The sequence below is a fragment of the Schistocerca americana genome, chromosome 2 (assembly GCF_021461395.2).
Source record: "Schistocerca americana isolate TAMUIC-IGC-003095 chromosome 2, iqSchAmer2.1, whole genome shotgun sequence".
Lineage (NCBI taxonomy): Eukaryota > Metazoa > Arthropoda > Insecta > Orthoptera > Acrididae > Schistocerca > Schistocerca americana.
In genome coordinates, this window is record NC_060120.1 from 491,810,973 (window position 1) to 491,871,920 (window position 60,948).

Here is a 60,948-nt window from a genome sequence, read left to right on the forward strand (position 1 = left end):
ACAAGTGACATCATTTCAGTGGAAGCAGTTCCATTAGTGGCACTCAGCAATGTTGAACAGGTGCAGACACCAACAAGTGACATTATTTCACCCCCCTGCGGGTCCGGGGTAAGAATAGGCCCGAGGTATTCCTGCCTGTCGTAAGAGGCGACTAAAAGGAGTTTCAACCGTTTCGGCCTTCTATGTGATGGTCCCCCTTGGGGTTTGACCTCCATTTTTCAAAATTCTACAGAAGTACGAGCCTTTTGGGGAAGGACACCTTTCATGGTGTACCACTGGTCCTAAGTGCACTAAGACCTTGGCACTCAGCATTGCACTGGCGTTGTAACCATACCCACTATTCCTCAAATTGGGCCTAAACGCCTGAGGGGTTGTCCAAGTTACGCCCATAGTGCATCTCCATCTGCACCAGCGATCATGATGGACTTTCCATGGCACCAGAAATCCAGCACGGTAGCCAGCCCGTTGTGGTGGGGTCGTCATGTACCCTCTAGGTTGTAGCCCCCTGACAACACAGGGATCGTACTGCCGATACCTGAGCTGCACCCTCCCCACATTGGCCAAGGAGTAGATGCCGGCCTCCTTGGGGCATCAGGACTCCCGGCAATGGTCATCCTGCCAGGTGGCCCTTGCTGCGGCTGGGTGGCGCCCGTGGGGAGAGACCCTGGTCGGAGTGGGTGGTATCGGGGCGGACGTTTCGCAGATGAAACGTCAACATGTATCAGGTCGCCCTGCGGCCGAGTCTTTCAAAAGAAAAGGTACCGTTTCTAGTTCTGGTTCTCCTGCCCTTTCCCCCTTGGCCACTCCATGGGAGGAGGGACAGGCCCGCCGGCTTGGGGCGAAGTACTTCCCCCGCTATTTGGTCTGTTCTCGAACTGATGGGGGGACGTTCGCCACCTCCAAGCCCATGTTCTTTGTTCAGCACATTGAGGACGTCTTCGGGGAAGTCGAGGCTCTCAGCAAGATGCGTTCGGGGTCTGTTCTTATCAAGACTACCTCCGCCACACAGTCGGCGGCCCCTCCAGGCGTGCGACCGCCTAGGGGACATCCCAGTAACCATTGTCCCACATCTGGCACTAAATAGGACGCAGGGGGTTATATTTCATCGTGACCTCCTGCTACAATCTGAGGAGGAGCTCAGGGCCAACCTGGAGCGCCGAGGCGTGCATTTCGTCCGGCGAGTCCAGCGCGGCCCCAAAGACCGTCGCATCGACACCGGGGCCTTTATCCTCGCCTTCGAGGGGGACGTTCTCCCAGAGAAGGTAAAGGTGATGTGCTACCGGTGTGACGTGCGACCTTACGTCCCGCCTCCTATGCGCTGTTTTAGGTGTTTGCGCTTTGGGCACATGTCGTCCCGGTGTGAGGCTGAGCCCCTTTGTGGCGATTGTGGACGACCTCTTCGTGAGGAACATACATGCACCCCACCACCTCGATGCGTTAATTGTCCTGGCATCCACTCGCCTAGATCCTCAGACTGCCCCGCATATCAGAAGGAGAAGAAGATACAAGAAATCAAAACCTTGGATCGGCTCTCTTATTCTGAGGCCCGGAAGAAGTACGACCGCCTCCATCCCGTGCCATTGACCACTTCGTTTGCCTCAGTTGTGTCCACTCCTTCCGCGGTATCCTCACCCCTATCCTGTCCCCCCTCCGCCTCCTCCGCCCATCAGGGGGCTCTGCCTCCGCCTCCCAAATCCCTCCCTTCCAAATCCTCCTCCCCCGTGGCCCCAACCCCCTCTGCCCCAGGGGCCACCCTTCCTCCTCCTCCTCCTCCTCCCCCCACGCCACCTGAGAAGCGATCCTCTTCTCAGGCGTCCATCGGGGAAACGTTCCGGACCCCAGCTTCCGAGGTCCGGCGTTCCAAAACGGACCCCGCGCGTGAGGACCTTCTTCGGGTTCAGCCCACCATCCCTGTGCCTCCTCGGCCTTCCAAGAAGGCCTCCAAGAAGAAGGCTCTATCCCCCTCTCCACCCCGTCGCGTTTCGTCTGACGCTCCATCCGTGAGTCGCTGCTCCCGGCCGTCCTCAGTTTCGCCAGGACGCTCTGCTGCCAGGTGCTCCGCCGGCCTTTCGTCGGCAAATGATGCGGCCCCTCCTACACAACCAGGGACAGCGGCCGCGGCTGGCGACGAGTCGATGGAACCGGATCCGCCTCCCGTCGGTTGTAGCGTTGTTCCCTCGCAACCTGGCCCTCCGCGGCCGTCGAGGTGACCAGCTCTTCCCCCGTCTCGTTCCCCCAACCTTTTGACTAGCGATGGCGTTGTTTCACTGGAACATAAGAGGTATTCGATCTAATCGGGAGGACTTACAACTGCTCCTCCGCCTGCACTGTCCGCTCGTCCTTGGTCTCCAGGAAACCAAGTTGCGCCCGACTGACCATATTGCCTTTACCCACTATACCTCGGAGCGGTATGACCTCACCCCTGTGGACGGTATCTCAGCTCGTGGTGGGGTCATGTTGCTCGTTCAGGACGATGTTTATTACCATCCCATCCCATTGACCACCCCACTCCAAGCAATAGCTATCCGCATTACTCTTTCTGCTTTTACTTTTTCAGTTTGTACCATCTACACTCCACCGTCATCTGCTGTTAGTCGGGCTGACATGATGCACCTGATCGTTCAGCTTCCCCCGCCGTTCTTATTGTTTGGCGACTTCAATCCCCTTTGGGGCTCTCCTGCATCCTGTCCAAGAGGCTCACTCTTGGCGGATGTCTTCAACCATCTCAATCTTGTCTGCCTCAATACCGGCGCCCCGACTTTCCTCTCAGACTCTACTCATACCTACTCCCACTTGGACCTCTCGATCTGTTCTACCCTTCTTGCCCGTCGGTTCGAGTGGTATGTCCTTTCTGACACCTATTCGAGCGACCACTTCCCCTGTGTCGTTCGTCTCCTGCACCACACCCCATCCCCACGTCCTTCGAGCTGGAACATACTGAAAGCTGACTGGGGACTTTACTCCTCCCTGGCGACCTTTCTGGACCACGATTTTCCCAGTTGTGACAGTCAGGTCGAATACCTCACGGCTGTTATCATCAATGCTGCCGAACGTTCCATTCCCCGTACTACTTCTTCTTCACGTCGCGTTTCCGTCCCCTGGTGGAACGAGGCTTGTAGGGACGCTATCCGTGCTCGACGACGTGCTTTACGCACCTTTCGCCGCCATCCTACGTTGGCGAATTGTATTGAATACAAACGACTCCGAGCGCAATGCCGTAGAGTCATCAAAAACAGCAAAAGAGCTTGTTGGGCCTCTTTCACCAGCTCCTTTAACAGTTTTACTCCCTCTTCCGTCGTTTGGGGTAGCCTGCGCCGGCTGTCGGGCATTAAGGCCCACTCCTCAGTACCTGGCCTGACCTCAGGTAATGAGGTCCTTGTTGATCCTGTGGCTGTCTCCAACGCCTTTGGCCGCTTTTTCGCGGAGGTTTCAAGCTCCGCCCATTACCATCCTGCCTTCCTTCCCAGGAAAGAGGCAGAAGAGGCTCGGCGACCTTCCTTCCACTCGCTGAATCTGGAAACTTATAATGCCCCCTTTACTATGCGGGAACTCGAACGTGCGCTTGCACTGTCCCGGTCCTCTGCTCCGGGGCCAGATGCCATTCACGTTCAGATGCTGGCACACCTTTCTCCGGCGGGCAAAAGCTTCCTTCTTCGCACCTACAATCACGTGTGGACTGAAGGTAAAGTCCCCATGCGTTGGCGTGACGCCGTTGTTGTTCCTATACCCAAACCCGGGAAGGATAGACACCTTCCTTCTAGTTACCGCCCCATTTCTCTTACAAGCTGTGTCTGTAAGGTGATGGAGCGCATGGTTAATGCTCGGTTAGTCTGGATTCTTGAATCTCGACGACTACTTACTAATGTCCAATGCGGCTTTCGTCGCCGCCGCTCCGCTGTTGACCACCTTGTGACCTTGTCGACATTAATCATGAACAACTTTTTGCCAAGGCGCCAAACGGTAGCCGTGTTCTTCGACTTGGAGAAGGCTTATGATACCTGTTGGAGAGGAGGTATCCTCCGCACTATGCACAGGTGGAGCCTACGCGGTCGCCTGCCCCTTTTTATTTATTCCTTTTTAACGGATCGAAAGTTTAGGGTACGTGTGGGTTCCGTATTGTCCGACGTCTTCCTCCAGGAGAACAGAGTGCCTCAGGGCTCCGTCTTGAGTGTCGCCCTTTTTGCCATCGCGATCAATCCAATTATGGATTGCATTCCACCTGATGTCTCAGGCTCTCTCTTTGTCGATGACTTCGCGATCTACTGCAGTGCCCAGAGAACATGCCTCCTGGAGCGCTGCCTTCAGCGTTGTCTAGACAGCCTCTACTCATGGAGCGTGGCAAATGGCTTCCGGTTCTCTGAAGAGAAGACGGTTTGTATCAACTTTTGGCGATATAAAGCGTTCCTTCCGCCATCCTTACATCTCGGTCCCGTTGTTCTCCCATTCGTGGACACAACTAAGTTTCTAGGGCTCACGTTGGACAGGAAACTGTGTTGGTCTCCACATGTCTCTTATTTGGGGGCCCGTTGTACACGTTCCCTTAATGTCCTTAGAGTTCTTAGCGGTTCATCTTGGGGAGCGGATCGCACTGTCCTGCTTCGCTTGTATCGGTCCATAGTCCGATCGAAGCTGGATTATGGGAGCTTCGTCTACTCGTCCGCTCGGCCATCCCTCTTACACCGGCTTAACTCCATCCACCATCAGGGGATACGTCTTGCGACCGGAGCCTTCTACACTAGTCCTGTTGAGAGTCTTTATGCTGAAGCTGCCGAGTTACCATTGACCTACCGGCGCGACGTACTGCTGTGTCGGTATGCCTGCCGGCTGTTGTCTATGCCCAACCACCCCTCTTACGAGTCCTTCTTCGCCGATTCTCTCGACCGTCAGTACGGGTTGTATGTGTCTGCCCTTCTGCCCCCCGGAGTCCGCTTCCGTCGCCTGCTTCGACAATTGGATTTTGCCCTCCCTACCACCTTCAGAGAGGGTGAGAGCCCGACACCACCTTGGCTCCAGGCTCCGGTTCCTATTTATCTCGACCTCAGCTCACTCCCGAAGGAGGGTACTCCGGCTGCAGTGTATTGCTCATGGTTTATCGAACTTCGTGCTCGACTTGCCGGTCACACCTTTATTTACACCGATGGCTCCAAAACTGACGACGGTGTCGGCTGTGCCTTTGTCGTCGGGGCCGCCACCTTTAAATACCGGCTCCTCGACCAATGTTCCAGCTTTACGGCCGAGCTTTTTGCTCTCCATCAGGCCGTTCAGTATGCCCGCCGCCACCGCCATTCATCGCATGTACTCTGCTCTGACTCACTCAGTGCTCTTCAGAGCCTTGGAGCTCCCTATCCGGTCCATCCCTTGATTCAACGGATACAGCAGTCCCTCCATTCTTTCGCTGATAATGGTGGTTCTGTCAGCTTTCTGTGGGTTCCCGGACATGTAGGAGTGCCCGGGAATGAGGCTGCGGATGCTGCAGCCAAGGCTGCAGTCCTCCTGCCTCGGCCAGCCTCCCATTGTGTCCCGTCATCTGACGTTCGTGGGGATGTATGTAAGAGGCTCGTGTCGTTGTGGTGGGATGCTTGGTCATCCCTCCAAGGAAACAAGCTCCGGGCAGTAAAACCGCTTCCAACTGCTTGGACAACATCCTCCCGACCATCTCGGCGCGAGGAGGTCCTTCTGACCAGGTTGCGGATTGGGCATTGCCGGTTTAGCCACCGCTACCTGCTCTCCGGTGACCCAGCCCCGCAGTGCCCTTGTGGTCAGACATTAACAGTGCGCCATCTTTTATTGTCGTGTCCCCGTTTTAGTCAATTTCGTGTTATCCTGTCCTTGCCATCTACTTTACCGGATGTTTTAGCTGATGACGCTCGAGCAGCTGCTCCTATTCTGCGTTTTATAACTTTAACTGGCTTGTCCAAAGACATTTAACCTTTTTCCTAATTTTATCTGCATCTTTGTCAGGTCCTTCTGATGTCCCCCCATCCCCTTGAGTTTTAGCAGATTCCATGTGCTCTAACACCAGTGACTGGGCGCTAATGACCTCAGCAGTTGAGCGCCCTTAAACCCTACAAAAAAAAATTACATTATTTTAGTAGAAGCAGTTCCATCTGTGGCACCCAGCAATGTCGAAGAGGTACACACAGCAACAAGTCACATTTCTCAGCAGAAGCAGTTCCATTAGTGGCACCCAGCAATGTTGAACAGGTGCAGACACCAACAAGTGACATTATTTCAGTAGAAGCAGTTCATCAGTGGCACCCAGTAATGTTGAACAGGTGCAGACACCAACAAGTGACATTATTTCAGTAGAAGCAGTCCATCAGTGGCACCCAGAAATGTTGAGCAGGTCCAAAGAGCAGTCCATAATATTCACTATCACTGATCACACTGTTCATCAGAGTTTATAAGCAGAAATTAAACATGTCCTAGTGGCACCAATCATGTAGAAAAAGTACAAGTAACAGTCCATAATATTCACTATCCTAATCACACAGTTCATCAGCAGAAATTAATCATTTCTAAGTGGCACCCATTATGTTGAAAAAGTGCAGGTAACAGTCCATAATATTCACCATCACTAATCACACAGTTCATCAGCAGTAATTAAACATTTCTAAGTGTCACACATCAATGTTGAACAAGTGCAGGTAACAGTTCATAATATTCACCATCACTAATCAGACAGTTCAAGCATGAATAATAGTTTGAATCTACATACGAATGCTTTTACACTAAACATACAAATCAGAACAAACACACAAATGATGTCAGATAATTGTCATATTAACTATTACAAATGCTCAAATATCAGTAAACCTATAATATTTATGGGTGTCAGTGAAAGCCACTACAAACAAATAAAATAATATTTAGGAGATAGGTGGGTAGGATTAGGAAAGGAAAACACACAAAACACACTCACTCATCTTTCATCCACATTAAGTACTACTGTGTAATTGAATAGTGTTAACTGTGTAAAGGCAATTCTGTCAAAATTTGATGTTCATCTTGTGCATCAAGTAGTAGTGGCAGCAATGTATAACAGTCAATAATAGTTAGTCAACGTCATAGTCATCATGTCAAGACCAATGTTTGCCAAGCCAAATCAAATGTACTGTTGCTGAACAACTGTCAGTGTGCCAAGATATGCAAATACTTCCTCTCTTCAAAAAAAAAGTATATACTGCTTAGTGATTTAACAAAGTGTGTGTATAGACTATCTTCCTTCTACTTGAGTGTTCTAGTCTGCTATCTTCATCCTCCTTGTTCCATATAGACCAACAAAAAAAAAAAAAATATGCACCTCACTTACTTTACCTCTTATCCACCAAAACTCCAATAATCATCAGCATCACATAATCTCAATACTTCAATAATACCTCTTACGTCGATACATATAAATCTTATCATCAATATCATTTACCTTACCTCTTGTCCACAAAAACTCCAATAATCATTAACTTCACATAATCTCAATAATACCTCAATAATACCTCTTCAATACGTCGATACATATAAACCTTATTACCAATATCATTTCACTTCCATAACAACTCTTTCCTCTAGTCAGTCTCCTCGAACAAGTACAGATAAAATCCTAATGCAAACCTCATCATCCTATACAATCCGAAGACACGCTGTCAACACACAAACTCTGTGTAATCCATCTCAGCCAAATCTTCTACTCATTATGAATTATAAACAAAGAAATGCATACATGACCTCTAACAGACTTAGTTCGAATAACTCTCAGTAATTAAGTACGATTGCGGAGTGTGAATGATCATAATATTTCACAGTGTGTACACCACTTCAAGAATTATGGCAAACAGAAGCACACATGTGGAGTATTTCTTGTGTCAAGTGTCACTTCCTATTTCAATTGCTCACGAAAAATGCAGTGTAATAACTGTCAATGGTCTAAACCTAGTTTTGGTATGTCATGCCGTTAGCTTCCTTCCTATTAGCATAAATTTCTACAGCTTGCATAAAACCTCAGCTCATGTGACTTCTATGAAGTTTCTTGTACTAATGTCGTCGTCGAATTATAGCAGTTCATTTTCTTATCTTAAAAATATAAGGCACTGAGCGTAAGCAAAACATGCAATAGCGAGTAAATATACCAGTAGAGAACGGAATGTCAACAAGTGGATGCAGCACAATTCTTACCACGAGGCTCTGCCAAGCGAACAATCTATAATTAACACCATACCGTGGCCGAAACTCTATGTTCATTCACAGTATATCAGCATTTATATATACCAAATTAAAGAGTAGTTATGACAACAAAACAGAAATGTGTAAATATGCAATCCATAAGCAAGGCAGCAAATATGTTATCTAACATAATAAACAGGTCATTAGCATCATATCAGCATAAGTAAATAAATGTTCATATGTAATCTTAATAAGTAAACATGAAGGCGCAAGCAGATAAATGACAAAGTGTAACCTACATACATAACCACATAATATATACAAATAACAACCCTATTCAATCATCAATCATTGTCAAAATCAGTTAATGTACGCAAGCACGTCGCTTCACAAGTAAATTCATAGAACATGAAATTAGCACAAAGTATGAATCACGTAATTGCGAGCAGCAAATTACGTCTAAAGTACGTACCTAAGTGGAAATTTGTTACCTGAAAAATGAACTCAATTAATAGTTACCTTTTTAGTTTATTAGTTTCTTCTTGGAAATTACATTCTTTCTGAAAATTTCTCGATAGCAAGTCGTCTTAACGTCGGACACGCACAGAATTTACTGAAGTTCTTAAATATTTTATAGAACCGTATCCTGAAAAATACTGAATGTTAATAACATAATTCATCAAGTCACTATAGATTTATACTGAATTTAGTCGGAGAAATTAGACTGTGTATTTGTTTACGGCTGTCAGTGCATTCGCACTGAGCGCTCGATCAGCTGTAGGCGCGTGACGTAGGAAGTAATTGTTTGCGGTCGACGACTGCCTTGTGCGGCGCGCAGACTTGACTGTTGCTTTGAGTATATGCCGCCGCCAAAACACAGCGCGGTATCCTTGTATTCTCTGCATGTTTACATGTAGCTGTTAGTTTCTCTAAAGTATGTCATTCCACAAAAATTTTAACGTTAGATATATGATGTATTCCCTTAGAGCGTCGTGATTTAAGAGTTTCTACTTCAACAGTGTTATCATGTATAATTTTGCGAATTCTATATGGACCGTTATAAAGCAGAAAAAATTTGCGACACAAGCCTTTTCCTTTGTGAGACAAACGATGAGACTTAATTAACACTTTTTGACCAACTGACAAAATTTTTAAACGACCAGGATGTTTAGCTGATTTCTCTCTTCTAGCAGCCGCAGATGCAATATTTTGTAGAGCCAGGTTGACAACTTCAGAATGTCGCAGTTTCCGTGAAGGCGGAAAAGGAACGATTTCAGATATGCGATTTGTCGGTGCTTTATTTTTTAATATCGATATAGGCGGTAAAGAAGTTGAATCATTAGGGAGTTCATTCAGAATGTTTTGAAAAATATGAAGATACTGATCCCACGTTCTGTGATTCTGATGACAATAAAGACGACACAATTTATTGATTTCCTTCATCCATCTCTCTGAAGCGTTAGATTGAGGGTGAAAAAGTGAAATGAAGATTGGTTTAATCTTACGACGCCGTAGAGTATGAAGCCAAATTTTAGAGCGAAACTGTGACCCATTATCTGATATAACCTTACCAACATGACCAACTTCTTTAAGAAAATGTTTGATGAAAGCGTTAGATACTGAACGAGCTGTTGCTTTGCGTAACGGTGTAAAACACACATATTTTGATGTCAACTCCACTGCTACGAAAATGTACGCAAAACCATTAGTAGAACGAACCACTGGACCGAACAAATCGACTGCAGCCATGTCCTTTAATTTCGCTGGAATGATAGGAAACAACGGTGCTATGTGAGAAATTGTTGGCGGCTTAGCCTTTTGACATAATTTGCATTTGGCCAGAACAGATCGAATACGTTTTTCCATATTACTGAAGTAGCAATTTTCCTGTAATTTATGAAAGCATTTTCTGGGACCAAAGTGTGCATAACTGAAATGCGTATACCAAATCAGCTTATTAACCCACTCATCAGGAATACAAACTAACCAAACAGAGTTGTCGACCGATTTTCGTTTAAAAAGAATGTCATTGCGAACTAAATAATGCTGTCTAATCGCTACGCTTTCCTTTCTCCTCCACTTCTCCTTAATGTCCTTCCAGATTGGATCCTTATTTTGCTCCTTAGCGATGTCCTGGAGCGAAGACGAAATAAAGTTCTCAAACGCAACACCTTGAATATACATCAAACAATAATTGTTTTCTATGCAGTCCTCTTCAGCACTGTTTCAAACCAATAGGTGCACGTGATAAAGCATCAGCAACAATATTTGAAGAACCCTGTATGTAAACAATACTAAAATCAAATTCCTGTAGGTACAACGCCCATCGTGACAATCTGCCATGAGTTAATTTTGTCGACATAAGAAATTCCAGAGCTCGATGATCGGTGTAAACCTTAGTATGTCTGCCAAACAAAAATGTCCGAAATTTTGTAAAAGCCCAAACAACAGCCAAAGCTTCAAGTTCCGTTATCGAATAATTCTTTTCTGATTTAGAGAGAACACGACTTCCAAATGCAATAGTTTTCTGGACTACAACGCCGTCTTCTTCTATCTCTTGAAATAAGTGTGCCCCTAGGCCCTTGTATGATGAGTCCGTCGCCAAACAAAAATCTTTAGATAAATCCGGATGTGAAAGAAGAGGAGCAGCAACTAAAGCATCACGAAGTTGTTCAAATTCTGACTGAGCTTCCTCATCCCAACACCAATTAGATTTCTTTCCAGATAGTTCACATAAACGAGGTGTGGCCAAATCGTCCAATCTAACAAAGCGTCGAAGAAAATTACAGACACCAAGGAAACTACGAACATCACGTTTTGTGGTAGGAACAGCATAGTTACGAATAGCGTCTAATTTCTCTGGATCAGGAAGAATACCTTCTGTAGAAATAATGTGACCGAGAAATTTCACCTGAGAACGACCAAATTCAGATTTCTCCAAGTTCACAGTAATGCCAACTCTTGCAAAGATACGTAATAATGAATCCAAAATTTTGTTGTGCTCACTCCAAGAACGTTTAGCAATAAGAATGTCGTCAACATATGAAGTAATATTGTCACGAAGATAAACAGGTAAAATTTCGTTTAAACTACGAATGAATGCTGCTGAAGGTACAGTAAGTCCAAACAGTAATTTTCGAAATCACTTTTAGGTAAAATAGTCATATCCGGTTATTGTTTATCTACTGTCTAGATAGATTGATAGTCGAAGAGTTGGTTTGACAGATGCAAAGAATAGTAAAAGAGTAGGCAGCGGTGCAGAAAACTAAAAGAGAAATAGCACCACTACAGCTCGGGGCCCTATGCACACTACGGCACATATTCACTTAGAGTAGTGAATCCCCTGAGGACTTTAATAGCTGCACATAATTTCTAGTTTGTGACTTAATGGCCAATTTAGTGGAAGTGCGTACGTAAATTGATCTAACCATGCACATGGATGTATGTCGTTCTTAGAATTGCGAAAGATCTTAAATTTCCGAACAGTCAAAAAGTGTTTATATTCAAAGTTTTCGCCTCGTGGCGACAAAGACCTACCGCGCCTGTCCCTATGTCGATTATTGTCAAGTTCGCGCGCCTGGCGCTCTCCTGTAGCATCCCGTAAATGAAACAAATTATTTTCTTCAAAGCTCTCTGCTAAACTAACACTTGTCAATTTATCTGAGATCTCCTCAACTCTTTCCGATGAGTCACTTAATTGTTCTTTCTGTTTATTTACGTCTTCCGTAGGTGTCGCGACTCGGGTTTCAGTATTGACACATTTGGTAGTTAACTGTTCATATTGTTGTGTTAGATTATTTATTCTGTCATTTGGTACGGATTCCTCGATTCTCTCAAACATTGCTTCCTTATCGTGAGCACGTTGTAAATTTAACTCTGAAAATTTTTGTACTATCACGCGATCTCTTTCCTCCTGTTCTCTATCCTGTTCCTTTTGTCTGATTTCTACTGCAATTAATCTATTATTGTGAGAATTCAAAATCGGTTGTACTTCTTCTCTAATTTCTTTCTTTAATTCATCTTTCATATTTTTGAAACACGCCCCTATTCGTGAATCTAACCATGTTTCCATTGTTTTCATCTCAGTTCTAATTGTTCCTATTTGTGATCCCACTGAGTCTAACCGTGTTTCTATTGTTCCCATACCAATTTTAATTGATCCTATCTCTGTTTTAAATTCAAATCGAAACTGCTCCATTGTTTCCATTTGCGAGTCTAACCGAGATCCCAAATTTAATATTGCACTCATCAGCTGCTCCATATTAACTTGTTCGAAATTCTTTTCGCCCCTAACATTTCCCGCAAAACCAGTTTCCTTCGTCATAGCTGTAAAGCTATCTGTGTTCGATACTATTCCAGAATCTTCTATCGTTAATCTCGTATTCTGTGAATTTTCTGATTGAGAAAAATTTTGAAATGGTTCCGGACTATTTTCCCGACTTATTAAATTGTTTTCCACTTCATTATTCATGATACTGTTTTCCTCTGTTGGCGAGTTCGCCATGTTAACAATTTCGTCATTCTCACTATCCATCATTTTTGCCTTTTTCATCGATCGCGTAATCATTTACAAAACATACAAAACTCGTCACTGTACGAAAATTACACACAATGACTCTTTATCTCCAACAATACCATTCACACGAAATGTTTCCTTCAAACACGATTAACGAACAATTGAAATAATTGCACTAAATTGTCAAACCCGTGGACAAGACAACAAATTTAAATTTTGAAAAATACCATTAGAAGAATGCCAATTACTAAATCTACACATGCAATATAGACTACAATTACTAAACTACAAATTACTACAACAATACTACTGTCTACTATTTTTACAATCAGAAGAATTCCAAGGGACGATCCGAAGCAGCGGTCGCCACGTGCATGGGGGCTTAATTATTAAATTTGAAAATCATTTTTAAGTGCTGTATGTCCGATTACGCTGTGTCGTAAACGGTTGGACCTGACTAGTATTATTACGCAATCTGACTGCATAGAACAACAACAAAGAATGAAAGAAAATTTTCGTTAACACAATTAATTAATTAAGTCCCCAGCAACTATAAAACCTACGAAACCAAAACACAAGTGTAATTGTTCTGTGTGTGGGAGTGTGATTCAACGTACACATCTGGCACGGTTCTTCTTCAACAAGACAAGAAATTTTAAATACCATTTATACTGACGTGATAAAAATAATTAGAAATTCTATAGTTGCGCAAGAAAACCAGAATTACACTCTAATACAAGAACACAAGCCAGATGCTTTGTTGACTGAACCTGTAATGACACATTATTTAAGACATTGGGATAGTAAAAAGAAAAGGAAATATTTTTTTTTTTGCCTTCATATATTGACGAAAAGCACTCTAATCATTACAATATTTCCACACCGACTCATTACTATCACATCTCAACAAGAACTGACAACTGCCACATCTCGACAAGCACTCTACTACGAGTTCTCAACCAGCACTTTTCACTAGCACATCTCAACAAGCACTGACTACTACGAGTTATCCCCAAGCACTGCCTCCCACGAGTTCTCAACAAGCACTGACTACTACGAGTTCTCCCCAAGCACTGCCAGTGGAGGCGGCTGAATATTACTCTTTGGCGCAATCTCTGGCGCTGTGGCTCAGTGTAGCCACCTTTCAACCTACGCACGCATTCAAAAATCAACTTATGATTCGTTTAGAAATCAACTTAGAATGTGTTCAAAAACGTTCAAAAACCAACTGGAATGCGTTTTAAAATCATATGAATAATCGAGACAGACGTGCGATGGACGCTAGGCGCTTTGTGAAACAAGGTTTTTTTCCTTAAATAATATGAATTCGGTGTCCCCTGAAATAGCCGCCGGGGGCAGATATCCCGGTCTGCCCCTCACCCCCCGCCCCCCTCTCACACCTAGATCCGGGCCTGGACGTGATCCTAAATGTATAGAAATGTATAGAAAAGTTCTTGAGCACTGAAACTACTCGTTTTAGAACGTCTCTTTAATATTTTAGTTCTGTCTCAAGTTGAGATGTTAGTTTCTTTTCTATTCTCCCCGTGATTGGACTCTAGTTTTTAAAGTTAACACACACTTTCTTTGTTCAGGTGAAATTTCATGGACAGTTCATAGAGACCGACCGTTTTTACACTACTTAAATCGGTCATTAGGGTTTTCAAACTGTGATTTTCCATTAAACAATAAACGTGGGACATACAATACCCTTGCTATGAGAGCTTGTTGTTTCTCGCCAGTCCTCATGGTTCTGAAAAAAAAAGTTGTTTAAGTTCCTCGGCAAGTCAGTATATTGCATGCATGAATTACTGAATCACAATCCATATTCTGTGCCACATGATCTCGTTTAGCTATATGTTCACGAAGGAATTAATTTATTACACAGTTCGTAGGATCGTCAGAAACTAAATCACCAGCATTATTCGCTTTTTATGCGGCATTTGGGCCCACTGAAATATCTAGTCTGCTCCTTGATTATTCATTGTAATCCCGGAGTCTGCTCCTTGATTATTCATTGTAATCCCGGAAATGCTTGTCTCAGATAAACCACACGCTGCACTGCTTTTGGTTCAGTTCACCACATTATTTCCATCTGATGTTTTTAGACTATAAACTAGCTGATTGTAATAGATCTTGAAATAGCACATAGATTTTTGCACCCTTTCTCGCAATTTCCTCTTTCCTTGTTGATTTCTCTTCCGGGAGTTTCCCTTATTTAGAACCACTTTAACATTCTTCTAGTGTCACTCACTTTAATTAATATTGAAATACAAATCAAACTGAACAGCCAGCCAGTCGGGCGTCTACTAGAACAAATGGCAATTTTTGTACGTAGTGGGGAGCGGGCGTGGTAATTACGACGATAAGTAATTACTCGCGCTCCCTTCACTTACTAAGAATACTTTTATTCTCGCAGCGTATGCACAATGCGTGTAGCTTAGAGCGCATACTACAGAGAACTGATGTGGCAAAGACACAGTTGTTCTTGCTGCGGTAGGGCAGCGATATTTTTGGGGGAGGAGCGGGGGGGGGGGGGGGTGTAGAGCCAGTGGTTCTACGTCCCCACATTTTCTTTAATTTGAAGGGGCATTGTTGAGTGTCGACACTGGCTACTCCTATGACAGTGTTAGCGGCGTCTCCCGTCAAAAACCCAATAGCGAGCAGCAAGATTTACCTTCATAACGCATACCACATGAAGAGCCACGACACTGAATAAAGTAACCAATGATCACACTGTCTCGATGTAGTGTCATTTCTAAAACAAAACCTGTCCTTTTCTCGGTGACTGACCGCATCGTTCACGAAATTTAAGCTGTTTGTTACTACTGTTATTCATATCCTTTTCATTGTGAATTAAGTTATCACTCTCTTTTCAGGGGTTGTGAAAAAAATGTTTTAGGAATACAGTGGCAGCTCAGGCCGCGTCCACAATGGACGCCACTTCGCGCGGTGTGTTCTTGAGCGATTCACTTCTACTTTTTACACCAGGCTCTAATAGACATTTGGACACACGTAGGATTTTTTTAAACAACAACTTACAAGTTTTTCTGTTAAAACCGACTGCGAAGAAGAAAATTCTGCTCTGTGCTGTGAAAATGCTAGGTTTAGTTTTCTTTCTCACAGTCAGTCTTAACTACGATAGCAGGGTATTTAACCCAGTAGACAAATTGTTTCTGCCATATATACCAGGTGTACCGGTATGAAATGAGCGTTAAGATATAAATGTGACGATAGGGAGCATTTGTTTTGAACGAGCCTTAATTTTGTTTTGTTTGGTTGGTATGACATCTGTCAAAGATGTTTAGTATACATCAAGTCATGGAACAAACAACATCATATGTTTTCATCGTGTTAACAATGTCAAATTTTGTACCAGAAAGTGATGATTTGCGGAAAGCGTTAATTTTTTGTTTTTATTTGAAAAAAAAAGCGCTGTAGAGTCGCATCGAATGCTTGTCGAGGCATATGGTGATCATGCTCTATCAGAAGCAACATGCAAAAGATGGTTTCAACGGTTCAGAAATAATAATTTTGATGTAAGAAATGAAGAACGTGGAAGACCACCAAAAAAGTTCGAAGACGCCGAATTGCAAGCAATGTTGGATGAAGATGATACTTTGAGTCAGAAGCAAATGGCAGCAATGCTAAATGTTGCACAACAAACAATTTATGACCGTCTGAAAGCTATGGGAAAGATCCAAAAGTCTGGAAAATTGGTGCCACATGCAAAAAAAAAAACATTTGTCAAAATTTGCTTCAAAGACATGAAAGAAAATCAATTTTGCATTGAATTGTTACTGGCGATGAAAAATGGATTTATTTTAAGAATCCTAAACGGGAAAAATCATGGGTCAATCCGGGACAACCGTCAACATCGACTGCAAAACCAGATCGATTCGGCAAGAAGACAATGCTCTATGTTTGGTGGGATCAGAAAGGTGTGGTGTATCATGAGCTTCTGAAACCCGGTGAAACTGTGAATACTAATCGCTACAGACAACAAATGATCAATTTGAACTATCCATTGATCAAAAAAGACCAGAATGGGCCAGAAAACATGGCAAAGTATTTTTTTTACACGACAATGCACCTGCACACAAAGCTAAACTGGTTCAGGATAAAATCAAAACACTTGGCTGGGAGCTGCTACCCCACCCGCCGTATTCACCAGACTTGGCCCCTTCCGATTACCATTTGTTTTCATCAATGGGGACACGCATTGGCTGAGGAACACTTCGATTCAATGGTTCAAATGGCTCTGAGCACTATGGGACTTAACATCTCTGGTCATCAGTCCCCCAGAACTTAGAACTACTTAAACCTAACTAACCTAAGGACATCACATACATCCATGCCCGAGGCAGGATTCGAACCTGCGACCGTAGCAGTCCTGCGGTTCCGGACTGAGCGCCTGAACCGCTAGACCACCGCGGCCGGCCAACACTTCGATTCCTACGAAGAAATCGAAAATTGGGTGTCTGAATGGTTTGCTTCAAAAGACGAACATTTCCATTGGCATGGTGTCCACAAATTGCCAGAAAGGTGGTCAAAATGTATAGAAAGCAATGGTCAGTACTTTGAATAAAGTGCTTTTACTTTTCAATTCAAAATTAGTGTTTCATTTTCACAAAATACGCAAATTTCATACCGGTACACGTACAAAAATTTCGTACAGAACAAAGTAGGAAAGTTGCATCAAGCGCTTATCGGCGTATGCTCAGGTACTACTGTGGAATATGAATCATCCGAAATTTTTTAATCCAACCCATTTGCAGATTACGATCAGATAAATTACTGTTAATATTCTTACATATCCAGCAGCTGAGAGATCTCCCTCAAACTCTTACACCGATGATCCCAATCTATTTACCCACTCATTTTAAGCTACTTCAATTTCCTGTCAAGTTTTGTTTGCAATTACAATAATCAAGGCTTCAGATCAGAGAGAGGGGAAGAGGCAGAAGGTGGACAGAGAGAGACGGAAGGAGGGACAAAGAGAGGACAAGGAGAAGGTGGACAAAGAAAAGGGGGTGGGACATAGATAAAGAGAGAGGGAGAAGGAGAACACATATATCCAATACATATTTAACAATAATTTTGAAGCATTGGGGAGTTCGCTAGTATTTCTAGTAATATTTCACTAATGAGGAGAACATGGTCACCTTGAAGATACTGGTGTATCAGTCTGGAGACGATCATAACGACTGAAACTGGTCACTGATAAAATAAAATTTTTGAGATCGTAGAATGTTTTCGTTTTTACATGTTATTGACGGAATTTAAAAATTTAAAATTCTGTCATGATCTACTCAGTGAGAGATATAATCTTATGTTCAAGGTTGAACACAGGAAGACAAGAATTAGAAACTGTTTATCTGTCCTGGAGCAGCACAGCTCACTACGCGAATTACCCCGACTATATTCATCCAGTATTTGAGAATGATAGCATTCAGCGATTTCCAACAGACTTTAAAGGTAATTTAAAGCCTTTATGACACTTATTTTCGTTGACATCCTACACAAAATTACGAAAGGAAGGAAACTTTATCACTTAATACATTTTCGCTGTTCTTGGAGTAAGATTTCAGCATTGACAATGACGTTTTAATTTGCAACTTCTTTACTACTGACTGTATTCACAACACATTTTGTATATGGAATCCACATATACCACTGAATGTACAAGCAAAAGCATATCATTGCACTAGACACAGTTCAGGAAATACGACGTTGTAAACATTGAGCTGCGGGAAAAACTAGTTTTTGCTTTATAAGGACTTAAGCATCAGCCACGACCTTGTAATTTATTACACATATACTAATAATTCTATGGGAAACACACTTTCCATATAGTATATACTGTATATATTACTGTAAAAGTAAGATAATTGGTAAATCCTAGAATTAACTTGTGAAACCTAAGATTTACAATCACGGTGTGGTGAAAGTCCAAGATTTCTCGTTATATGCATAGATTTCGAACTTTTACCAAGAGACATTGGTTAATCTTAGGATTTACCAATGTACTGGGTGATCAAAAAGTCAGTATAGATTTGAATACCTAATAAACCACGGAATAATGTAGATAGAGAGGTAAAAATTGACACACATGCTTGGAATGACATGGGGTTTTATTAGAACAAAAAAAAAACAGAGTTCACAAAATGTCCGACAGATGGCGCTGGACAACAAAACGTCAGTGATGCGCATGACAATCGTGTATAAAAGGAGCTGTAATGAGAGAGAGAATCAGATGCGCCAGCGGTCGCAGCATGTTGACGTTACCTGAAAAGGCGCTTTTAGTGAAGCTGTGTTATCAGAATGGGGAATGTGCTAGTTCAGCGTTACGATCCTATCGCCATAGGAAGGGGATTCGAATGGGTAAAGGTCCGTTGACAAATGCAGCTGTGGCGAGAATGATTTCAAAGTTCGAAGCCACTGGTTGTTCAGACGATAGACCACGTAGTGGCCGACCGAGCACAAGGCATAATGCTGCTGAGACAGTTCAGGGAGAAATGGAGACTGAAGCGGGTTCGTCCATGCACGGGAAAGTCAACGCTCGTGCAGTCGCACGTCGCACCGGCATTCCATACACTACTGTTTGGTTGGCACTTACGCGTACCCTCCGATGCTATCCGTACAAAATCCATCGGCATCATGAACTGCTACCTGGCGATTTAGTGCAGCGGAGGGCATTTGCGGTGTGGGCGTTTGAAAAGATGGCGGAAGATGACCATTGGTTGAGTAACGTGTTGTGGACCGACGAAGCTCATTTCACGCTCCAAGGGTCTGTCAACGCCCACAACTGCAGAATTTGGCTACCCAAAACCCTAGAACTGTCGTGGAAACTCCATTGCACGACGAGAAAGTCACGGTATGGGTTGGATTTACCACATCTACCGTTTTCGGGCCTTTTTTCTTCGAGGAAATGCGTGATTCTGGTTTTGTAACTGCTACCGTGACGGGTAAGAGGTACGCCGATATTTTACAGAATCGCATCTTCCCCAGCCTGGCTGATAAATACCTGCTGGAACGTACGATGTTTATGCAGGATGGCGCTCCACCCCATATTGCTAGACGCGTGAAAGATCTCCTGCGCGCGTCGTCTGGTGATGATCGTGTGCTCAGCCACCACTTTCGTCATACTTGGCCCCCCAGGTCCCCAGACCTCAGTCCGTGCGATTATTGAGTTTGGGGTCACCTGAGGTCGCAAGTGTATCGTGATCGACCGACATCTCTAGGGATGCTGAAAGACAACATCCGACGCCAATGCCTCACCATAACTCCGGACATGCTTTACAGTGCTGTTCACAACATTATTTCTCGACTACAGCTATTGTTGAGGAATGATGGTGGACATATTGAGCATTTCCTCTAAAGAACATCATCTTTGCTTTGTCTTACTTTGTTATGCTAATTATTGCTATTCTGATCAGATGAAGCTCCATCTGTCGAACATTTTTTTGAACTTTTGTATTTTTTTGGTTCTAGTGAAACCCCATGTCATTCGAAGCATGTGTGTCAATTTGTACCCCTGTATCTACATTACTCCGTGATTTATTCAGTTTTCAAATTTATACTGGCTTTTTGGTCACCCGGTATACTGGTAAACGCTGGATCGAAGGCTCCCGCCTCCGTCGTGCAGGTTCAGACAAGTTTCATTGTTGCCAGTTTTGTGTTCAGATAAGTTTCTTTGTTGGCAATTGTGAGTTCTCAGTCCACTCACTGTGTAGTTTCGGTCAGTGTCGAGCATCGTGCGTATGGTCTCTTTGCGACTCGTTTTAGTTGTGTTTCTTCTGCAGCTTTGAGTCAGAATGAGTGATGTTATGCGCAACAGATCGTACGAACTTTTAAATGAATCAGTGAATAAGAAGAAGGACAACAACTTTTATTTAACTGCTGAGCAATATAATATTCTGTTAAGTGAGGTGAAAAATACAAAAATCGTTTCCAAAAAAAAAAATCCGTTCTCTACAGACTTCTGAAGCGATATGATGTTCTCAACATCGGAGGCGAAGAGAAACTCATAGCACCAGTGTCTGCTGGAAAAGAAGAAATTCATTATTACTTTCGTTTGGATGAACTGTTTAACATACTATATGAGACCCACATTGCTATAGGCCATGGCGACCGAAGGCGGATGATTTGAACTGAATCGTAAGTACAAGAATATGACTGTTGAATCAATCATTACTTATTTGAAGTTATGTGAAACATGTCAGAAAAAGCAAAAAAAAAAAAAAAAAGTTGGAAAGTGGTCTTGCAGTGAAACCTATCATACACTATGAAGTGAATACACGGTGACAAATTGACTTTATCGACATGCAGGCAAACCCAGATAACAGGTCAAAGTTCATACTTGTATACCAAGATCATTTGACAAAATTTGTTATCCTCCACGCACTAACTTCGAAAAGGGCTGATGAAGTAGTATATCATCTTTTGGACATTTTTACCACCTTCGGTGCCCTAAGTATCCTTCATTCTGATAATGGTAGAGAGTTTCGTAACCAAGTCATTCAAAGTTTATGCGGGTTGTGGAGTAATATAAAGATAGTCCACGGCAAGTCGAGGCACAGTCAGTCTCGGGGATCAGTCGAGAAAACAAATCAAGATGTCGAAAATTGTTTTCAATATGGATGGAAACAAATGAAACTTCAGAATGGTGTGAAGGGCTGAGGTTTGTGCAAGCAATGAAAAAATAGGGCTTATCATGAAGGGATCAGATGTTCACCTTACGAAGCCATGTTTGGGGTTCCAATGAAAATGGGCATTGTGACCGCAGTTTTTCCATGCAATTTAATAAAAAATATAAGCACTGAAGAAGACTTTGAAACAATGTTAAACACCACTTCCACTGACGCACAGAAAATTGAAAATAACGGCCAAGGAATTGATGCCAGTGAATCAGATACTGGAACAGAAGGAACAGAGGTAGAAAGTGAGGCTGCAGCAGGCGAGGAAGCACCAGAGACACAGGATTTGACGACAGCTAACAATGAAACACTGGCACCAGCTGATGGTTGTGACGAGACGCTGACAACTTCCAGCAGTGTTAATGAAGTGAAACGAGTCCGAGAAGCTGCCAAAGAAGGTCTTCAATTGCAGGCAAAGAAAATGAAAGCAGCCTCATGTAATAAAATTCCAAAACCTTCAGTTGGACAGAATGTGAGTAATAAAGTACCAGATGTAGACAGGGCAAAAATTGACGCAAGATCTATAGAAGCAGTAGTGATAAATATTCAGATGACGAATTTTATCAACTTGGTATCAGAGCTGGTAAACTGAAGTCATTGCACACTAGGAACCAGTTTACATTGTGCAAGGAAAATTTTATCAACATTGAAGAAGTAGCAAGAGAAGAAATTCCAAACAATCTTTTGTTGGGGAAAAAGGGTTCAAAAATTACAATTGCTTAAAAAAGTGTTCAACTAAAAACTGCTTGTGTAAATCGTCCTCTATATTATGTAATTCGAAATGCCCCAATAGTGAGCCTTCTTCTAACAAAAATTAACGTTCACAAGGTAACATTTTTTGCAACACTTTTCACTAATATGGAATATTGCTCATTATAATCACATTGGAATGCAAGAATGATTAAAATGCATAAATTTACAATAAATACAAACTATTTCAGTAAACTGCTAAGCTGATTTTTTGTAATGAATATGGTTTACCATTCCAATGGTATGGGTACATCCTAAGATTTACCAACGTCTCTTGTTAAAAGTTCGAAATCTCTGCATATAATAAGAAATTTCGGACTTTAACCACACTCTGATAGTAAGTCTTAGGTTTCACCAGTCAATTCTAGTATTTACCAATCATCTTATTTTTACAGTAACATATACATACACAGCTGAATGTACCTCCAAAATGGTAGTACTGTACGACACATAGTTCTAGAGATGTGAAGTAATAAACTCTAACAAGGGAACCTCCCCATCGCACCCCCCTCAGACTTAGTTATAAGTTGGCACAGTGGATAGGCCTTGAAAAACTGAACACAGATCAGTCGAGAAAACAGGAAGAAGTTGTGTGGAAGTATGAAAAAATAAGCAAAATATACACACTGAGTAGTCCATGTGAAACATATCAAGGATAGTGTAAGATCGGCAGCGCGGTGGTCCCGTGGTTAGCGTGAGCAGCTGTGAAACAAGAGGTCTTTGGTTCAAGTCCTCCCTGGTGTCAAAATTTTAATTTCTTTATTTTCGCAAAGTTATGATCTGCCCGTTCTTTGATTGACGCCTCTGTTCATTGCAATAAGGTTAGTGTCTGTGTTTTGCGACCGCACCGCAAAACCATGCGATTAGTAGACGAAAGGACGTGCCTCTCCAATGGGAACCGGAAACATTTGATCGCTAGGTCATAAGTCAACCGATTCCTCCACAGGAAAACACGTCTGATATATTGTATACGACACTGGTGACAGCATGTGCGTCACATGACAGGAATATGTTGTCGACCCACCTAACTTGTACACTTAGCCAATGGGTAAAAAGATTCTTCTACCTTGCCAGATTTAGGTTTTCTTGTGGATGTGGTAATCACTCCCAAAAAGCGATGAAAACGTAAGAGTTTGTCACAGACTGAAAATAAAAAAATTACAGTTTTCACAAGTCTCGAACCAAGGACCTCTCATTCCGTAGTTTTCCACGCTAACCACCGGGCCAAGGCGCTCCTGACCCCTCCACTCCCTTGATGTTGCGTATCTTGCACATGGACTACTCAGTTTGTATATTTTGTTTATTTTTTCATAGTTCCATACAACTTCTTCCTGTTTTCTCGATTGATGTGTGTTCAGTTTTTCAAGGCCTATCCACTGTGCCAACTTATAACTAAATCTGGGGGGGGGGGGGCGATGGGGAGGTTCCCTTGTAAGATGCGTGAAAAACTAGCTTTTACTTAAAAAGGAACGCAAATTAGATGGTCTTTATTCATCCATTGTCTCATAACGAGAGCAGCGACTTGCAATAGATTTTAAACATAATTTCAAACCTTTATGAAACTTTTTCTCGACCCCCCCCCCCCCCCCCCCCCACAAAATGATGAAAAGAAAACATTATCGCTAATAACATTCGGCACATTTGCGGACGGTATCCACAAATACCACGGATGATGTCATTGTACGACGCGTACTTCGGGATATATTTACGTTGCAAACGGGGAGATGCACGAACAACTAGCTTTTTCTTAATATGGAGCACATATTATCAAGACAATATTAATCCAGTGTGTCATAATGAGAGCGCTAGCTGCTTCCAACAAACTGTATACGTGATTTCAGATCTTTTCTAAATCTTTTGTACTTGCATGCTAGCCGTCAAATACTTAGCGCATTAACTCATTTGTAAAACAACCAGCCGTTTGAAGCTATTTCATACATGGGAGTTTCATTCTTTCAAGAATCAGGGTTTTATTGCTAACAATCTGTTATTCAACACAGAGGGACGCTGGTGAAAAGAAAGCAGACAACCCGCCACTATTGCTTTCATAGAAGTTCCTTTTCTGCGCTACAGATGGCAGCACTCCGACAGTAGCGCCTCTTGCAGCGCTGTGAGGAATCACGACGATCTGAATCTCTGTGTGCGGTTGAGAAGCGTCACTTGCCGACGGCAGCTGGGCCGAGAAGCATCCATCCAAACACCTATTCCGAAGCTCGAGAACAATTCTGAGCAGAGAGGAGCGCGTCTGCATCCCTACTGTGAGGTAGGTTGCGGCACGCCCACTAAGCTGTTTTAAGGGAGTTGAGCGAAAACACCACGTATTTTACCGCGTTTTTTGCAAGAAGCATACAGAGACAGTATTTTCATAACAAAGAACTTCTTGAAACATATGTTGCATTATACGTTTTCGCTATAAGTGTTTTTAAAAAACTTGACAAAAATCTTTCAGATATGTTGATAGTACAGCTTAAAATTAGTTGTCACTACTATAGCAAAAATGTTAGTTAAAAATAACTTAAAACCTAAGTGACAAAAATAATGTTGTCAAAGGCAGCGACGCGGTGAAAAATTGGATTCATTGTGATGGAAGTACGTTTCTGAGAGGCACTTTCATTGGATCCATTGATCTCTGCGTTCTAATACTGGCATTTAACACACTATGATAGTAATGGATTTTACCAGGTAACTTCCATGGCTGGCAATTTAGATGTTATCAACAACATGGTGATTACTGAAAAATAAATTGTAGCAAAGTAAAGAATAATTTCTGTCTTGTAAATGTATATATGTTTTCAGATACTGCAATAAAGTGTTTATTTGTGGACAGGTGAATACTAATCCATCCTGTTTATTTGATCTTACAACTGCGCAGCTGTGTCACGACTATATTATTGAAAATTTCTTGCACATTATTGTAATGTTCGCTATAAGTACTTCCCAGTACCAGTCCTCTACCTGGAGAAAGATGCATCCCAGTATTTTCGGGCAAAATGCACTTCAGACATACACTTAGTGGTGATGGGAATGGTGAACCTCACTTTGCACGTAATCTGTTGAGAACCGAAATTTAAACGAAACGATGATAGAAAAATAAACATTTTTAGCACTGAGTTATGAAACCTTAACATATTTTATTCATATTTGGTGTAAAATGCAAGAGACCTAGTAATTGTGAAATTATTACTTGCACGCCATTTTAAGGCGAAGATGACTACTGCTTCGAAATATTTTGAAAAACTATGATTTGGTTCAATAGCTGTGTGTCATTTTATTAAAATTACGTTTCGACCAAACGACAGACAATCTTCAGGTACGAAAAAAATTAAAAACGATGTGTACCATAATTAATGGATGCAATTTCTTGTAATTAGTGTCAGTTTTTAATACCTGACAGTGGTCTATTTGACAATAACTGGTTGCTCAAAAATTATTATCTATGAAAATTGTTTGTCTAAGAACTTGTTTGGTCTGTTGAACTGATTATAGCAACAAGTTGAATACTGCTTAAGGAGAGAAACTGTGACTCAGTGCAGTGCTTAAAATACCTTTTACAGTTGTAAGGAGAAAAGAAAAATCTCTTCTTACACTTCATATTTAAAATGCAAGTTTTTTTTTTTTTTGTAAATGTAGCATTAAAAAGCATATTTTACATTATAACTAAATTTTTGTTTAGAAATTTCAAAAAAAAATAAATACATTTTATATCTGTTTTCGCCATTTTATAAATGATTTACTTTTTCTTTGTAATCAGCTGTAATTTAAAATTTTTCATTGCCAGCTAGAAGAATGGAACCTCAACTGACTCGCCAAGAGTCTTTTGGGAATGCATGATTATCAAAACTGCCCTAGGTACTGCAATAAAGTGGGAGGTCGTATTCAGTAAGCCAGCCGTCGCATCTTGAGCATATTTTACAGTAAACGAAAAGCATAGAGCTAAGTATATCAAGCACGCTGCAAAATGTTTGTTTCCTCCCTTATGAGTTTCTGAAGTCGTTAGCGTCAGGGAAACTTCTTGGTAGTGTTAGCAAATTGGTGCAATGTAAAAATTTTTTTGAGAGGTCTGTTCAACTACACTCTGGACAATTTTCGTTTTGGTAAATTAAAACTCGCTTCGTTTTCTATGGCTTCAGATTCACCATTAAGTTAGTCCTTACAGCTAATTTTCCCCCCAAAAAACTCGGATGCAACTTCTTCCCGAAAGATGTCTGTATATTAGACCTGTCATTATAGGTATGTTACAAGCTGAACACAGTACGCAAAAAAATAGGATTATTGAAAGATATGTCAATTCGATTTACATCAGTGACTCGAGATGAGCTAGCTCAGTCGACGCGAATTCGAGTACTACGGATAGGTCCGTAAGTCCTTTACGAGGGGGGAAGGGGGGGGTCTGGCTATATCTTAACTGTTTTGATCGCCTCACTGTTTCTAATTACATTTTCATTAGTGGTTAGAGAAACATTTCTATGGCACTTTCCATCAAGCAGTAACTTGTCGTCTGTGACACGTTTCCATACCTTACATGTAACATAGCGAGCTGTCCTCTGCAAAGTCTACTGCTTTATCCGTCGTCTCTAAACATACGATGAGCCACTAGATTGCAAATAAAACGTATTGTCTTCAAAATAAGTTGATACTGATTTATTATCTTTGTAGTTGTTGTGGTTTAGTCCGAATACTAATTTGGTGGAGCTCAACAAGTTACTCTATGCCTGAGTGTTGGAAGGATGGAAAAAGTAAACTGTTTATTACTTCAAACGTGAACACCATAATTGTTAATACATATGTCCCACTATGGGACAAGACGGTCAATGCCTTCATGGAAAAATGTTTACGGTTGCGTACGGAACCGAGATTGTTCCCGGACGTGCCCCTCTTCGTCCGAAGCAAATCAACGGTCACGAATGTCTTTCTTGAGGACTCAATAACATAGAAATCGCTAGTGGAATGATCGGGACTGTATGGAGGACGTGTAATGGCCCACATGTTGCCAAGGTTGATTCGACTATGCTGTAAAAGTTTCACTGGGAAGTCCTTACATATCCTGCATATAGTCCCGATCTCCCCCATACAATTTCCATATTTTTGAGCCCTCAAGAAAGTAATTCGTGACCGTCGATTTGCTTCGGACAAAGAGGTGCATGCTTGGGTATTATCATGGCCTAGGCAACCGCAAACATTTTCCCATGACGGTTTTGACCGTCTTTTCTCACAGTGGGATAATGTATTAACATTTATGATGATTACGTTTGGAAAAATAAACAGGTTACTTACTTTTTCGATCTGTCTCGTTTTCATTTGACTGCCCCTAATGGATAGCAACAGCTATACGTAGATGAAGTGGCTTACATTGGACAGAGTAATTCGTTGAGCTCCACCAAACTGGTATTCGGACTAGACCACAGATGGCCTTTGCAGTCTGGTCCCTTCAACCCCCACAAACCAACCAAACAACCAACCAACTATATCACAGCAGCAAAAAACAGATATAAATAAGTTTCGGAACTTCCTGTTCGAAACACTGGGGCAGATAGACTGGATGTATTTCCAGGTTAAGTATTTAAAATGCGGCATTGGGTGTATTATGAAGACGACTTTTTTCTAAGGCAATTCGTTTTATGTGTAGTCTAGTGGCTCTTCATATATCTAGAAAAGATACGACGGATGAAAGAAAAGACTTTGTAGAGGACAGCTAGCTATGTTACGTGTAACCTATGAAAACGTGTCACAAACGACGAGTTATTGCTTGGTGCAAAGTGTCATAGAAATATTTCTGTAACCATTAATGAAAATGGAAATTTATTATTCCTTTTGACGGCATGGTCCTTAGTGACAGTGAGACAAGACAAGCCGTTACGTCGTAGGCGTAGCTCCAAAGAACTTACAAACTTTGGGAACGTAAATGAGGATGTCAGCACCAGAATTTAACCCCGATACACGCGAATTCTTGTCGAATGAACTAGACCTATATCGTGCCACTGATGTAAATTAAATTCACTTATCTTCCAATTATCATATTTCGATAAAGTCCCGACCTCTCCCCAACCGATTTCCATATTTTTCAGCCATGAAGAAAGACACTCGTGATCGTTGATTGCTTTGGACGAAAGGCAAATCTGGGTACAGAGATGGTCCCGCTCACAACCACAAACATTTTCCGTGAAGGCATTGGCCGTCATGTCTCAGGGTGGCACAAAGTGCAGTTATGGCGGCTACTTTTGAAATAATGAACAGTTTACTTCCTTTTATCCATTTGTCTCGTTTTTATTTGATTGCCCCTTATACATTCATATGAATCTGCGTACCGCAGTCAACGTCTTGGTTTCCCACAACAGCTTTTGTCCCCTGTATTTGCCTCCGTTACAAAGCTGACAGATTCTCGGCGCCTCAGAATGTGCCCTCTCAACCGATCCCTTCTTTTAATCCTTTCATAAATTTCTTTTCTCCCAAATTTCATCCAGCATTTCTTCATTAGCTGCCGGCCGAAGTGGCCGAGCGGTTCTACAGTCTGGAACCGCGCTACCGCTACGGTCGCAGGTTCGAATCCTGCCTCGAGCTTGGATGTGTGTGATGTCCTTTGGTTTGTTAGGTGTAAGTAGTTCTAAGTTCTAGGGGACTGATGACCTCAGCAGTCAAGTTCCATATTGCTCAAAGCCGTTTGAACCATTTCATTAGTTCTCCGCTCTACCTATCGATCTAATATTTTTAAATTTATTGGCTTTCGAAACGCGCCCATACAGCTATACCAACACTGTTATACAACGGTTTATTTTGACAATTCAGAGTATACGTTAGTTTAAGCAGTAACATGTACGAAGTTACAGAGGCTTAACAAAGGGCAGATTCCGACATAAAACAAGTTTCACATTCACAGTATACTGAAAGAAGTAAGTACACCTAATCTTGAACCTTCTTTTGTAACACCACATTTACAGAACTTATGTTTACTTCTTGTCTTAGCTCCTTATCGCTTACGTTTCACTTCCACACAAGGCTAGACTCCACATAAACACCTTAGTTTTAACAAAACAAACTGGATAATGCCTGTGGTAGCAAATGTCCGGTACTTTGGTGTTAAATCTGAAAGAAGACACGTTTTATGGGCATTTTAATAGTTCACCGTATGTGTAGAAAAGATACGATGATAAAACGAGGCATTTTGTGCAGGACAGCTAACTGCGTACTCGTAAGCTGTGAAACGTGCCACAGACGACAAGTTATTGCCTGATAGAGACTGCCATAGAATTATATCAAAAGTGGTAACAACAGTTAATAAAATGTGTTATTCACTGCTCCGTTAATTGACGATTTCATCACGATGCCGTATTATAGTTCGAGTGTAACACGCCATGTATGTACCACAGTTATTACAGTTTCTTCCCCAGCGCAAAGTCCCAAGCGACTGGAAAAAAGCGCACATGACTCCCGTGTACAAGAAGGGTAAAATAAGGGACCCACATAATTACAGACCAGTATCCTGCACATCGGTCTGCTGCAGATTTCTTAAACATATTCTGAATTCGAATACAGTATATTTCCCCTGAAACAGAAGAGCAACTTTGCATAAATCAGCAAGAGTTTCGAAATTATCGCTCTGCAAATCTCAACTTGCCCTTTCTTCGCATGGCATACGGCGAAGCATCGATGCATTGCAACAGGCAGATTCCATATTCCTAGATTCCTGGAAAGCGTCGTCTGACGCGATGGCCCACTCCAGATTGTTAACAAAGATCGGAACGTACATATTAGTTTCCGCGATATGTGAGTGGCTTGAAGACATGTTAAGTTCGTTGCCTCAACATTGGAGAGAGAGAATAGTCAGGAGTGCCCCAGGTAAGTGTGATAGGAGCAGCCTTGTTCTATGTACATATAAATCATCATACGGACAAGGTGGGCAGCAATCTATGGCTCACTGCTGATGATGCTCTGGTGTACGGGACGTGTCGTCGACGAGTGACTGTAGGAGGATACAAGGTGACTTAGACAAAATTTGTAGTTGTTGTATTGAGTGACAGCTTGCTCTTAATGTGGCAAAATGTAAGTTAATGCAGATGAGGAGGAAAAGCAATCCTGTAATGTTCGAATGCAGCATTAGTACTATGATCCTTGACACAGTCACATCGACTAAAAACATAGGCATAACAGAACGTTGCAAAGCGATATGAAATGGAACAAATATGTAAGGATTGTAGGCAAATTTGCCAACTACGGTTTACTGCGAGAATTTTAGGAACGTACAACTCATCTATAAAGGAATAGCGTGTAGAACATTAGTGTGATACATTCTTGACTACTGCTTGGGTCTCTGGGATCCCCACCAGGTCGGATTTAAGGAAGACATCGAAGCAGTTCAAAGGCGTGCTGCTAGATTTGTTACCGGTAGGTCCGATCAGCATGTATGGTCTAAAAGGAGAATTCCTGGAGGGAAGAGCATGTCCTTTCAGTTAATGGTAGAAATTTATTGAGAACCGGTATTTGAGGCTGACTGCAGAACGAGTCTCCTGCCGCCAACGTACGTTTCACTTACGGACCACGAAGATAAGACAACAGAAAGTAGGGCTCGTATGGAGGCGTATAGACGGGCTTTTTTTCCTCGCTCCATTTGCAACTGGAACAGGAAAGGAAATAGCTGGTCTTGATACAAAGTACCCTGCACCATGTATCATACGGTGGCTTGCGGATTATGTATGTATATGTAGATGTAGATTATTATTATTGTTATTGTTGACTATTACTTTCCATAGGAACATTACGTATTCGTAATAGCCAGTGTTTGGTGGGAAATTGATGAAAAAAGAAGCAGACGAGCCTCGAGTGAAACACGAGCACGCTTCTACTCTGCCCTAACGCCGCTGCTAGATGGCTAGTGCTCACGCATGGTTTACAACACACACGTGAAACACGGAAACTCGGTTTCTCGAAAACGCTTGAGAAGCGCGTGGCACTTGATCAGCATTTGCTGCACTTAAGAATGTACTACAGTCGTTCAAAAGATGAGTGAAATCACTAACCGCACGCATGTTGGTTGGTTGGTTTGGGGAAAGAGACCAGACAGCGTGGTCATCGGTCTCATCAGATTAGGGAAGGAAGTCGGCCGTGCCCTTTCAAAGGAACCATCCCGGCATTTGCCTGGAGTGATTTAGGGAAATCACGGAAAACCTAAATCAGGATGGCCGGACGCGGGATTGAACCGTCGTCCTCCCGAATGCGAGTCCAGTGTCTAACCACTGCGCCACCTCGCTCGGTGGCCCGCACCTCTGTAAACTTACATTAAAGGAAAGGAATTTCCGGTATGAGTCCGCGATAATCATGAATATTTTAGGAACAAAACCGCCTAGATCGCAAAATTAATTGAATTTCTTTATTACGACGTTTCGGCATCTGCCATCATTAGATACCAAGAAGTTTGGACTTGCAAAGCAAGGCAAGGTATAGATTTTAATATTTACACTGACCGTTGTTTCGCAAGTTCAAACTATTCGATTTCTGATGATGGCAGCTCGACCGCTGCGCCCCAGTCTTTTCCATTTCCTACGCACAGTCATTGTGCTAGCTGGACTGCTCTTAGCGCTTTGGAACTCAGAAGCGATTCCTTCCGCTTGGTTCATGCGGTCTGCAGTGCTTGACAGTCCCTGCTCCCCATTAAATGAAGTCTGCTTCGTCTTAGTTTGGCAATGAATGGTCCTTCGCCTTTCTACTTCACAATCTTATCACCAACAGCGCACTTGGCCAGCTTTATGAATGGTTCAAGGTGTTACAAAAAGGTACGGCCAAACTTTAAGGAAACATTCCTCACACACAAAGAAAGAAAATATGTTATGTGGACATGTGTCCGCAAAACGCTTACTTTCCATGTTAGATCTCATTTTATTACTTCTCTTCAAATCACATTAATCATGGAATGGAAACACGCAGCAACAGAACGTACCAGCGTGACTTCAAACAATTTGTTACAGGAAATGTTCAAAATGTCCTCCGTTAGCGAGGATACATGCATCCACCCTCCGTCGCATAGAATCCCCGATGCGCTGATGCAGCCCTGGAGAATGGCATATTGTGTCACAGCCGTCCACAATACGAGCACGAAGAGTTTCTACATTTGGTACCGGGGTTGCGTAGACAAGAGCTTTCAAATGCCCCCATAAATGAAAGTCAACAGGGTTGAGGTCAGGAGAGCGTGGAAGCCATGGAATTGGTCCGCCTCTACCAATCCATCGGTCACCGAATCTGTTGTTGAGAAGCGTACGAACACTTCGACTGAAATGTGCAGGAGCTCCATCGTGCATGAACCACATGTTGTTTCGCACTTGTTAAGGCACATGTTCTAGCAGCACAGGTAGAGTATCCCGTATGAAATCATGGCGGTGAATCGGGGAAGTACAGTACATACTGACGAAACTAAAATCAGCTCTAACATGGAAATTAAGCGTTTCCGGACACATGTCCAAATAACATCTTTTCTTTATTTGTGTGTGAGGAATGTTTCCTGAAAGTTTGGCCGTACCTGTTTGTAACACCCTGTAGACTTGTTACTCTTGTGACTAGTCCACGTTCGAAGCCACTGAACACTTCAAAGCGGCCCACTCTGTTGTTATTGCTTCTCTACTGACAACACAAAACCTCCCGCCTCCTCTTCTACAGGCAGGTCCCGCCTTTCGTGACATGTGGTAGTAAGTTTCGCATTACGATGGGATGTTCGGATACTTTTGATCAGATAATGTAAGTGCACTTTCTACCTAGACAAAAACTCGTGTAGGCAGAGAATTTCACTTTGTTCTGGCATGTTAATTCTTATCACAAATATAACGAAACAATAGTGACAAGTGACAGGAACAGAGGAGAAAACTAAAGGTTGGGTGAGAAATGTTGCTGTTGTTGTTGTGGTCATCAGTTCAGAGACTGGTTTGATGCAGCTCTCCATGCTACTCTATGCTGTGCAAGCTTCTTCATCTCTGAGTAACTACTGCAATCTACATATTTCTGAATCTGCTTAGTGAATTCATCTCTACGATTTTTACCCTACACGCTTCCCTCCAATACCAAATTAGTGAACCCTTGATGCCTCAGAACGTGTCCTACTAACCGATCCCTGCTTCTAGACAAGTTGTGCCACAAATTCCTCTTCTCCCCAATTCTGTTCAGTACCTCCTCAGTAGTTACATGATCAACCCATCGAATCTTCAGCATTCTTCTGTAGCACCACATTCCGAAAGCTTCTATTCTCTTCGTGTCTAAACTATTTATCGTCCACTTTTCACTTCCATAGATGGCTACACTCCATACAAATACTTTCAGAAAGAAAAGACTTCCAGACACTTAAATCTATACTCCCTGTTAACAAATTTCTCTTCTTCAGAATCACTTTCCTTGCCTTTGCTAGTCTACGTTTTATATCCTCTCTGCTTCGACCATCATAAGTTATTTTCCTCTCTAAACAGCAAAACTCATCTACTACTTTAATTGTCTCATTTCCTAATCTAATTCCCTCAGCATAACCTGATTTAATTCGACTACATTCAATTATCCTCGTTTTGCTTTTGTTGATGTTCATCTTATATGCTCCTCTCGAGACACAGTCCATTCCGTTCAACTGCTCTCCCAGGTCTTTTGCTGTCTCTGACAGAATTATAACGTCATCGGCAAACCTCAAAGTTTTTATTTCTTCTCCATGGATTTTAATTCCTACTCTAAATTTTTCTTTTGTTTCCTTTAGTGCATCCTCAACATACAGATTGAACAACATCGAGGATACGCCAAAACCCTCTCTCACTCCCTTCCCAACGACTGCTACCCTTTCATGCCCCCTGACTCGTATAACAGCCATCTGGTTTCTGTACAAATTCTAAATAGCCTTTCTCCCTGTATTTCACCCCTGCCACCTTCAGAATTCTAAAGAGAGCATTTCAGTCAGCATTGTCAAAACATTTCTCAAAGTCTATAGGTGCTAAGAACGTAGGTTTGCCTTTTATTTACTTATCTTCTAGGATAAGTCGCAGGATCAGTATTGCCTCGCTTGTTCCAATATTTCTGCGGATCCAAACTGATCTTCCCCGAGGTCGGCTTCTACCAGTTTTTCCATTCACATGTAAAGAATTCGCGTTAGTATTTTGCAGCCGTTACTTATTAAACTGATAATTAGGTAATTTTCACACCTGTCAACACCTGCTTTCTTTGGGATTGGGATTATTATAATCTTCTTGAAGTCTGAGGGTATTTCGCCTGTCTCTTACATCGTACTCACCGGGTGGTAGAGTTTTATCATGACCTGCTCTCCCAAGACTATCAGTAGTTCCAATGGAATGTTGTCTACTACCGGGGCCTTGTTTCGAGTTAGAATTTTCAGTACTGTGTCATACTCTTCACGCAGTATCATATCTCCCATTTCATCTTCATTTACATCCTCTTACATTTCCATAATATTGTCCTCAAGTACATCTATATACTCATTCCGCCTTTTTGCTTTCCCTTCTTTGCTTAGAACTGGTTTTCCAACTGAGCTTTTGATATTCATACAGGTGGTCCTCTTTTCTCCAAAGGTCTCTCTACTTTTCCTGTAGGCAGTCTTATCTTACCCCTAGTGCTATATGCCTCTACATCCTTATATTTGTCCTCTAGCCATCCCTGCTTCGCAGTTTTGCACTTCCTGTCGATCTCATTTTTGAGAGGTTTGTATTCCTTTTCAGCTGTTTCATTTACTGAATTTTTATATTTTCTCCTTTCAGCAATAAAATTCAGTATCGCTTTCGTTACTCTGTTCTACTAGCTCTCGTCTTTTTACCTGATTGATTCTCTGCTGCCTTCACTATTTCATCTAAGAACTACCCATTCTTCTTCTACTGTATTCCTTTCCCCTGTTCATGGCAATCGTTCCCTAATGCTCTCTGTGAAAGTCTCTAGATACACTGCAGAATTATCGAGAATATTTTGTAATGCGCCGCCAGGAAAAAAGAGATTGAGGAATTGTAGAAATAATCAGGTAACAGTGTTATAGGAGTGAAAATACTGATCATTGTATGTGAAATCACTTCTTTACCGAAATTCCCAGAGGCAGCTACACAGCGTTTCCACAAAAGGTTGACGAAAAATTACTGTGTTCCTATAACTTTAGAAGAGATCGAAGTTGATTGATTTAGCCGAAGAACGATTTAGGGATGACCTTAAAAACGAGTCCAAGGAAATTATGACACTATTTAGCATTTCTGATTGTGGTGTCAGTAGCAGACCCGTACAAAGGTGATACTCCTCTTCACGTGGCAGAACATCCAAGGCTGCAGCCTCCACCCCCCCCCCCCCCCCCATCCCTCCAACGACCTATGTAACTATCGTTATTTAATTTTTTTTCGTTTTTTAACATTATAGTAAGTAAGCAGGTTTTAAAAAATGAAGCATTGGATACATAATTGCATGAAAGCTTACTAGAACGTGGCAGTTACGTTCTCCACTTACAATGAAACTCTCTTTTCTTGTCTAAAGAAGTGTCTTATTTTATTTCTTCCTTCACCACTGCCAAAGGATCTGGACTTAAAAGCAGAAGCACACAATGAGAAACATACCTACATCAGAAACTGAATACGAATAGTACAGGCAATACAATTTTCACCAGCCAGAACGCTGTAGACACAAAGTATCGCACCAACCTACTATTACTTAGCGTAAGAGTAAACTGGCTCGAACGGGGCCATAGAATGACAAAGAAAACAGCACCGCAGGTGGCGCTAACGTATATCTTATGCCACTGTCGTGAAAAAAATACATGTGTTCACGCATTTACAAGAAATACATTTGTATATTTTACAACTGTATATAAGAACACTAGAGTATATGCCATACGTTTAATGTTTATTTCACGCCATCTGGTGTATGTTAGCTTCATTAGGCGAAGCTGTTTCACTAATCGTTCTCTGGCCGTATATCAGCTAGTTGACACTTATGCTTGACAAGAGTAAGCTGGACGCGATACGTTATATCAACGGCTTTCTGGTTGGTGCAAATTCTGCTGCCTGTATAATTTATTTTCAGTTTGTGATGTATAAGGGGCAGTCAAAGGGCTGTGCAGGCCCAACGCTTATGTTTTGGTTTCATATTCCACATATCTCGACAACACAGATAACAAACAAAACAAATTTTCAGTATTATTTAATTATCTTTGACGCATTTTTATCTGGTACAAACTCTTCGTATAGAGACAGGCGCAAACAGTTCACAGATTTTCGCCCTCAGGTTGCCAAATAATCGTGATTTATTTAGTTTCATAATCGAACAAGGTCCGCCAATCAAAATATTGTAGCACTTTTGCAACCTCGTTATGGAGACGTCGAAATTCTACCTGAAGAAAGACGTCCTGGACAGCTTTAACGCAAAAGGATTTGTCATCGAAATGGAAATTACCTTACAGGTTAATCAGTTTCTTCGGCACATGTACGGGGGCACTTTCAACTAAAATGGCGGACGATCCTGAAAACAACACGAAAACAGTTATAAGACTGCCAGTGTCCTGAAAACATTTAGGGAACTATCCTTATAATTATTTCAAGGCCACTAGGAGTAACTCATCAAATCTCTCGTTTTCTTTAACGGCAGTAAGATTAGGGAACTGGACCGTGTTTGTCAGAATGTGTCCCATCTGTAACTCGAGTTTCTTCTTAAATGCATCCCCATCAAGTCAGAAAGAAGTTGTTTCTCACGTTGCAGTGTCATGTTGTGGGCTGTGTACAGCCAAGTCCACTTAAAATACAAGATCTACGGTCCATTCTGGATGTTCTAGGTTTCGTTCCTGCATTCTTTTTTTCTTTCATAAATTCAACACTAGCGAGTTTTAAATCGAAAATCGTTCCTGGCATACCCCTTGACTTAACCAACGTACTCCGAAATAATATATAAAGTCTCCATACTCTTCGCTCACTTTCGTCGAAAACCGTTGCAACTGACATTGGAATAACGTATGCGACTTCAGAAATTTTGCTGTTGACACCACCAATTTCTTCACACGCTGCATACTAGCAAATTTAACGCTTAGTGCTTCTTGATGTACAGGAAAATGAGTGCTGTATGTCGATCGTTGAAATTTTTCAGCCGGCCGCGGTGGCCGTGCGGTTCTGGCGCTGCAGTCCGGAACCGCGGGACTGCTACGGTCGCAGGTTCGAATCCTGCCTCGGGCATGGTTGTGTGTGATGTCATTAGGTTAGTTAGGTTTAAGTAGTTCTAAGTTCTAGGGGACTTATGACCTAAGATGTTGAGTCCCATAGTGCTCAGAGGCATTTTTTGAAATTTTCCACTCTTTCATTGTCAACCAAATCTTTAAATTTTTTCTGCACGTTATTGTAGTATCGTTTCACAGAAAATTTGCCGTACCTGTCGCCTATGTGACTGCATAATTATCGAGAATTCTCATCTCTCTCTTCTGTTCTTCCCAATCATTTTTCACTGGCACTCCAATGTTTAAACTGAGATTTATGGGACAAAGCTTTTGAAATTATTCATTTAAGTTATGTAACATTTATTTTGTAATAATTTCAGTGTTGTTTAAATACTCCATGTTCATTTTATTACATCAAATAAAGCCTGCAGTATTTTACTTTTTATCACACAAAATCAAATATTTTTGTAGGTGTTTTAAACGGTACATATAAAGAGACTGACAAATTGTTAGAGAACCGAAGTTTACATTGTGAAAATTTATTTTATCTCTGTGGGAGATAAATTTTCACTTAAAACTAAATTACAGTATTTGAACTTGAAAATAGAAACTGTCCCAGGTAGAACAAAAAGAAAGTCTGCAAAACTGACGTTCACTGCTGGGATCTACATTTTCCTTTACTACCACTCAGAATAAATTTGATGTTAACTAACATTTTAAGTGTTTTAATGGAGATATAAGAAGGTGCCCAACACCATTGTCCTGAATTTCTTCTTCTGAATTATACTCTCGTTCGTCAGCAGGCTTGTGATCAGTAGCTATTAAATTGTCGTCTTTCACGTCTACTTCTTGATGTATACCACTGACTTGTTTCTCTGTTCGCTGATTACTAACTTCATCAAACTTAGGATCGTAAAAATTGACACATTCCTGCGAACACGTTTTGTCCAATACGAAGAAAACAGATACCGTGCGCGCGCAAAATGCCGTGGCCGTTAGATGCGCAGTCGGCTGGAGAAGCGTGGGCAGGGCGGCAGCAGTGGAGCGTCGGTCAGAGCGCTGCAGGGAAAACTCCGAGCGCTGCAGCGTAAGTGCCGTCTCAACTGAAACCTACCGTTCCATTTTTTTGAAAAATGTTCTCGAGAAGGAATAGAAAAAAAGTACTTAAATCAGTGAAACTTTTTATTATTTTTCAGTGTAGGCTCCTTGTAGATAAATGCATTTGGTCCAACGATGTTCCAGTGCCTTGATCCAAAAAAATGGTTCAAATGGCTCTGAGTACTATGGGACTTAACATCTGAGGTCATCAGTCCCCTAGAACTTAGAACTACTTAAACCTAACTAACCTAAGGACGAAACTTCGTGGCAGATTGAAACTGTGTGCCGACCGAGACTCGAACTCGGGACCTTTGCCTTTCGCGGGCAAGTGCTCTACCATCTGAGCTACCGAAGCACGACTCACGCCCGGTACTCACAGCTTTACTTCTGCCAGTATCTCGTCTCCTACCTTCCAAACTTTACAGAAGCTCTCCTGCGAACCTTGCAGAACTAGCACTCCTGAAAGAAAGGATATAGCGGAGACATGGCTTAGCCACAGCCTGGGGGATGTTTCCAGAATGAGGTCCCGAGTTCGAGTCTCGGTCGGGCACACAGTTTTAATCTGCCAGGAAGTTTCATATCAGCGCACACTCCGCTGCAGAGTGAAAATCTCATTCTGGAAACCTAAGGACATCACAAACATCCATGCCCGAGGCAGGATTCGAACCTGCGACCGTAGCAGTCGCGCGGTTCCGGACTACAGCGCCTAGAACCGCATGGCCACCGCGGCCGGCTGCCTTGATCCCATCTCAAAAATGAGTTTCCTCCAGGCATGCAAAGCAGTTGTCAATTCCAGCTATCAGTTCTTCGTTTTAAGTGAATCTTCGTCCACCAATAAAAATTTTCAGCTTTGGGAAGGGATGGAAGTCTGACGGAGCCGTATTAGGTGAATAAGGCGGGTGTGCAACAATTCATACCTTAGTTCGTGTAATTTTGCCATAGCGACGGCACATGTACGCGGGCGCGCATTGTCATGTGGCGGCACGCATCTTGCAGATAATTTTTTCATTTCTATTTCTTCAGTTAAAATGTGATATACCCTTTCAGATGACTTCTGACAAGCGTGAGCAATTTCACGCACTTTCAATGACCATTTTGTGCATTTTTGAAATGTTTCCTGAAGTAGTGACACATCATGGCCGACCACGGCGCGGATCATCATCTAAGCTCTCCCGACCAAATTTAAATTCATTTGTCCACTTAGCAACAGTTGAATACGAAGGAGCAGAGTCCCCCAGTGTATTCTGGAAATCGGCATGAATGTCCATTGCTTTCATACCTTTCTTTACGAAGTACTTAATCACTGAAATTTTCTGGCAGAATATCTCATTCTACTTACTCACTGCTCGAATCTCGATTTTTTCCCATCTTCACAAATCACTACGCGGGAACAACAACAGAGCAACGTCACCGCCACAGCTCTCTTCCAAGAGCACTGACTGTTCACTGTGGCATGTGTTTACAGGCAACGGTCCAATTAATATCATGTGAACAACTCGCTGCACTAGCGCTGACCTCTCATGGTGATTTCGAGAACTTTTCAAACCACCCTCGTATTAAGCGGGGCTCTTCCAAGCCCACACTTGCATGGTGACCATTCAAATTGATCTACTGTCACTTCTTCTTTCTTCTTTCGTTCGTATGTAGGGAGAATTCTACCGTAAATGCAGCGACTAATTTTCGCCTGGCTCGTTAACCATTTGTAACTTTCACAGAAGCGTCATGAGTGGTGCATTTTGAACAAAACCTACACATTTCTCTTGCAGCCAAGCAAAAATTTTCTTCTTTTGCTAAAACACAGCGGAGTTTACACAGTCTGTCCTCACTAACATGTGAAGACACAATTGCAGGAGATTTCTGAAATAGTGGTTTATTAAGTTTGTTGAGGAACGTAGGAAAAGTAAAGTCAGTAGCTTATGAAAAGGCATGGCCTCTGTACAAAAGAACTGCAATATCTTCACATATGGCCCGCATCTCCTGGTCGTGCGGTAGCGTTCTCGCTTCCCACGCCCGGGTTCCCGGGTTCGATTCCCGGCGGGGTCAGGGATTTTCTCTGCCTCGTGATGGCTGGGTGTCGTGTGATGTCCTTAGGTTGGTTAGGTTTAAGTAGTTCTAAGTTCTAGGGGACTGATGACCATAGATGTTAAGTCCCATAGTGCTCAGAGCCATTTGAACCATCTTCACGTATGTTGTTCCAAAATCCATAGCATTTCTCGTTTCACCAGCTATCAGTGGCCCTTCAAAATCACAAACTGTCGTCGAAAGAGTCTGTAGTTGCTGGAATAAGACGGTAGATAAGGAAGTTTTACACAATAACAATCTGGTAAAATACTCTCCTCTTTGCGTGCTATCATTTTCCAAAATCTCATTTGGATATCTGAAACCGTTTATGGAATATGAGCAGTGTTGTGAATATTTCACTATGGTGTTATCGTTGGCGCGGCGCGATCACAAATAAGTCTGTTACATCAGATAAGTTTTCTGGTGATTGGTGCAAATTCAATATGTTATCTAAATTTCATACACAACAACATATTATGTAATATGCATCAAACGCAAAATCATATCGACCTCTACTTCCCATTGCACACTTTTCCGAATATCGCGCCATGTCTTACTTTCACGTAAATATCACAATAACTATGACCGTTAACGAAATGATAGGAACATCATCATGAACCATACACATAAAGATATAAGTAAATCAAAAGCGAAATTTTTTAACGGAATAAAGTCGTTTGAGAAAGACTGCTGGGTGTACGCCTTGGTTCTGCCATCGCTGACCGGCCTAAAGGTGGGAAATACTTATCGGCCTCCCCTTCCGAACAAGCAAATGAACTCGCCCAGCACTTTGGACGAAAACCGCTCACTGAACACCAGCTATCGTATTCTGGGATAGCTATAGCTCACGAGGGGCGGTCTAGAGACCCCAACAAGTGTTTATGTATAATTTGTATACAAACATAATCTCTTCTGATACTGATTACAGTAAAATGATTAGCAAATATAGAGTTACTGAGAGCCACCTCTTACAGAAAGAGGTTTGCATTGGATACTTCATGTCTTACTTACCTTACGGCCTTTCCCATTCCATTCCATAAACCTACGCCATGGACTGTAATCTCATTTTCTTCCATTTGTAGTTTATGTAGCTGTCTGCGTGGTGTCCGCAGGAAACAAACGCGTTACGAAAACGTGGAGCCTGCGAATGAACGCCTAATTTGGACTGGAAGACCATCAAAACTTTTCTCGTCATCCAGGAGGGACTGAGTAGGTGGGGCTGAGCCACTGAGGAGGCAACGCGTTCTGTTTACGAGGCCAGTGAGTAATTCGCCCAGCAAAATTAGGCAGGTGGAATTGGACAGCTCGGGAAAGAAACAGGATTCCTCTTTCATTTCCGTGCGGATTTACTTCGTTTCTCTCGGATGACACCCTATTACCACGTTGAAAAACTCTGTAGAATCATAAACCAAAGGCCTAATTGGGAACAAACCACTACTTTAACATCCAGATAAACCTCCTCCTTCCTCTACGCCCATAGGAAATTCAGTGAAACTTTTGCTTCTAGAAGACTTTTAGTCAAAAGTGACTAGAGAAATGACAACGTCCCACCACTACAGCCAGCCATAATGATATGTCTCCAAATTTCGCTTGTCTGACGACGTTAGTACCTTACACTTTGAAATAACTTGAATGCTTCCAGACAAGCAACGTGACTTTGAGTTGTCTATCCAGTTTCTTAGCATACAATCCGCTCACTTACTCGCCTCATACATCAAATATTTGTAAATAATTGATTGCAACGGCTGTTTGTCTACCATAATGGTTGTAGCTGTACACATTTATTCTTTCTCTGCCCGTTTCGTTTTGATTTGATTGTGCCTTACAGCTAATGTTGCGTTGTGCTGTCAGTTACGTCACTTACTGTTGCGACACGAATGATAAGATACATTTCAGTTCTATTCCGGGAACTACCTAGAATTCAGAGGAGGAATTTTCATGAGGTGTTTAAGCATATGTGACACATAGTGTCAGTTTTACTGCCATAAACGCGTGGTACAACGTACAATGTAATGTATGTAGTGGGTGGACTATGAGATAAATGTTTTGACACACTCGTTTCGCAAGCTATAATTCCACAACGTAGTGTCACATGTTAATACTAGTATTTAAAAAGTTGTAATTATCAGTAGTTCGTGTAATTTGTATCACGTTCTTACGAAATGGTGATAACAGTAATTTCCTTTTAAAAATAACTTAGTTTCGTGACCGAAACACAACTGAACTCTGACGTTTTTACTCCTCACAAAATTTCATTTTACCCTTCAGGGGGTGATAACCCCCATATTGGGAATCATTGCGCTGCACAGAGCTCAGACCTGGGTACGCTCTTGTATGGAGTTGTTGAGTAGAGCAACAATGGGCATGAACAAGACAGACACAACAATACAAAAACAGAAGGCGAAGACCTGTGACTTCTATCTCAGATCACGTTTCTTACGTGATCTGGGCTTCTATTCACGTGTGGCTACCAATTCCTCGCAATATACCTTTGATCCAGTCTCAAGCGGCATTTAAGAAGAAGCACGAGCGACGTTTCTCACAATCCAACAGTGCAAGATATTCTCACATATATACTCTCTCCTTATTTTTCTTTCCTTCGTCTTCCCTTACGTCAGACTGCTTCTCCCATTTCATTTAACACTTTCCTTCTTGCCCTCGCAGCTCTATGTCTGTATCGTTTTGTCTGTCTTGTCTGGGAGAAATCAGTATCAAGCCTTTCTGCGGTTTTCGCAAGAGGTAGATCACGTGCCCGAGCTTGATTTCATCCTTTTCCTTCTTTCTCTCTCTCACTCATCGTCAACAACACTCCCAACACGGCGTTGGAAATACGGCAATAGTAGAAATAAAACAAGACGATGTTACAAAAAGTAAATTTTACATTATTTTGGCAGGTCAAGTAACTTGTATTTAATGCTGTACTACGCTTCCGAGAGACACAGGTAAATAACACTAGTTTTAAACATAATCACCCAGTCTCTCTAAACAACAGTTTGAGAACTTTCTGCTAATCGTTTAGTTTCTCGTCGACAGAAATCTGCTCCTTGGTCGCAGAGCCATTCCAGAAGCGCTGTGTGAACGAACGCCCTCATCGTTGAAAAATTTCTTTCCCCAAGGCGTTCTTTCAGCTTGCCGGAAAGACGGAAGTCGAACTGTGCATTATCTGGACGTCCTGATCAACATCACTCACGACTGTGCGGTATTCGTCAAATTGTCGGCATATTTTCACTACGGCTGAAGGTCTCATTACATTTGCTCCATATATAGTCAGAATTTCAAGGTGAATCTGTGTGCAATTTAGACTGTAAAATTACGTGAGCCTCACTGCCCCCTTTTTTAAAACTAATTTGTGTCTCATTTTATTCTGAGAAGCTCAGTAATGTATGTAAATACTCTAAATGTAAATTTGATTCAAAAAGTACTTGAAGTGCAGTAAAGCGCAGCTGGACAGCAACAAACTCTTTAGCGCGCAATCCCCGCAGCGATAGTAGTTGTGAATTTTTGCGTGTGGACTCTAAAAAGAAAAAGACAATTGATTTATATATAAAAAAAGAGAACAGTTAATCTGTACCTTGTGCAAAGAGTACGTGTTGCTAAGCCGTCGCTCAGAACGTATTGTTACATTTAATGAAAATTGATATTTCAGTGATAAAACCGAGTAAAGTATGTGTACGAGTTGCCAAACATTTATGTATACAAATTTTCTGGAAGTGAAGAATAGAAATATCTTGTTTTTGGAAAAGGAGGTGAACTTCATTGTCGTCGCCGTCTATCAATCGACAGAATTATGGTGCTGAACTCCCCTGACCAATTTTGATGTAGCAGGACGTGTAGTTTGAAGAAAGTTTGTGTGCTAAGCAATCTCCTTTTCTCACGAAAAGAAGATTGCTGTTTGATCTAATTTACTTACAACAACGGTCCCTTGGGTATGAAAAGCAACGAAAACTTGGGCTCAAAGCTATCCGCAATACGGCCAAGTAACTAAGAGAGTCGTATTTTAAACCTTAAAGAACAATAACTTCCTCCAAATTGTAATATGTCCCCAACTGGTGCAGAAGTGGATCATTCAAAGAGGCAGCAACCAAAATTCAGGTACTAGTTAACGACTTAAAGTAAAAATCTCAATCAAAAATCAATCTCTCTCTCTCTCTCTCTCTCTCCAAACACATATATAACTATCCATATTGTAAAAAAAATGTCATTTTATGAGACATTTTCCTCACAAGAATCTAACTGTCCCGCGTACTTCAGCTTTGGATACTTCTCCGGTTGTCGCGCCATTTCGCTGGCACAATGTGGTGCATCCGTATGTGGAATTTTGGAATTTATCCCAGAAAACTGTTGGGAAATTTTGGAAATTTGTAGTAAGTTCCTGTGGGACCAAACTGCTGAGGTCATCGGTCCCTAGGCTTACACACTACTTAAACTAACTTACACTAAGGACAACACACACACCCGTGCCCGAGGGAGGGCTCGAACCTCCGACGGGGGCAGCCGCACGAACCGTGGCAAGGCGCCCTACACCGCGCGGCTACACCGAGCGGCAGCTGTCGTGAGGTCCTTTGAGTAGGAGCATTACGCCGTCAGTTGTCCTGTTCTTGTGAGCAAAATGTTTTTTGGTCTGCCTTGATAACTCGAATGGGGAATCGAGCTGGAAGTTTTCATATTCCCTATCGCTTCAGCTCATAGTTTTTATCAGTCAGTAAAGTGGACAGTCCGCTGCAGTATATTGTTATAACTTATTACTTGTTACAGTCAGGATTAAGGTTTAATCCAGGCGAGTGCCTGTTTCGGACGTCAAGTGCCATCTTCGGACATTTTGAGCTTAGTTATAGCTTGATACGTCAGCTTTTATGCTGTGTATCGCTGTCTGAGGATTAAGACACGCCGACAAAGTTGATGTATCTAAATGCAACCAATCTGAAAACATATGAAGACAGCCCTTAATCAACTACATAAAATCGCAGATGTGACTTGAAAATTATAGTTTTCCAACAGTTAATGCTCTCTCTATAAACATTCTGTCGAGTTTGTGGTATGGACAGTAGAATCGAAATACGAATAAAATATTCTGGTTGTGATTCCAATATTCTAATGTTATTGTAAAGTATATTTCAAGAATTTCAATGAGTGATTATACACATATGCTCTAAAACAATAAAAGGACCGACGCACCACGAAGAAATTAACAGGATGGGACTGAAATGGGAAATTGTGATGTACATGCATAGACGATACAACGATTGCAATTTGAGAAAATACTGGATTATTTATTCAAGACAAACTGCTTCAAAAATTGACCAAGTCAGAAATGCGTTGGTCCACCTCTGTTCCATATACAAGCAGTTATTCGACTTGGCAGTGACTGATAGTGTTGTTGGAAGTCTGCCTGAGAGATATCGTGCCGAACTCTATGCAACTGGTCCATTAGGTCGTCAAAAACCCGTACTGCTTGGAATATCCTGCCTGTAATACTCCAAACGTTCTGGGAAGAATTCCGAGGACCTTGTTGGCTAAGGCAGTGTCTGGCAAGCACGAAGACAAGGAATAGAAACTTTCGCCGTGTGGGTGTGGATATTATCTTGCTGAAAGGTAATCTCAGGATGGCTTGTCATGATGGGCAGCAAAAGGGGATGTAGAATATCGTCTAGGCGGCACTGTGTTGTAAGGGTGCCGCGAATGTCAACCAAAGGAGTCCATTACTGATTGTCGGGTTGCATAGCGGGCGACAGTCTGGTTGGTGTCCCACCACTGTGCGAGGTGTATCCAGACACGACTTCCCTGGTCATCGGCGATCAGTTCGAAACGAGACTCAACACTTACAATTCTACTCCAGTCAATGAGATTTCAGGCCGAAGACGTTCCTAGAGACGTCTCGGACAACGCTGCGATACCAGTATGTCTGTCACTTGCCATACCGCCCCACAACTAGGAGTGATGATCTGGGATGCCGTTTTTTTTCCCCCATAGCGGAGCGCCTTTGGTTGTCATCCGCGCACCCTTGCAGCACAGCGGTATGTCGACGAAATTCTGCGCCCCGTTTTGTTGCCCTTCAAGGGAAGCCATCCTGGACTTACATTTCACCACGATAAGTCCTACCTGCACACGGCGAAAGTTTCTGCTGTTTGTCCCCGTGCTTGTCAAACCCCAACTTGGACAGCGAGGTCACCAGATCTGAGAACGACTGGAGCATTATGAGCAGGGCCCTCCATCCACCTCGGAATTATGAGGACCTAAAGCGCCAACTGGACAGGATTAGGTACAGCATCCCGCAGGAGGACATCCAAAACCTATCAATCAATGCCAAGTCAAATAACCTCTTGCATAAGGGCCAAAGACAGGCCAAGGCGTTATTGACTTCGTCAACTTGTGTAGCTGTTTCTCTTGAATAACCATCTAATTTTTCTGAAATATCACAACGACTGATTTCAGTGCCATTGGGATACTTCCTTCATGGTGCTTGATTTTTCTGCCCACCTCTGACAGTAGCACAGAGGGACTGAATTTCAACTTTTGCTTTCTCTTCTTTGATGCGATTAATTATATCTCGCTATAATCTGAGGCAACAGTTGTGTCTTGCATTTATGAGAACATTTTTATTTTTTTATTTCTATTTTTTATTTATTTTTTTATTTTTATTTTTTGCTTTAGCATAAACTGTTGAGTGCAACGGCCTTGCCGCAGTGGATAGACCGGTTCCCGTAAGATCACCGAAGTTAAGCGCTGTCGGGTGTGGTCGGCAGTTGGATGGGTGACCATCCAGGCCGCCATGTGCTGTTACCATTTTTCGGGGTGCACTCAGCCTCGTGATGCCAATTGAGAAGCTACTCGACCGATTAGTAGCGGCTTCGGTCAAGAATACCATCACAAAGACCGGGAGAGCGGTGTGCTGACCCCACGCCCCTCCTATCCGCATCCTCCACTCAGGATGACACGGCGGTCGGATGGTCCCGGTAGGCCACTCGTGGCCTGAAGACGGAGTGCTGTTTATAATAAAATGTTGAGTAGCATTATTATGAGGACTTGCTAGTACCCTTAAAAACTACCGAGCAGCAGCTGGGCATATGGGGAGTTGGTACATTCGGTACCGACAGGTCTCTACAGTTGCCTGTGCCTACAGAGCTCTCTACAGATGCTAAACAAAAGCTTAGCGGAGGAGTCACAGAGGCAACACAGCTGAACTGGTTTCGTCAGTCTTCGGTTGTGTTATTAATGGGACATAGGGGGAGCTTCGTTTTAGAATCTCTGTTTACCGGTATTTCACCAACGGCCGTGCGTGAAATTTTCACTGTTCTGCCCATCCAGTCACTGTCTTCAGCTGTCCTAAAGACAAAATTTCATAAACTGTGTCTCTTTCTTCATTACCAGTTTGCATTACTTTCTTTTCCATATGTTGATTTTATATTCTTATTGCCTTATCATAATTGATTTTGAGACGTGATTGAAAATATGAAGTACTGCGTTCTTCCATTACATATAGAAATAGGCGAAGAAATCGACTAGTGTACGATTACACTATTGGGTAATGACTCTCTTACTTGAGATTTACTGCAACTCACAGCACACAATGTAGTTTTCCAGACTATCTCGTGTAGATTTTATTTCTCGTAAATTCTTAATTCCTTAAAAATAAAATGTACAATATTTGCAATTACAGAGATATATCAATCTATCACAAGTTATTTCTCATATTTAAAAATTTGAAATTCATCACTGGACAGTCGACACATTGAAGTATACCAGTGATTAACAATATTATTTCTATTCTTTGTTATTTAATCACAGATTATGAATTTATGTTTCGTTAGCAAATTCAAACGTTATGTATGATGCGGCAGTTTTACACGCATCTCGTTGTTCATGATGTCATGTCTCCTATACTGTAGTAGATATGTCGTTGTCACCCCCAGAGCGACTGTTGCCTAACAGTAAGGGATATGTTTACCAAGTGTGGTTGAAATCGGTCCAGTGGTTTAGGAGGAGATGTGGAACATACACACATGCGTTTATCCATTTTTATAATACGTATGGATTGTGGAAAGTAATGGTCCCATAACACTCCCTTGGTATTCGGCCGAAATTACGTTTACGCCTGAGAATTTCTCTCCTTTGAGACTGGCATGCTCTGTCCTCTTTGCTAAAACTCTTCGGGCCTATCATACAGCTGGTCTGATATTCCCAAAGTTCATGTTTCGTTCATTAGGCGGCAGTGCAGAACCATATCGAACGCCCTCCGAAAGTCAGGGAACACGGTATCCGCCTGGGCGCCTGTACGTGCTGCTTTCTGGAGCTTGTGGACGAAGACAGCAAGCAGGGTTTCACACGACGGTTGTTTTCGGAACCCATGTTGATTTCTACGTAGCAGATTTTTCGGTAATGTCATGACAAGTGAGCATAAAGCAAGTTCCAAAATTCTACACCGGACTGACGTCAGAGATAATAGATCTACTGCCTTGTACGCCTCTTCGACGATCCTTCTTGAAAACGGAAATGATAGGCTCTTTTTTGCTATCAGTAGGAACGCTTCGCTCCGCAGCGACTTATCGTACACTGCCACTGGAAGAGGAGCTGACTCTTTCGCGTAGACTGTGTAGAATGGTATTTAACGTAAGAAAAAACTGCTTAGGATTTTCTGTCAAGTCAGTGGATAGAGTTTACTTCCGAGTTCGTTGAATGCTTCCCGCGTGGCTCTTCTTATGATAACGTTTGGCTACGTTTAATTTACAGAGAAGCTCTCTTTACTTTCATAAAATTTTTCTTACATGGCTGGGGAAACACGCTATCGATTTGATGTGGAACAAGTCATTTTACACGACGTGTGTACATGTTAGTTTTAACATTAAATAACATACTATTTTTCGACGTGTACATGCATGTGTTACTTTGCAACGACATTAAGTTTTTTTAACAGTTTACCCGTTTTTAAATAAAAATTCGTGTATGGAATAGAAGATGTTGTCCAGAAGAAATGATTGTAGGTTAATTTTGAAATTTGCTTTGGTATTTTGAAATTGAATGTTTTTGTGCAAATGATCAAACATTTTTGGTGATGCATATTGAACTTCTTTCTGAGCCACCGACAGGTTTAAAAATGTCATTTTTCTTCTAGTGTTGTAGTCGTGTAATATCGCTATTGTTGTCAAATTTACAGAACAGCGTAGCACAGAATTTTCTTTCTTGGAGCCGTTGTAATAGAAAAGCAATACATTGTTGTTTAAAAAAAGTGTGGCAGATTTACTTCTCTTTTTACGCGATACTCTACATCCATATATTTTTGATAACAATCTCAAAAAACTACTTGTTCTTTATACAGTGCTGCAGATTTTATTTATATCTTTATGTACCGTAAGTATTAAAAATATGTGGCCCATACTTGTCCGAACGCTTATTAGCGTGTCATGTATAAATAAAAAAGATGAACTAAATTGGTCTAGAACTTTTCGAGTTACTTAATAACAACGTTACCCCTGCAAAAATTTGAACTACATCGGCAAGAACTTATCGGGATTTCTGGTAACAACATTAAACACCGACTTGTTTTTATGTAGAAGTATACATTACAAGAATATGCTGTTATTTGGTTGATTCTTGTTGGAATTTGATTTGGCGTCTGCATAAGGGTTCATCATCGCAAGGCAAACACAACACGATACGACTGTGTAGTTCCAATGTCTTGAAGAAGTACGTGCTTTTGATTAGATTAGATTAGTACTTGTTCCATAGATCATGAATACGACACTTCGTAATGATGTGGAACGTGTCAGGTTAATAAAAGGTGTCTATACAATATATTACACTACACAAAATATTACATGACACTTAATATTTTTAATTTTTTTGTGGGAGTGGGTAAATTACCCACTTACTATATCCAAAAATTCATCTAATGAGTAGAAGGAGTTGCCATTAAGAAAGTCTTTTAATTTCCTTTTAAATGCTATATGGCTATCTGTCAGACTTTTGATGCTATTAGGTAAGTGACCAAAGACTTTTCTGGCAGCATAATTTTCCCCCTTCTGAGCCAAAGTTAGATTTAACCTTGAGTAGTGAAGATCATCCTTTCTCCTAGTGTTGTAGCCATGTACACTGCTATTACTTTTGAATCCCTTCGGATTGTTAATAACAAATTTAATAAGTGAATATATATATATATATATATATATATATATATATATATATATATATATATATATATATATTGTGAGGCTACAGCGAAGATCCCTAGCTCTTTAAATAAGTGTCTGCAGGATGATCTTGGATGAGCGCCAGCAATTATTCTGATTACACGGTTTTGTGCAATGAACACTCTTTTACTCAATGAGGAGCTACCCCAGAATATGATGCCATAAGAAAGCAGAGAATGAAAATAGGCGTGGTAAGCTAATGTACTGAGCTGTGTATCGCCAAAATTTGCAATGACCCTAATAACATAAGTAGGTGAACTCAAACGTTTCAGCAGATCTTCAGTGTGTTTTTTTTTTTTTTTCATTTCAACCCCTCATCAATGCATACACCTAGAAATTTTGAATATTCTACCTTAGCTACCGATTTCTGATCGAAGTCTATATTTATTAATGGTGTCTTTCCATTTACTGTGTGGAACTGTATATACTGTGTTTTGTCAAAGTTTAATGAGAGCCCATTTGCAGAGAACCACTTAACGATTTTCTGAAAAACATCGTTTACAATTTCATCAGTTAATTCTTGTCTGTTGGATGTGATAGCTATACTTGTATCATCGGCAAAAAGTACCAGCTTTGCATCTTCTTAGTACACTAAAATTAAGTGTCTTACTGAATCGTTGCAGAAGAAATAAACAAATGCGGTTTGTGCGACGGCGTTTATTAAACACAGTTTCACGGAATTAAAGTAGTTTGCTCAATGATAGCGGTACTCATTCGCGCAGGTGATCCAAATTTTGACCATGAGACGGGACAGTTTTACTATCACGGAAAGCTAATGGACAAGTAAGCCCAGTTTCTTTAACAGTCAAATATCAAAAAGTGTTCCAGGCCTGAATAGTTTAGTATCTTGCTTTTTTGTCTACGAATAGTTCTTTAGTAATGTGATGTCGGCAAATCAAGAAATTAATTTTAAGCTATGATCTCCTCTCTCAAAGTACTTAGCCTGAAATGTGATGCTGTGATATTTACCTAATGTATATTCAAGACACAAAAATTTTAAAAGTTTGTGATATGTGTGGAAATTACGATTTTCCGTGACTGGCTTTCATCTGATACTCTGCAGTGTTCTCCCATGAAACCAGATCAGTTGCATACCGTCTCCCAGAACGATTATTTTTGTTCCATTCCAAGACTATGTCATTGCTTAGCTTCAACACTTTTCAGGCGGGAACAGCTAACAATGTTTGTCAACGAGATAAACACAACTACGAAAGAGCAATTTTAGCTCACACGCTCGTCTAGCAGTACTGGTGCCCATATAGCTTATAAAAACGTTCAAACGTGTGTGAATTCCCAAGGGACCAAACTGCTGAGGTCATCGGTCACTAGTCTTACACACCACTTAAGCTAACTTTTGCCAAGAACAACACAGACACCCAAGCCCGAGGGAGGAACCGAACCTCCGGCGGGAGGGGCCGCGCAGTCCGTGACATGGCGCCTCAAAACAACGCGGCACATAGCCTATCACTGACATACAAATGACAGCGATTCTATTTTCTACTTAGCTCGCGCAATTTTTTCCACTATCCCAAGATGCATTTTAGGTAAGGAAACCTCTCTAGGCCACTTCGTGTCACACTATACGGCGTAAAATGAATAACCAAAAAGTCTCTCTCTGTATCCAAAGAAAGAACTATGAAAAGTTTAATGATGATGACTTAATAATTTCTATGTTTAGTAGATTTGGGCATTACGTTCTACATTCCCATTTTCTTATTTTCATATAATTTCCATATACTTTTTTTTAGTTGTTCTTTAACTGAAATTTTATAATGGATGTCCCGGGAGGAATGGACGACCAGATCACTGCACATATAACACAACTCCGACACAGGAAGGATGAGATAGGTAATCAACCGTGTCATTTTCACAGGAACCACCCAAGCATCTGCCTTAATCGATGTGTGGAAGCCACGGGAAACCTAAATTTGGATGGTTGGACGGGGATTTCAGCTGTCGCCCTGCCGAATGCGGACCCAGTCTCGTAACCACTCTGCCATCTCAATCATTGATAAGAGACACGGGCAAAGAAGCGAAAAGTATGCGTGAGATATCGCGGGAGGACTGGTCAGCATTCGGCGATGTGACAAGAACTATCGTTCATGTGAAGCAAGCATGGGCTCCAAAATGCATACCTTAAGAGCTATGAGCACTTCATCTTCGATAGTGTGAAACAAATCTCTTCTACTGCACGCTCGTTGTTTTATATATTTTGTGAGGAGTTAGTATGGACCAAAATAAGAAAAAATTTTCGAGTAAACATGGGCTCTGAAATGAACACGTTAAGAGATTGGAGCACTTCTTCCGTATAAGAGATGTGTTTCACAATAGCGAAGATGAACAAGTCCTCGTAGCTCTTATGGCAAGTGCTTCAGAGCCCATGTTTACTAGACATTGTTGCTTCGAATGGTCGTTCCTGTCATAGCTAATTCTGAAGGTAAAGTATCTGGTAACACTTGAACTCGAATACAAAGTGATTAACTAAGTGTTGACTTCTCTCAGGCTAATCGGTAGAGCCTATGCTTACTTCCTCGATAACAGCGTCTAAGATGAACCCGCGAAAACGTCTCAGCGAGTGTTAATCTCAAAACAATAAGATTCGTGCTATGGCGCTAATGAATCCCGCGGAAAATAAGCCTGGCAAAACACATTTCACACAAAAGTCTTCTCATGACTTCGCATAAAGAGTCAGCTGGTGTCAAACCTTGTGGACACGGGTATTACCCAAGCGTTCCTACTACTCCGATACACCTCTCGCTAAATGTCGCCATCTGAGAGTCTCAAGCAAAATTCATATTGCTGGAACGAGGTGCTCTACTGATCCTCACGTAAACTACGCATATCTAAAAATTAATTACAAAAAACTACGGCCCCAAGAAAAATAATCAATTGTTTCTGACACATGATATCTTACTTCAAGCAGTTTATTATTATTCAAACGCAAATCTTTCGAAGTTAGTAAAAGTAGTAATGCCGCAAACTATATTTAATTTTCATCTTTATCTTTAGAGTACTAAGTGCAGTAATCGTCTCTGATTATCATTTCCGTCGCAGTATACAACGCCGAGAAAGAGAGTTAGAGAGTGGAGGCTAGACTTGCTATTGTCTCTTCACAAACTCGGCAGCGAATTCTCTTTGTAAAATTGTGAAGCAAACACTTGCTCCATTTTATTACAGTTTTGCTACTTGCTTCATTTATCACTGGGAGTTGATTTACAATGTTTCTACACAAAATGCACGCCCCTGCAATAGGAAAGGAAAACAAGCTACAGAAGAAGGTAGAAACCCTGATCTGTAAATCACCGAGTCGAAATTTATTAATGAAACTCGTTCTGAGACCTCTGAATGTAGAATACAAGTATCGGTACTGTTGTTGCTAAGATTATAGGGCAGGAAACTTCAAGAGTTGGAATTACGGATAAAAACTAGAAAAAAAATGCCCAGTCAATATGAGCTCTAAAATGCTTATTTTAATGGCTATTAGCACTTGTTCAGTGGAAGAGATGTGTTTCACGGTAACGAAGGTGAACAGTTATTCGTAGCACTTTGAAGCCCTCGTTTACTAGACTTTTTTTCTTGTTTTGATCCATAATACCTTTTTCAGAAATATGGAAAGCAAACAGCTAGCAACAGAAGAGATGTGGTTTACAGTACCGAAGATGAAAAAGTGCATTTTAGAGCCATGATAGGCAAATATTTTTTTCTTGTTTTGGCGCGTACCACTGCCTCAGAAAGTTGCCTATCCTACAATGTTAGCAACAACGGATGTCTAAGAAAGATTTTCACTTATAACTTTTGGGTCGGTCGTTTACAGAACAGGGTTCCTTACCTAAAATTGATGTATTTATACGTCTTCATCACCCCTGAAAGCTTTTAACACCATCACGGAATCACCTTACATATATAATTCTGGACTTTTTGTATTCCGTGCCAAACATCAACAAGCCTCGTATCACGGCATTTAGCCTTTTCACGAGCGGCAGTCAAATGAAAGCGAGACAAATGGAAAAAAGTAAGTAGGTTGTTTATTATTTCAAAAGTAATCGTCGCAACTCATTATTTATCTCACTGTAAGACGAGATGGTCAATGTTTGCGGTTACCTACGGAACCATTACTGTGCCCAGGCATGCACCTCTTCTTCTGAAGCAAATCGACAGCGGCGCCATATGTTGCCAAGATTGTTTCGGCTACGCTGCAGAAATTTCCCTGGAATTCCCTTACACGTCCTCCATACAGATCCGATCTCTCCCCATGCGATTTCCATGTTTTTGGAGATGTGGATTGAAACATGTTATAGACTTACATGTATAGTCTGGCGATACACTTGATACCGATACAGGGACGCCCCCTTAAGCAAATAGTGTGTGATACTTCTCGTAAACTGCCCCAACAGCACTGAATACTGAAGCTGCTCCGCTGATGTGAGTGTCAAAGCTCACAGACAACTAAAGATCCCGCAGATACATCAAGTTCAACCATGAGCAGACGCTTGGAACGCCAGTTTTAGCTGCAAGTTCTGATGTCGATGTCGTTGTTATCTTCATTCTACATAATGGTCTGATGCAGTTCTTCACGCTAGTCTATCCTGTCCATGTCTCTTCATCTGTCAGAATAACTACTGCAACCAACATCCCTTTGAACCTACTGACTACAGTCACTCTCAGTACCCTAAAAAAAGTGGCTCATCAGTCCCCTAGACTTAGAACTACTTAAACTTAACCAACCTAAGGACATCACACACATCCATGCCCGAGGCAGGATTCGAACCTGCGACCGTAGCAGGAACGCGGTTCTAGACTGAAGCGCCTAGAACCGCTCGGTCACAGAGGCCGGCTCGGTATCCTCTAAAATTTTTATTCGCCATACTTCCCTCCATTACAAAATTAACAAACGCTCTCCGGTCCAGAATGTACCCTATCACACGATCCCTTCTTTTATTTAGGTTACACCATAAATTCCTATTTCCCCTAATTCAGTTGACCTCCTCCTCATTAATAATTCTAATTACCCATCTAACCTACAGCATTTTTCTGAAGTAGCACATTTCAAAGGTTTCTAATCTCTTCATGCCTGATTTGTTTATCGTACATGCCCCTCTTCTGCACAAGGCTGCAGATACCTCGAAAAGGACTTCATAAATTTAAACTTATATTCGATATTAACAAATTTCTCCTTTCAGAAACGCTTTTCCATTCCGTTCAGCTGCTCTTCGAAGCCCTTTTCTGTCTTTGACAGAATGGCAGTGTGTAGGCAAACAATGTCTTCTCCTTGAATTTTAGTCTCCTTTTCAAATTTCTCCTCCACTTTCTTTACTCGTTACTTAATGTACATATTAAATAATGTAAGGTATATGGATGAATTCTGTCTTACTCCTTTGTCAACTACTGCTTCCCTTTCGTATTGCCGGCCGGTGTGGCCGAGCGGTTCTAGGTGTTGCAGTCTGGAACCGCGTGACCGCTACGGTCGCAGGTTCGAATCCTGCCTTGGGCATGGATGTGTGTGATGTCCTTAGGTTAGTTAGGTTTAAGTAGTTCTAAGTTCTACGGGGACTGATGACCTCAGATGTTAAGTCTCATAGTGCTCAGAGCCATTTTGAACCCTTTCGTATTCTTCGGTTCTTAGCACTTCACTCTGGCTGCTGTACAAGTTCTGAGTAGCCTTACAATCAGAGTATTTTATCCGTGCTATTTTGAAAATTTCAAGGAATCTGTTCCCATGTACAGTGCCTAAAACGTTTTTTACTTTACAAATACTATAAACGTAGGCTTTCCTTCCTTTATCTTCTCTACTAAGACAAATCGTATGTGTTACGGAACCCGAGTTGTATGTTCTCCCACAAGGTCGGCTTCTACCACTTTTTCTAAACATCTGTATATAACGCGTATTTGTATTTTGCAGTCATGCGCTGTTAATTAGCTTTCTTTGGAACTAAAATTATTTCATTGCTCTTGAAATCTGCGGGTATTTCGCCTGTATGTGCACAGCAAGTGGAATAGTTTTGCCGTGGCTGGCTCTCCCAAGGATCTCAGCTATTTTGAAGGAATGTCGTCTACTCCAGGTCCTTTGTTTTGATTAGGTCTTTCAGTGCGGTTAATTAACCTCTAACGCTAGGAAAGATGCTCAGCCGCCATGTGTAGGAAAAACAGTTGCTAACAGGCACTTACGAGATATATATCCATTGGAAACGAGTAATGGCTGAACACCAACCTACTCCAATAATTGATTACGTGTGTATACAAACAAGGTCTGGCACGAACAAGGCTGTAACAGCTCTATGTACGATATAAAGTGGATAAAAGTAATTTTCATAAAATTATGTTGTACAGAAATTACATAAAATAAAGTAATAGAACTAATAATACAAATGGTAATTATAAAATTTGTGACAGAATAATATGTTGTTGTTGTTGTGGTCTTCAGTCCTGAGACAGGTTTGATACAGCTCTCCATCCTACCCTATCCTGTGTAAGCTTCTTCATCTCCCAGTACTTACTGCAACCTACATCCTTCTTAATTTGCTTAGTGTATTTATCTCTTGGTCTCCCTCTACGATTTTTACCCTCCACTCCCTTCTTTTTGTCAAATTGTGCCACAAACTCCTCTTCTCCCAAATTCTATTCAATACCTCCTCATTAGTTACGTGATCCACCCATCTAATCTTCAGCATTCTTCTGTAGCACTACATTTCGAATACTTCTATTCTCTTCTTGTCTAAACTAGTTATCGTCCATGTTTCACTTCCATACATGACTACACTCCATACAAATACTTTCAGAAACGACTTCCTGACACTTAAATCTATACTCGGTGTTAACAAATTTCTCTTCTTCAGAAACGCTTTCCTTCCCATTGCCAGTCTACATTTTATATCCTCTCTACTTCGACCATCATCAGTTATTTTGCTCCCCAAATAGCAAAACTCCTTTACTACTTTAAGTGTCTCATTTCCTAATCTTATTCCGCCAGCATCACCCGACTTAATTCGACTACATTCCATAATATAAAAAATATAAAAAATAAAATTTTGTATATTTTGCATTTCAGGACACCTGAGAGCATTCCAAGCGAGGGGAGGGGAAGCAACATTTTCTAGGATGGAAATCTGCTCCGACAACTTGTTCTCCATGAACTGCAGGACAATGCACTGCCAGTGGATGTCACAGGCAATGGGAGCGGCCGCGGAGAAAAGCGGCCATCCGGCGTACCAGCCGTTGCACGAACTTAGAATTCCTGTCGTGGACCACGCGTCTTCGTCACCACCGGCCGCCAGGAGTTTCCCGTCCGTTGAGGACGAGGAAGCGCGCCACGGTCCCCTGAATGACTTCACTGGAGGAGCCTCACCTGCCAACAGTGAAATCCGCGCCACCTTCTCCATATTCCGCGAGACAGTACCAACAAACGAAGCCAGCCTCTCAGTGCGTTCACCTTGCAAAATGCCAGTGGACACAAGCTCAGATAACATCGTTCCACAAGAGGACCTCTCCTTTCAGAACACAATAGATCATAAGAGGGAGCCACCTTCCAGTCTCTATGGAGGACATGTTAGCCATCAGTTTTTCGGACTTTCTGTGCAGCCACGCCCACTGTCTAAGACCATGGCCGGCGACGTTTCAGATATTTCTCCAGAATGCGAGAAGCCAACTGAGCCGCCTATGCCTAAAGGCAACAATGATGTCCTCAGAGACACAGACTCGGACTCAGAACTTGACGATTCTGACGACGGCGATGGTGACGGCGGCGGCACCCCTGTGCAGCCATCCAACCAGGAACGGCCAGGCTCACCCATCCGACGTCCAACCTATACTCATCTGTCGGACGTTTCTAATGATTCAGTAGATGATGCAGGTGGAAAAAAACAACCAGCAGCTTCATACCCTAATCCCAAGACGTGGAAACCGATCGGGACTGCACATGGACAACCCTTACCTAATTTCAGCTATTTTTTTGCAAATCATCCCCGCCATACAAATGACACGCCCAGTACCGTTTCTACTGCAGTACTTGAAGAGTACGTTTTCAAGGTATTGACCCAGACACTGCCGAAAACCAAGTTATCGAAACTCTTGTCGAGATTGCAAGCTCGACTGAACGACAATACTCCAAATATTAAATCGGGAAAGGCTTTCGTCCGTGAGCTTCACAGCTCCAACGGCGCACAGCCATCTGTCTCTCAAAAGTTCGGAAACATCAGTGAAGACAGAGGCCAATCCGTGACCAGAGAAGTAACTCGCGATGAACAGCACCTCAGAAGTCTCAACGACGAACATGAAATCGTAGATCATTCTCATGATGACGAGGAGAACGCGGCAGGATCACAGGAGGAAAAGCACCAGGCACCTGAGCAATCGTCACCGCCTGAGGAGCAACAGTTCCAGCAGAATGCCATCATCCAGCTACACGTCGACCAGATGCAGCCTGGAAAGCCTCGAGCGATGTATTCGCTACCAGAAAAGCCTCCGGCAATGGGCGCTGAGGCTTGCACACCTGCTGTGCACAATTCTCCCAAGCCGGCAGAGGAATTAGTGTTACCAACTCATTTCAATGAAGTAGGTGTGCAGTCAGCTGCATTATCAGAAGAGGCAGTCGTACAACTCCCACCACAGTCTCCCATGGAGCTCTGTTCACCTCAACCATTCTCCCATGTCCAGCACAGCAACACAGAAGAATCAGCTGAAAATGGATCAGGGCCTGTGGTACCATCAGCGGAGCTAGTCTCAGGACTCCCTGCACAGCTGTCATCTTCCTCACATGATCATCCCATGGAGCCGATTTTTGTGACTGAACCATCTGCGTTGTTCCCGGAACCTGTACCACAACACTCACCCCTATTGGAATCAGAGTCCATGCCGGGGACATCCCGAAGCGTGGTAGCGTTCTTCTCCCGCCAGGCCCCTGCACAGCAGGATGTGGGTGAAGAACATGTCAGGGCCTTCGAGAGGAAGAGCAGAGAACCATGGGACCACAAAGGTCTTCTCCGTTTTATTGCTCTCAATGCTTTTACCTTGCCTCATCACGTGTGGATTGAACGTGAAGAGGGGCAGCCAAGGCGGAGTATGCGCATTGCCATGAAGAAACAAGTCAAAACATGTGCCCTACGTGAGAGACTGTCTTGAAATTCAGCATCAGATCAGAGAAGTGGCTGATGCTGAACTAGCATTGGCGCAGAAATCGCCAGTCATATCTTTGTCTGTAGCGTATTACCGAGATAATATGTGTGTTTTGATATCAAATAATGCCAAAGAATGTAAACATGTGTTCAGATAGCTGATGTATTTACACTTAACGTTTCTAATTTAGTGGTAGACAGGTAAATGTGTAATAGCCACAATATATGGGATGATCTGTGTGAATTAATTTTGTCACTGTTGGTTTCTAGATTTATACTGTAGCAGTTGCAGTTGTTTTCTCAGCTGCTAATTTGGAAAAAAGGAAGAAGACTTAAACGTATCACGCTTTTCATAATGTAATACACCACAGGTTATTACATTTTTAAAATGTATTGCAATTTTCTTGAGGTATATATATGTGTCAATACTTATGTACAGTATTGTGTTTGATGCTATAATAATAAATATTTGTATGTTGTAAAATTCTTTTGTAATCACGTTCCCTCATTATACTCTTGTCCAGCGTAACTGTTCAGTGATCTTCTCTTCGGAAACAGTGATCCGGTGTCATCTCAGTTGTGAGGTACTCCCACTCTACTGGAGCAGGCGTGGCAACTGATTTTGGTGTGATGGACATTTCTTTCAATCAAACATATGGTATATAATGTCTGTACAGCTTCCAGTCATCTCTTTCAAACACAACATATATCAGAGGATTTGCTAGTCTCAAAGTTTCTCCTCCTTTTCAGTTTCTATGACAGATTACCTTCCGTCTTTGTCACCTACCTGTGGAATATTTGGGGATATTGCAGATCTATGTATCTTTTCTGCTGGTATCCCTGATTTTCCAAATTGTGGCTAACTTGCTGCTGTTTTATAGCCTGTGGACAGAAAGCTTCTAGTGCACAGGTACCAGGGTTCTAGGTTTCCTTGAAAATGATCTCTGGTAGGTGACCCTAACTCTTTATTTTGTGGCATGTTTCGGTAATTGAGGAGTGTGTTTTATCTGTTGAATACTTTGACAATAAACTATTGCTTGTTGGAACATACCTACACAATTTGATAAAATTGAAATCCAACCCATCTCTCCTACTGAAGTTAGGAAAATAACAAATTCACTCAAAAGTAAAAGCTCACGTGGAACTGATGGCATTTCCAACAGAGTACAAAAAGCTTGTTCGCAACAGATAAGTAGGATTCTCAGCCACATACGTAGTAGCTCACTGAAACAGGGCATTTTTC

At 42.0% G+C, this 60,948-nt stretch overlaps 1 protein-coding gene across 1 annotated transcript; it reads left to right on the forward strand.

Moving 5' to 3' along the window:
- The first annotated feature begins 24,263 nt into the window (after positions 1-24,263).
- On the forward strand, positions 24,264-60,068 carry LOC124595992. Its single transcript, XM_047134939.1, has 2 exons — positions 24,264-24,382; positions 57,644-60,068. The coding sequence occupies exon 2, from the start codon at positions 57,694-57,696 to the stop codon at positions 59,710-59,712; it is 2,019 nt and encodes a 672-aa protein (XP_046990895.1). The 5' UTR covers positions 24,264-24,382; positions 57,644-57,693; the 3' UTR covers positions 59,713-60,068.
- Positions 60,069-60,948: the final 880 nt, after the last annotated feature.

Coding starts and splice junctions, on each gene's coding strand:
- LOC124595992 (XM_047134939.1), top strand. CDS start 57,694: ATGGAAATCTGCTCCGACAACTTGTTCTCCATGAACTGCAGGACAATG.